The sequence below is a fragment of the Prionailurus bengalensis genome, chromosome A3 (assembly GCF_016509475.1).
Source record: "Prionailurus bengalensis isolate Pbe53 chromosome A3, Fcat_Pben_1.1_paternal_pri, whole genome shotgun sequence".
In the NCBI taxonomy this organism is placed as follows: domain Eukaryota; kingdom Metazoa; phylum Chordata; class Mammalia; order Carnivora; family Felidae; genus Prionailurus; species Prionailurus bengalensis.
The window spans coordinates 29,019,534-29,089,458 of NC_057354.1; the positions used below are offsets into that span (position 1 = coordinate 29,019,534).

Here is a 69,925-nt window from a genome sequence, read left to right on the forward strand (position 1 = left end):
TGAGCGATCAACTCTTGATTTGATCTCGTGGTTCGTGAGTTCCAGCCCTGAGTGGGGTTCCTCCTCCTCACTGACAGTGCAGAGACTGCTTGGGATTCTCCCCCCTGCATCTCTCTCTCTCTCTCTCTCTCTCTCTCTCTCTCTCAAAATAAACAAGTAAACTTAAAACAGTTATTTTTTTTTTTAATTTTTTTTTTCCAACGTTTATTTATTTTTGGAACAGAGAGAGACAGAGCATGAACGGGGGAGGGGCAGAGAGAGAGGGAGACACAGAATCGGAAACAGGCTCCAGGCTCTGAGCCGTCAGCCCAGAGCCTGACGCGGGGCTCGAACTCAGGGACCGCGAGATCGTGACCTGGCTGAAGTCGGACGCTTAACCGACTGCGCCACCCAGGCGCCCCTTAAAACAGTTATTTTAAAAAAGTTCTCATGGGGCGCCTGGGTGGCGCAGTCGGTTAAGCGGCCGACTTCGGCTCAGGTCATGATCTCGCGGTCTGTGAGTTCGAGCCCCGCGTCGGGCTCTGTGCTGACAGCTCAGAGCCTGGAGCCTGTTTCAGATTCTGTGTCTCCCTCTTTCTCTGACCCTCCCCTGTTCATGATCTCTCTCTCTCTCTCTGTCTCAAAAATAAATAAATGTTTAAAAAACAATTTTAAGAAGTTCTCATCACAAGAAAAATAATTGTGTAACCATGCGTGGTGATAGATATTAACTAGACTTACTGAGGTGATCATTTCATAATACACGCAAATAGTGAATCCTTATGTTTTACCCCTGAAACTAATATGTTATGTGTCAGTTACACCTCCATTAAAGAAGAAGAAGAAAAAAAAAAGCCTAGACTGGATATTTCTTTACGTCCCTACAGTGAGTTCTTCACAACAGGAACTGAATTTTATTCATCTCAGTCCCCAAATGACAAACAGTAGGTGCTTAATCAGTATTCATTGAGCAAGTGAGAATGAGGTGCAGTCTACGTTACTGCACATTATTTTTCACTGAATTGTATTGTGTTTTTTTCACATCTATAAAAAAGTACTTAAAAATTAATCCCAAAAAGGCATACATTAAAAGTTCAAATCATACAAAAATGTTGACAGTAGTAGGACCACCTGGAGAGAATGCTTCTCGGCATCTAGAGTGTTCTTTATCAAAATGTTTCCTTTATGTATGCATAATCTAACATGTAAGTACCAAGGCTATATCATGTACTGGTTTAAGACCACGAGCTTTGGAATCAGATATGCTGGGGTTTAAAATCAGGCTTTACCTTGGGGCACCTGGGGGGCTCAGTCAGTTAAGCGTCTGACTACAGCTCAGGTCATGATCTCACAGCTTGTGAGTTCCAGCCCCGCGTCGGGCTCTATGCTGACGCCTCGGAGACTGGAGACTGCTTCGGAGTCTGTGTCTCCCTCTCTCTCTCTGCCCCTCCTCTGCACGCTCTCTCTCTCTCTCTCTCTCTCTCTCAAAAAAAAAAATAAAATAAACATTTAAAAAATTTTTTTTTTTAAATCAAGCTCCACCTTTTTAGTGGCATGGTCTTGAGAAAGTCACATAACCTCCCCGTGCCTCATGTTCTATGGAAAATGAAGATAATGAAACCTACCCTATAGGCTTAATAGGCTATAAGTCTAAATAGAGCACTTAGGATAGCAACAAATACAGAGAAACAACTCAGTGAAGGTTAGCGATTATGTACGTACATATATTTAAACAAAATTTGAAGTCACACTATAGATCCTAGTTTACATTTGCTTTTTTTAATGTAACAATATGTTGCAAACACTTGTTCTGTGGTAGTACATACGGGAGCCAATTCCTTCTTTCTGATGCCTACATTATATTCAAATGTGTATATAAGTAATCTCCTGTCTCTGCCACCTGAGTATTTCTAATATTTTACCATTACAAACAACCACAATAAAAATCCCCATTGCCTATATATTGCTTTATCCTTGGGTATTTCTATAGGATAAGTTCTAGAAATGGGATCGCTGGATCCAAGTGTATGAATTTTTAACTATATTAATAAACAATGAGTTATCAAATTGCCTCCCCCAAAGGCTGTATCCTTTACACCTTGATCAACGAGTGTACTTTGTTGCCTTGTGCCTGTGGATGTTTTAACCAGGTTCCCCCAACCATTTATTTGGACCGTCCCAGTAGTTAACCAGAATCAGGGACTTCGCCCTGTTACTTCTGTGTTATATTCCCTCATCTTTCCAAAAATCATAAACAACTCCTAAGAACCTAGCAACCAGTGTTCTGCGGACACACAGCCTGACAAAGAATGTTTACGCTATTCTCAGATGGGAGAAGAGAAAAGTCTGGAATTTCTCAGCCTCTTCTGCAGCCAATAGGAAGACCATTCGAAATTACAACAATCCATTAAGTTTGGGAAACAGGTGCCTCTAACTGCTTCCATCTTTATTTTCCGTGACTCGGACCCTCTTTGGCGAGTCGTACTGGAGATGCGATGTCTCCAGTGCAGCGTCCCCAGGGTGTGATTTGAGTACCTAACTTACTTGTAGCTCTTCTGATGCTTTTAGGTAATACCAGGACGACAGGTGGATGTCAGAGCCAGAAGCTGAACAGCGCCACCAAGCTGACAGGCTGCTTCAGTGGTAGCTAAATCCCATGCCCATGTTTATTTTTAATTTCATTTTAATCCAAGCAGTAAATATATATAATGTCGAAGAGTTAGTTGCTACTGCAAACTGGACCCTACTACAAGGCTTATAAGAAGAACCTCCTGTGCTACCCCCAGTCACAGCCATGAAGCAATAACTCATTCTGTAGTTATCTCTTCAAACCTGATTATGGGGTCACTTCCAAGATCTTTTCATTTTAGGCTTTTTGTATTGATCTGCAGCTATGGAGAAAAAGAATTGCGTTTTCCTCTCTCTCGCTCTCTCTCACTCTCTCTTTCTCTACACACACACACACACACACACACTCACACACACACACCCTCTCCAATTTTCCCCAAATAATTACATCATAATTTTTGGTTAAATCAATGTGCTGTTTTCACATTATAATGACAATGTAATATTATCTCCAGCTAAGTGTTGATGCTTATGATAATTACAACGTTTTTCTTATGAATCGCTTTTGTTTTCTTGGCTTTAATAATCACTGTGTGTCTTATTTGCTTAGTTTTCTCTATAATAGCTCCAATCCATCTCCAACTTCTTTGCCAGAACTCCAATCCTTTATAATTGTCTCAGCTTTGTGCTCAGATTGGGGGCAGCGTAATGTAATGCGGTTCTTCATGTGTGGTCCCTGGACCAGCAACAGGAACAGCATCACCTGGGACCTAGCTAGAGATGCAAATTACCAAGCCCTACCCAAGACTTACTGATGAGCCACCACTCTGGGGCTGGGGCCCAGCAATCTGGTTTTTTGACCAGCCCTCTGCCTCCAAGGGATGCCGACGAGCATTCACGCTCGAGAGCACCAGGACAATGGTTACGAGTTCGGATACCCAAACCCAAGGCCACTGGGGTTCAGATCCCAACTATTGCACCCGTTTGTGATGGAACAGCTTCCAGGGCCCAATCTTCCCATCCATAAAATGGGGACAAAGCGTCCCTCCCACATAGCTGGGCAGCATAACCGGCTTCAGCATTGCTTTTTTCCTTTTGAGATGGAGCGCAAGCAGGGAGGGCAGAGAGAGAGAGAGAGAGAGAGAGAGAGAGAGAGAGAGAGAGAATCCCAAACAGGCTCCGTGCTTTTGTCAGCACAGAACCCCATGTGGGGCTTGAACTCACGAACTGTGAGATCACGACCTGAGCCTAAATCAAGGGTCGGAGGCTTAACCCACTGAGGCAGGTAGGTGCCACAGGCTCTAGCTTTTCTTGCAGACACCCCTCCTGGAGCCCAGTAGAACCAGTTCCATTATGGGAGGGGAATGCAAGCCAGCGGCAAAGCCTCCCCCAGTCTTCCAGGGTCTCCTGCTCAGAATCAGCCCTCCTCTGAGCACCCACCTCAAGCCTCTGTCTGTCAGCACCTCCAAAGTGAAGCCCCCTCTGGCACCCCTGTAGGAGCCTGTCCTCTTTTTAATGCCTCCCATCCTCCCCTCCCCCTATAACAGCCACCATTTCACACTGTTCTCTGCCTCTGCTGCCTGGCCCTACCCTCCCTCCGCTTCCCCCTTCCCTCCTAGCCCAACAGAGCCAGCTCTCCCCCTTCCCCACCATTCCTTCCACACCCCTCCACTCCACCCAACTCTCCCCTCCAGGGCCAGAGCTCTCCACTGTCCCAGGGAATCACCCCTAGGGTGGCCCCTGGGGCATTCTCCTCCCCTTGAAATACTGCAGGATGGGCAGGAGCATCAGCACTCTGCCTCCTCCCCCTGGACATCTGTGACCATCTGTGAGAGTAACCATCTGTGAGAGCCTCAGCTCTCCCCTCCCGCTCCCTCACTTTCCTTGAGGTTCTGGATATCACAAAGGCTCAATAAATCCCAAGTCCTCATAGGGCCCATGCATCCCTGCCTCACGACCCACCTACCACATCTCTCTCTTTCCATTTAAGGCTTCTCCAGTTCCCTGCACTCCAGCCACGCCGTTCCCTGCACTCCAGCCATGCCGGCCTCCTTTGCACCTGCTGTTTCCCTCGGACACAAATGCTCTTCCAATAGATACGCATTTGGTGGATTCTATCAGGTCTCTGCTCAACGGGCACCTCCTTAGAGAGGGTTTCCCAAGCCACCATTCGAAAATAGCACCTGCTTGGGGCACCTGGGTAGCTCAGCCGGTTGAGCCTCTGACTTCGGCTCAGGTCATGATCTCCCGGTTCACGGGTTCGAGCCCCGCATCGGGCTCTGTGCTGACAGCTCAGAGCCTGGAGCCTGCCTTGGGTTGTCTCCCTCTTTCTCTGTCCCTCCCCTGCTTGTACTCTCTCTCTTTCGCTCTCAAAAGTAAATAAAACATTCAAATAAACAAACAAACAAAAATAAAAAGGCTCAGTTGGGAAACTAGCTGGAAGAAAGACTCCATTGGCCTTGTTCAGCTTCTGGGGCCAGGAACAGCACGAACAGGGCCAGCCCTGCCTCAGCACTACACAGCCTTTGGTCCTGAGAAGTGCTAAGTAAGGACACTGGTGTTCATGGCCTGGTGGGATTTGGGTTTGTGTATTCACCTTTTAAACCAACTTCATTGCCATATAATTTACATCCCATAAAAGTCCATCACCCAGAAAATTCCCTTGCGCCCCTCAGCAGTCCAACTCCCACCCCGAGGATAACCACCGATAGGTTTTCTGCTGCAGTGGATCAGCGTTGCTTGCCCGTATATTAATGGAATCATCTAGTGTACTCTTTTTAATTCATTTTTTTTTTACGGCTTTAATGAGGTTAAGCTGTAAAACTGATGTACAAAAAACCGCACTTATTCAAAGTGTACAATTTGAAGTGATGTTAACATATCCCTCCCCTGAAACTACCACCAGATAACTTCTTTTTTTTAATTTTTTAATGTTTATTTTTTAAAACGTTTATTCATTTTTTAAAATTTTCTTAACTTTTTTTTTAACGTTTATTTATTATTGAGAGACAGAGACAGAGCATGAGCAGGGGAGGGGCTGAGAGACAGGGAGACACAGAATCTGAAGCAGGCTCCAGGCTCTGAGCTGTCAGCACAGAGCCCGACGCGGGGCTCAAACTCACAAACCGCGAGATCATGACCTGAGCTGAGGTCGGATGCTTAACCGACTGAGCCACCCAGGCGCCCCCATTTATTCATTTTTTGATAGAGACAGAGCGTGAGTGGGAGAGGGGCAGAGAGAGAGAGGGACACACAGAATCCGAAGCAGGCTCCAGGCTCTGAACTGACAATACAGAGCCCGACGCGGGGCTCGAACTCACAAACCGTGAGATCATGACCTGAGCCGAAGTCGGACGCCCAACCGACTGAGCCACCCAGGTGCCCCTAATGCTTATTTATTTTTGAGAGTGAGACAGAGCGTTGAGCCAGGGAGAGAGAGAGAGGGAGACACAGAATCTGAAGCAGGCTCCAGACTCTGAGCTGTCAGCCCAGAGCCTGACGCGGGGCTCAAACTCACAGACAGCGAGATCATGACCCGAGCTGAAGTGGAAAAGTTAACCAACTGAGCCACCCAGCTGCCTCTACCACAAGATAATTTCAAGATAATAAACATATCCATCACCCCCAAAAGTTTCCTCGTGTACCTCCCTCCCCACCCCAACTACGAATCTGCTGTCACTGTATATTAGTTTGCCTTTTCAAGAACCATATACAGAATCACATCTTTTGTGCCTGGCATCTTTCACTCAGCATAATTATTCTAATTCATGCATGTTGTTATATCAATACTTCAGGCCTCCCCACCGCCCCGCCCCCACCCCCAGCAGCATCTCATGGTATAGGAAGACCACAGTCTAGTCATCCATTGACTTACTGATGAACATTAGAGTGTTTTCTAGTTTGGGACTCTTATGGCAAAAGCCACTATAAACATTTTTATGAAAGTGCATTTGTGAACATAAACTCTTGTGTATCTTGGGTAAATGCCTAGGCATGAAGTTGCTGGGCCATCGGGTAGATCTGTATTCAACTTTTGAGAAATTGCCGAACTTTTTTTTCCCCCAAAGTGGTTGTACCACTTTACACACTCACCAACTGGCTAAAGTTGAACATCAGGCTTGTTCCTTCCTGTCTTTGGGCTTCTATACTTTTTCCTTCTTCCTTAAATGCCTTACCACTAGTTTTTAGCATGGCTGACTTCAGGTCTGCCCCCTAAATTCATACGTTGAACTTTGATATTAGTTGATACTAATATCACTAATATTGCGACAAACCAATGTCCTGTGCCTTCTGATGTGACACACTCAGGACACAACTTTCTTTCAGTGGCATTCCTGCCAAAAATGCATAATCTGAATCTAATCATGAGAACATATCAGACAAATACAAATTAAGGACATCTACAAAACAACTCCCCAGTACTCTTCAAAAATGTCGAAGTCATGAAAGACAAAGAAAGGCTGAGTAATTGACTGCTTCTCCAGATTAAAGGAAACTAAAAAGAGGGGACAACTAAAGGAAACCTGTGATCCTGAACTGGATCCGGGGGAATGGCTACATTATTGGGCCAATTGGCAAAATTTAAATATTAAAGGGGTGTTAAAAGAATCATACCATTGTTGAAATTCCTGATTTTGATAATTATACAGAGATTATGCAAGAGAATGTCCATGTTTCTAGGAAATATACACAGAAGTATGTGGGAGAAAGAGGCATAATGTCTGAAACCCACTCTAAAATGATTTGTGGGGAAAAAAAGTGTACGTGCATATTATACACACATACACAGGAGAGAATATGGTAATGCAAATGTAGCAAAATATAACAATTTGTTATTCTGGTTAAAAGTATATGAGAATTCTTTACTATTCTTGCAATTTACATGTAAATTTGAAATCCCCCGCCCACACACACACACACAATTAGTCTTTTGGATGGATGCCCACATTATCAGAAGTGGCCTATTCCCAAACCCAAGGCACTCTTTCACATTCTCCATCATACTTACCAATGTCAAAAATTATTCTATTGTTTAGTTAATAATATCTAACATTTACTGCGTGTAAGGCCCTGTCCTGTTGTTTTAACTGTATCACTACAGTGATTCCTCCAACTACGGTTCCTCCCATCTTACAGATGAGAACTAAAGACACAAGAAAGTTAATTAACTTGCACAAGGTCACCCACATCGTTTGTCTCCTCCAGGGGCCTAGAACCTCAACTAAGGTAGAGATTGACTTGTTCACTGCTCTTTCCGCAGCGACTTACAACAGTGCCTAGCACATTACAGTTCAATTAGTACAGGTTCAGCTTAAAACTAACGAGCACCTACTAGGCACTGGAGTACAAAGCAGTGAACAAACTAGCACTTTCAGCCTTGCATCCTATTAGCCACCTTATATATATTTTGCTACTCTTAATATATGCATTTAAATTATATATATATTTCATTTGGCGCTATCAACACTGGCAAGGTAAGGTCCAATCACCCATTTTGCAGAACAGAAAACTGAGGCACGGAACGGGCCGATGATTTACCCAGACTCAAGGGGCTATGGGGGGCAGGGTGTGGATTCCAACCCAGGCCGGGCGGTTCCCAGGCACTACCTATGAATCAATCAAACCGACCAATCCAATCAACCAATCAGTATTTATTAGGCGCCTACTGCGCGCAGCCCCACGCGAGGGCGAGGAGGGAGGGGGCTGCGGCGCGCAGTCGGCCGCGGAGGCCAGGAGGACGCAGCGGATCGCGGAATTTGGCGCCTATTTTTTGTCGGCTGGGTGTTCTCGCTTGTGATTGGGCCCCGGCGCGGCGTGCCCGGTGCGCCTGGCTGCGGCTGCTCTGTCGACCTTGGCAAGACCCAGGCGGCGCGGTACTCGACCGGCCTCCCGGGGGATGGGCCACCAAGAGCCCCCACTGGCCCGAGTACGGGCGGGAGGTGCGGCTTATATAAACAGGTTATGTAAAGGGCTCAGCTGGCGCGAACACGTGGAGAGCCGCGGGAGCCCGGACACCCGGTTCTCCCCCGCCAGCGCCGCTGCCACCCCCCGCGCGGCAGCAGGCTTCGGAGCACACTCGGCCCGGGCCGCCGCCTCTGGCGCCGCTCGGTACAGGAGGCAGCCCTGGCCGGGAGCGGACCATCCCCAGCCCGGGACGCCAGGGGGGAAACGGGCCGCCCGGAAGTGGAGGGGCGCCGGCCAGGTAAGGGTGCAGTCTGCGGTGTCACAACAGGCGCCGAGGCTGGAGCCACCCCCATCACCTCGGGCGCTTGGGGAGGGCAATCGGGCCCCAGTTTGGCGGGCTCAGGGACGCGGAATTTTTAACCCAACCCGCCGCCCTCGGGGACTTGGGTCGGTCCGCCGGGCTCAGCTCTGGCTTAATTCAATGGACTGTTTACACCCGGGAGAACCTAAAGCGGGATGCGGGGAGGGGTATCCCAGAGGAGACCAGGCAGGGAAGAAGATTTCCACAGTCAGAATTGCTTCTTAAGGCAATTTTCTTAAATTGTAAAGACTGCTGGTCCTTGTTTTTTCTGTTTTTAGGCGACAGTTTAGCTGAGAAGACGGGGATGTTTTGCTTTTCTTTCCGGTTCCCCCTCTGAGCCACAGTCTAGTGGTTTCGTCTTTCCCGCTTTCCCCTCCCCTCCCCTGTTCAGTCATCAGCGGCAGCTTCCGTCTTAAAGGGGCCGCGGCGGCCGGAGGAGGAGAAGGAGGAGGTGGGACGCCCTGCGGCCTGCGCTCCTAGCCTCCCTGCTTCGGCCTAGTTGGTTAACCAATCCTTTCGTCCGCAGGTCACAATCCAAGGTCCCGCTCCTCCACGTCCCGGGGCCGGACGGAGGGATGAGGCAGGGGGGACCCGGGCAGCGCCGTTGCTGCTCCCCCCGCCGCCCGCAGCCATGGAAACGGGGGAGGAGGACGGCGCCCGCAGAGGTACACAAAGCCCCGAGCGGAAAAGGCGAAGCCCTGTGCCGCGGGCGCCCAGCGCGAAGCTGAGGCCGGCAGCGGCCCAGGCCATGGATCCGGTGGCAGCCGAGGCCCCGGGCGAGGCCTACCTGGCGCGGCGGCGGCCAGAGGGCGGCGGCGGGTCGGCGCGGCCGCGGTACAGCCTGTTGGCAGAGATCGGGCGCGGCAGCTACGGCGTGGTTTACGAGGCAGTGGCCGGGCGCAGCGGGGCCCGGGTGGCGGTCAAGAAGATCCGCTGCGACGCCCCCGAGAACGTAGAGCTGGCGCTGGCCGAATTCTGGGCCCTGACCAGCCTCAAACGGCGCCACCAGAACGTCGTGCAGTTTGAGGAGTGCGTCCTGCAGCGCAACGGGCTAGCCCAGCGCATGAGCCACGGCAACAAGAGCTCGCAGCTTTACCTGCGCCTGGTGGAGACCTCGCTCAAAGGTAGGAGCGCCGCCGGCTGTCCCGCTCCCATGGGTGGCTGCTCCCCTGGACCCGCTCCCCTGGATGGCTCGGCCCCCGGCTGACCCCTAGACCCGTAGGCCCTGGTCCTGGTCCTGTCACCCTGGGCCCAGACACACCCTCCTTCCCAGGGCCCAGGCATTTGGGCCGTCTTCTCCTCTCAGGACCCGGGATCAGCCCCTGGTGCACACGTTAGCTGGTATTTTCGTAAAAAGGGCCCCTTAAGTGCTAACTATTATCTTAGTGCTCAATAAAGGCGAACTGTTATTAAACTTCTAGCACTTGGAAGTTCCACAGGGCCAGAAGGGGATTGGGTTCAGAGTTGGTGCAAGAACTTCACAGCCCCCTCTCTAGGGCCTCTTCTCTTTCCCTCCCAAAGCAAACAAAAAGAACTTTACTGGACCCACCCACACCTCCTCCCTGTCTGGTTCCAAATGTCCTGACACCCTCCAGCTCCACCCCCAAACTCTTAACTTTCTAGTGTTCCATTTTCCTTGGGGACCCCTCAGCCCATCCCAGGACAGTCAAATACACTGGTGGGTTTCCCTGGCTAAGTCCTCTGGGTCCTGCAGAATAATAACCCCCCAGGAGGGCCTAGAGCTGTCACCTAACTTGTTACACCTTTTTCCTCCTTTCCTCTGTTTTACATACTTAATCTTTTTCTTAACTCCCTAAGACTGGCTGTCTGGGGTATTTTTCTTCGTAGTGAAGATGGGGCCCCAGGGAGGCAAGGGAACTTTGCAGTCATGGGAGGGCTAATCCTAATTTTTGGGTTTTAGCTGCTGTTAGGGAGTGAGTTCATGCTGAGTGTTCAGGTTTGTTCAGACTCCAAGTAGCCAAGGATCTCTTCAGAGAGGAGAGGGCAGCTGGGCTAGAAAGGTCTAAGGAGACCTTCTCAAGGGAGAGGTCACCAATCTGAGCCCTAGCTAGGTCCTAGACTTTGGATTTTAAAGGTAAACCCTTTCCTCTTTCTATAAATGAAGAAACTAAGGATTAGAGGTGAACAAATAGAAGTTGATGAGGTTAATCAGCTTGTACAGGAAAGTTGGGTTTCTTTACAGTTTTTCAGAGCTTAAGTGACAGTGAACCCAGATGTGTCTTGATTCAAGGCCTAGATTCTTTGAAATGGGTAATGATGCCCTCACTTCCCCAGAGAAAAAGGTGGAAGTGACCTTTAAGAATGGGTAGGATTTGGGGTGGGGCTGGATAGGGCATTTTATTTGAAGCTTTTGCCTGATTTTAATCTCCTACAGCCCATCCCAAGAGAACTCTGTCCCATTTCAGTTGTTTGACAGTGGGTTGAGGGACATGATCTGTATCACCTGGGGTCCTATTTTTCAAAACAGGTTTTCACTTTTTATGCCCAGCCCTGCCTCCCACCTTAAAAAGCCCACCCTGTCTCCCCAGGGTAAAGACATTTGTTTTGAAAAGACTTTCCAGGAGATTTGAGTTTACCTGTGTTCTGCTCCCTCTTCGCTTCCGTTCTGAGGCTGTCTTCTCCCCTGGATAGTCTGGATTTCCATGATACAGGACTGCCTTGGAATGTGGGATTTCACACTTTGCCAGTGGTCCCCTTCTACCCTCAGTTCAACGACACCAATCTCGAAGTTTCCACCTGGGTGTGGAGTCTTGACTTCCTCTCCTTGCCTATAGCTACTGTTCGAATTCTCTCGCATGTCGGATTTGTCAAAACTCCATGGTAAACGGCCGCAGCCTAGTCTGGTGGTTAATACCATAGGCTTTGGCGTTAGGCTCGCTTTCAGTCCTGGCTTGTCTGAACTCACTACATGAGACCTACAACAAGTTGTTTAAAACCTGTGGGGAGCATTCCTCTATCCGTAAGATAAGTGTGCCTATGTCCTGAAGCTTGCGGTGCACTCTGGGAATGTCCCTAAGTGCTCAGGTCAGGAGGAACTAGCAGCCTCAGCAAGTTCAGTCCACACTTTGAATTCTCTGTCATCATCCCTCTTGAGATTCACTGTGTTCATGTTCAAGTTTCTGAAAAACTTGTCTGACCATGGAACCCATCCTGTTGTCTGCGTTGTCCATAACACCAGGTGGAGGGAAAAACTGGTATTTTCTACCTCTTTGTGTGAATTAAAACCGGTCTAGAGAAAGGAAATTAATTTTGCTTTAGGGCGCACACTTTAATTGTCCCTTTCAGTGGTAGGGAGTCTTCCATAAAGTGTGGGAGCCTCTACTGTGGGTCGGGTAACCCTCTGGGCTCAGAGCAATAAAGGAAATGTAGACAACCTAGCTGTTGAAACTAACATTGACATTTACATGTCAAATGTAAATTTAGCAAGCTGTAAATAGGCATTGTTTTCCGCTATTAGTATTAAAGTAAAGAACAAAAAGGCCCACTTTAGGTTAAGCTTTCCTTGCCTTCAGCTTCCAAAATTTGCAGTCTTAAACTGCCCTGGGGCGCTGCAGTATGCTGTTATCACTCAGAAATGTCCGAGCTGGAAGGAATCTTACAGATAATCTGGTTCAACCCTGTCATTAAACAGACTCTTCTGCGGTCACCTTTTGCCCAGTCTCCTGCAATTTAGACTAATTTTGAAATAGGCCAAAAAAGTGTTAATCTGATTTTAAAGCCTCAATTGAACCAAATCTACATAATTTTACTTAGTCCCCATAGTAGCATTTCTGGGGATTGCGGGGGGGGGGGGTGGGGGTGGGGGTGGAGGAAGGACAATCTTTGCCCCCAAAGCAACCTAAATTGGGAAAGTTTGAGGACCTGTAGAAGACTTTAAGTGCTAATCAGGGTCACCTGAGGAAAAGGTAAGTTGGTTAACGAGGGCTTTCTACAGAGTGTTGCACAGGATTAACAGGAATGATAATCTAGAGTTAGCCAGGAGTTGGCGGAGAAGGTAGGCTTGAAAGAAGGATGCGTAGGACCGTGTAGATAGGTAAAGGGGATTTATTTCACAGTTGGGCCAAATAGAGAATAGTTTGGGTTTCTTCCCCCTTCAGTATCTGCTGTCTAGTGAATACACGGTAGGCATCTCTACAGTCTTAATCATTTGACCTATAAATCCAATGTCGAAAGAGAAACTTAATGTAGTTCTTGGTTCTGTCCAACTTTTTTTGGTAGCTTCTATGTCTTATGTCGTTCCCTTCTCTCTGAACATGGACCAAACAAGTCTCTGTGGTAAGTAGAGAACAGAAGTTCCAGAGTCGGTGGACGGAAACAAGCCTAGAAATGAGGATTTGCCCCCCTACAGAGTTAGTGGTAGCATTCAAACCAGCCTTCTAGGCTTTTTTAAACCAGATTAACAATCCTGTAAATTATTTGGCTGATGAGTTGATGTCTTTGTTTAGCTTTTTTAGTACTTTTCACAAAAAACAGGAGTTAAAACATCAACAGCTTGCTTTTATCCCCTGTTTCCATTGCCAAAGGACCCTGTCCCAAATGCACCTAAAACTAAGTTCAAGGTGGCTGCCGCTTAGGAGACGGCAGACAAGTCTAAGACTTAAGACTCACTGTCAACCTAAACTCAAATTCTGGCACACTCTAATGCACATGCTGATCCTTCTGACAAACAGCAACAAGTGATGTATATATAAATATATATATTTACATATATAAATTTATATATATAATGTATATATGTAAATAAATTTATATATATAAATTTATATATAATTTATATATGTAAATAAATAAATTTATATTTATAAATAAATAAATTTATATGTATAAATATATATATGTATATGTATAATATATACATATATATATTTTTATATATAATATATAATCTCCAGGACGAACCCAAGGCTTGTTAAACCAAATAAGTTTGGAAAAGCTGGGGGTCTGGCTTATGCCGTCTTGGTAAGACACAAGTTCTGCTTCACCAACTTTCATGTTTACTGTATGAAGAGATCTTTAGGTGGCTTCACAGGGGTGGGAATCTAGGTCCTTGGGAAGTCTTGTCTGTGTGTCTATGCCCAGTGGTGACGGTGAGTCAGGCACTGCATTGGGAGAGGCTTTGCAAAGTTCCCTCCATGGGGCGTGCAGAAGACACAGGCCCAAGTGACCGCAGTTCAAGGTCGTGAGTGATGGGTAGCCTAGGAAACGGCAGAGGTTCCCTCTGGAGTGGGGAGACACGGGGGAAACAGAGAAGGTAGACTAGAGTAGAGGCCAGAGTTTCTGTGGGATGGGAAGCCAGGGTCTTAGCTGCCCCCGCCCCAGCCTGTTGAGTGCCTAGGAAAACCTTAGGCCAGACCCCTAGAAAGCAACTCTGAATTCTCTACTGTAGGAGTCCTGTAATTACCCGTTTTACCAGTGGGGAGACTGAAGTTTGTGAACTTGCGCGGTGTAAAATAGCCAAGCAAATAACCAAGCACGGGCGTTAGGGCTTGACTCCATTCTCCTTGACCAGCTGTGCCGCGCTCTTGGGACAGGTGGCTTAAGTTCTGGGTGCGCTTCTGTTTTTCTTGGTGGTTAAATGGGCATAATCACATTTTACTCCGAAACTAATGGCTACTGTTTGTTTTTAATTATGTACTAATCAGTACTTGGCACTGCTGATTTCTACTGGGGCCTCCCCCGTGTCTCAGCTGCTGGGGACCCTGTTACCTCCCTTCTGGTCTGCTCTTGAACGTCCGGAGACAACCGCGCAGACTTCCCTCACTACTGACTGCCTTCTGTGTGCACTGGGAATTGTAGATGTCGGTCTCGGGAGACGGGAACAGCCCTTGCTTAATCGAGAGTTTTGGCTAATTGAGTTGCACTGGGTAGGCTTTTTATAGTGGAAATTCCTAAGAATTGCTCAACCCCCTATAAAACATCCGTTCGCTTTCAACTCCGATTTGGCCTTTGGTAGAGTCCTTAGTGACTCCAGAATTCTGGACCCTTACCTAGTTGTCTTTAATGTACATATTCTGCATGCTTCCTACTGGAACTTTCCTTGCTGTTGTTGTAAGCCTCTCACAGTTCTCATCTGGCTTCATTGCGCCCAATTACTGAGCACCTACTGTGTGTGAGGCACACACAGTCTCCTACGTGGAAAAATCCGGATCTGTGAAGGTCAAGTAACTCGTCCAGTACTATCAGCGAAGGGTCAGCTGTAGATTTACATCCAGATGCTCTTTCCAATTTCCGCATCCTTGACACGCTGCCTTATGACTGTCAGAGGGCCACCAGTGGTGTCCAGACACAAGAATATAATTAACGCCCAGTAGTTGTCTGTTCTGGCATCCGGGTACCATGCAGAATGCTTCCTGTGTCACAGTTAAGCCTTCCAATAGCCTCAGGAGGTAGATGTCTCCCAGTTGATGGAAATGAAACCAACTCATAGGGTCTTACAACACTCGCCCAGAGGTCACATAGCCATGTAAATGGAAGAGTGGGGGCGTCGACCCTGGGCCTGGCTGGCTCCACAGCCCTTGTCCTTTTCTGTTAGGCCTGTGGCTTCTTGGGTTCTTGGCCTCTGTAGGAGGCTGTGTCTTGTCTTGGCAGTCACCATCAGGGGTTGATTGTCCAGAGCACAATGACATTTGACTAATCTTGTGAAGTACTTTGAACACACCCTGTGTGTTGATACTGGACCCAGCCTCCTTATAGTAACCTGACACAGCCCAAGGTCATTGAGACTGGGAGTTCATCTTTCTCGATTTTTTTTTTTTCCTAACCCTTTTTCTTAGAAAAAATTATAACTTTCTATTTTTAAAATTTTGTATTAAACTTGGCATCCGACGTGGTATGTGACCTCCTCTTTTGACTTATTTAAGTAAATTAGAAGTATAACACGACCCTTGAAAGCATTCAGCCAAGCGGCAATACCATAATTATCCACTAACCCTTCTTGGGCTCTTGTTTCCAGTCGTTCACTTTTTTTTTTTTTTTTTTAACGTTTATTCATTTTTTGAGAGGTGGGGGGGGACACAGAATCCGAAGCAGGCTCCAGGCTCTGAGCTGTCAGCACAGAGCCCAAAGTGGGGCTCGAACCCATGGATCGCGAGATACGACCTGAACCGAAGTGGGACGCGTGCAACCGGCTGGGCCACCCCTGGCGCCCCATCCAGTCCTTCACTTTTACTTTGTTGTATCAAATACCAGTTCTGGTGCTTTGGGCACTTGCTGTGCCCTTCTTGCTGCTGTCGGCCATAGGATTTTTTTTTTTTTTTTTTTTTTTTTTTTTGTCTTTTTGGTATTCTTAGAATAAATTCCTAGAGTGAGATTTTTTTATGTCGCATGGATGGAGCATCTTGAAGACTTGTCAAAATCCTAATTAGTGCTCCGCTGAAAATTGCGTGGTTGGTCTATCAACACTAGGGACATGGTGAACGTTAAACTCCTTGGGGGCATACGTTCCTGAACTTAACCGGGACCTTGCGCCACAGGGGGTGTAGAACGGCTAGGGGTTCCATTCAGCTCGGACCCCGGAGCCTGCTTCGGATTCTGTGTCCGTCTGTCTCTCCCTCTCTCTTTCTCTCTCTCTCTCTCTTTCTCTCTCTCTCTCTTTCTCTCTCTCTCTCTTTCTCTCTCTCTCTCTTTCTCTCTCTCTCTCTTTCTCTCTCTCTCTCTTTCTCTCTCTCTCTCTTTCTCTCTCTCTCTCTTTCTCTCTCTCTCTCTTTCTCTCTCTCTCTCTTTCTCTCTCTCTCTTTCTCTCTCTCTCTCTTTCTCTCTCTCTTTCTCTCTCTCTCTCTCTCTCTCTCTCTCTCTTTCTCTCTCTCTTTCTCTCTCTCTTTCTCTCTCTCTTTCTCTCTCTCTTTCTCTCTCTCTTTCTCTCTCTCTTTCTCTCTCTCTTTCTCTCTCTCTTTCTCTCTCTCTTTCTCTTTCTCTGCCCCTCCCCCACGCGTACTCTTTCTCTCTCCCTCAAAACTAAACTTAAAAAGGAATCCAGGCTATAGAGACTGGGCCCTGCCTCTTACTAGCTGTGAGACCACAGGCAAGTAATGTAATCGTGAGCCTTAGCGTCCTCACCCGGAAATGGGGATACAGTTATGGTCTAAGTAGATAGGGGTTCGGAGTAAGAAGAAGGTTGGCCAGAGCTCTCTCTCAGTTCTTCCTTTCCATCACGGAGGACGGGTGATGTTCCTAAGTTCTGTTGATTCTAAACCTCCCGAGACCTCCCCCTCTCCCCCTCCGTGCCCTTCTCTCCCCTCCCCTGCCATCTTGGCGGTCAGAACCCAGCTTCAACAGTTGCGTGTGGTAGGGTTGTCCGCAGCCCGTACGTCTTAACGTAAACGGTATGTCTCCAAATCAGTGACTTAAGATTCAGGAAGTAGTATATCCTTCTAAAATCTGCCAACAACTTTTATGGCCCATTTCTTTTTTTTTTTTTTTTTAATGTTTTTATTTATTTTTGAGACAGAGCATGAGCAGGGGAGGGGCAGAGAGAGAGGGAGACACAGAATCCGAAGCAGGCTCCAGGCTCCGAGCTGTCAGCACAGAGCCCGACGCGGGGCTCGAACTCACGGACTGTGAGAGCATGACCTGAGCCGAAGTCGGTCGCCCAACCGACTGAGCCACCCAGGCGCCCCTTTATTGCCTGTTTCTTAGAGCCGAAGTTCAAATCCTTCAGTTGGCCAGACACCGGTTCTTTGGACCCAACTCAGGCATCCTTCCCAGCCTCATTGCTGCCCACCTCCTCCTCCGTTTTCTGCGTTGACCCCCAGATTCCTTGGGTCCCTTGCTGCAAGCTCACACCCGCCCTGTGCGGTGTGTTCGTTCTGCATCCTTGGAGACCCAGCTCAGGGGTTGCTCTTGAGTGATTGCAGCCTGCCTTTCTTCTCTCCTAACCACCCTTCCCGCTTCGCTTCCTTGGCCTATTCCTTGCTCTCTTAGCTGCGGTTGGTCATTCTACATCAAAACACGAGAATCCCTTGCGAGGGCAGAGACCACTGGTTATCTCGGGGCCGGTGTCTGACCAGCAGTGTGTGCCCAGGAAATGTTTAAATGGAATGGACTAGAGCAAGGAGATCCAACTTCTGGAGGTAGCTTTGGGTAGAGGCTTCTAAATCCCTGGGGATTTTGTATCCCTTTCTAGGAGGTTGCTGCTGTCCCAAAGCTCACGCTGACTTACCCTTATGCTGAGCCTACTGGCCTCAAGTCTCTGAACAAAGCAGGCCCCATTTTTGTTGGGAGATGCCAACAGTGCCTATTCCCCTGAGTAATGAGATAGGAGACACCTGCTTGACTTTTTTTTCCCCCTCCCATTTTCTCTGTCTTCCTGTGAGCTGTGGCTTAGCATACGTTTTGACGTAGAGTTTATGTGGTGGTCTCCTGGCTGTTGGCCTTGAGGGGAAGGTAACCAAACTATCCTGAAAGTGGGCCTGTCTCGCTTTAATCAAGCTGCATTTCTTGGGACCCAGGCGACAGCCTTGGGTGGTGGAAGGAGTTGGCAATGGAGGTTCACATCTTACCCAACCAGTCATTTCGGGGATCTTGGGCAAGTTACTTAACCTTCCTCTTAGTTTCCCCACCTTATAAGACAGTGTCCGGAGAGATGAGACTGCTCCCACGTTGACGTTTAAATGGTGCCTGGGACCCAGAGGCCAGCGGCCTCTCCCAAATCCTGAACAGTTCCAGGTACCAGTCTTTTCTCCCGCCTTGGGGAAGCTAAATTTTTAACTCCTCACCTTACAGAACTGTCAGGCTGCACCAAAGGAATTACAAGATTTACTTTCGTTTCTATCCATTCAAAGAGCTGTAAGCTTCATGTGGGGTTTCTACTAGACGGCGCATGTGTATTCCACTTACACATCTTGAAATTGGGGGTAAGCATGGGGTGGCTTGGTGACCGCTGGGCCCTCCGGGAGATGGACGGGCGCCGAAGCTCCCTTGGATCACCTGACCTTCATGAGCCCCCTGCTGACTGGTGGACCCCAGCAATGTGTCTCCGGGAATCCGTGCTTGGTAATCCCTGGAGGTTTGAGCCTTTTTCCTTCCCGGTGTGCAGTCACCTTGGTAAATTACAAGGCTAGGGCTGGTAAATTACAAGGCTAGGGCGGTGGCCGGTGGGAAGAAGGAAGTTACTGGGGGATCAGGCAGGCATCCAGTCGGTTGGCATTCAGGCAGGACCCAAAGAAAGGTACGCATTCAGATGCACCTGCAGAGATCTGGGAAGAGGGGAGGTCTTATAGGGAGAGAGCACCTCAAAACCATCTGGTCTGGCTAGAACATGGGTTTGGCTCGTAAGAACCTGAGCAACACAATAGAATCTTCTACTTTTCATTTTCTGATTCCAGGGTCCTAACATGTGGGAGCTTCACTCTGGCCTACAGCACCGGGGTTATTGGAATCGGTGGCTTCCTCGGACTTGGCTGAGGCCCAGGAGGGATGTTACTGACGGTTAGGATGTCCTTTCCCCAAAGTATCTTAGGCTCTGCGAAGTGTATTTTTTGCCTGAGACTTAACTCCCAGGAATATGTGGTGTAGGTGTCCCTCTCGTTTGGCAGACGAGGCAGAGGCTCAGAGGGGTTCGGCCATCTCTCCCAACCTTTGCCCACGGTTCTAGCCATCTTTCCATGGTATCTCCGGCCCTCCTTGTTTTCCATTGAACTAATGAACCACCTAGTTAACCAGTGGGCAGAGCTGGTGTCTAAACCAGACTCCTCATCTTCTAAGTCTCCCCTCCTAACCCTTCCCATTTCTTTGCCCGGCCTTGCATCTCCACAAAAATGCATCAAGTGCCCTGTCCCCTCCCTCCTCCCTCTTGCTGTAAGGTAGGTAGGGGCTCAGGTAGGCAGTCTTCCCGGAGGAAAGGACTGGAATTCTCACATGCCTCTCTTATGTTTATGAGTAGGCAGCTGGGGATTCCTGCGTGAAAATACATGCTGTGGTTTTCTTACGAAAGGAGCCCACGGCCCCGTGCCTGTGCAGGGAAATGGCTTCTTGCGTCTGGGACAAGTAGCCGCCTTCCCCAGTTTTCCATTCTGTCATGCTCGCTGATGCTGTCTGTGTCTGATTCTGAGACTGCTTCGTCCTGCCCTCTCATCCAGCAGCCCCCCCTGTAGCACCTTCTGGGCTTCGATCATTCCCCCAGTGCTAGCTCTTCAGTCCTGGGGCCCGTCTACCCCCCTCCCCTCCCCCCCATCCCCTGCTTAGGGCACTTACGTACCCTTCCCCCCCCCCCCCCACCGCCGTTCTTCCAACCTGGACCTACAGTGTAGACTGTTTTGCCGACTTGTTTTCTTTTGCCTTTAGTTGCCGTGGTTACCAACTTTGTATATAAAGTAATCACCATTCCCCACCCTCTATTTCCCCACTTTCAGTGAAAAAGTTTCACTGTTTTCTGATGGTCGCCCTTGCCGAGGGAATTTGATGGCTTTTTAATCGCTTCCTTTCTGGCTGTACCACCAGTAAACCTCTCTTGCCCTCCTTTTTATGAGTCTTTACTCTGGAGTCTGGATTGATTTGGGCTTCAGATCACTGCATCATCTTGCAGTGTTTTCAGATAAAGAACCTCAGCCCATCAGAGCCAGTGACCTAGAAAGAGGATGAGGAGGTGGGAACAAGCTAATTAAAAAAAATAATAATAACAACAACACCCATCTGCCCTAAACTGGTTCTACCTGTATTGCTTTGATTGTGAGTAATCTAAACAAATTATATAATTACAGGGGAAGTGTGGTCTGACCGATCTTGGTCAAAAACCTAGAGCTTTTGCCTTGTTCATCTATCGGTCTTGCCTCCCCCTAGAGCGCCCAGAGTGGCGGCTTCTGGGGAACTCTGCCTTGGTGGAGGCTGCGTGAAGAGGTGTGACTCTTGCTTTCCGGGGGAGTGGGGACACTGGTAGGGATCTGAGGACTGTCTTCGGGCATTGGCTCAATCATGAATGACCCATATGCCCACCCCCCGTGGGCCCAGCCTTTTCATCAGCAACATAAGCCATCTGCCTCTTTAGACTCTGGGGGCAGTTCCAGTCCTCAAGTAACTTCCACCAAAGGACTCCATGGGCCATTAATTGCTTTATAAAGAACATTGGGATTTGTCGGTAGATGCCAACCACCAGCTTTCCTGGAGTTTCTTTGGGTCCAAAGGAAAGACTTCTGGAAAGGCAGAGCCGGAGTTTCCGGCCGACACAGTTTGATTCTAACTCCTTCGTCTACTTTGGACCCCACTGTTCCTCCAGACTTCCTGTTTACGGTTTGTTCCTGTGTTCCATTATCCATCCCGTCTCGCAGCCTAGAATTCTCTTATCCCCACTGATCTGCCTGTCCTTTAGGTGTAACTCCAGTCTTCCGCCTCCCTCCTGACTCCCAGGTCTGGCAACTCCCACCCACCCTTCCCTGTTCGTAAAAGTTGACTTCAATGCAGATGCTTAAGATACTTGCCGTTCTAGATACCTGTTATGTCCCTGAAGCTAAACTTTATGGAGACAGGGGCCTGTTATATAACTAGCTTGTGCTGGCCAGATGTGGGTGAGCAGGAAACTCTGGTTGGAGTATGCCTCTGAAATAAAATTGTGGTGCCATTCTAAGTGCATTGACAAGAGCCTCGCCGGTTATAGGAGAGCGGGGTGGGGGGAAAGGTCCTTCGCTTGGAGGGGATGAACAGACCGTTGATGGCCTCCGTGCACACTTGCCCTCGTCTGGCCCGCAGCCCCGCAAGCTGTGGGGGCGTGCTGCTGTCTGGAGGCACGGTAATGAGATACCATGGCTTCCTAGTCACGCATTTGAGTCCCTGGACTCTTAAGTGTCTGTGAGCCTCAGATTCTTCATCTCGTAAGATGGGGCTGTTTCCTCCCACCTCCTGGGTGGTGGTAAATACCGAATTGAATGGCAGGTGCCGGTATAGGTATTCTGTGAGTGATTACATGTGGCCGTTTACAAGTGAAGCAGCGGAAGCAAACTTGGACAAGTGGACCGAGGGCAGTTGCCTCCTGGTTATTCATCCAACCAGCCAGCAGTAAGCCCCTTGGTACCCAGGCGCCGGGTGATTCCAGAGCCGGGTGTCTAACACCCGCCCCTGCAGCCCGTGCCGCTCCTACCTTGTTGACCCTGATTTCCTCCTGCGTGCTTAGAGATGGGCCTGCTTGTGCGGTGTTGGCTCAGTGCCAGTTTGGCGGGTCCTCTTGGACCGGAGCGTTGTCACCCGTGTCACTCTTCCCTTCCCGAGCCGCGTGCCTGTCGCCTTACCGGTGACGCGAATGTGTCCATGGCACTCAAATTCTTTCCGGTCTTCTTTGATTTAGGAGAAAGGATCCTGGGTTATGCTGAGGAGCCCTGCTATCTCTGGTTTGTCATGGAGTTCTGTGAAGGTGGAGACCTGAATCAGTACGTCCTGTCCCGGAGGCCGGACCCAGCTACCAACAAAAGCTTCATGCTACAGCTCACGAGCGCCATTGCCTTCCTGCACAAAAACCACATCGTGCACAGGGACCTAAAGCCAGACAACATCCTCATCACGGAGCGGTCTGGCACCCCCATCCTCAAGGTGGCAGACTTTGGACTAAGCAAGGTCTGTGCTGGGTTAGCCCCCCGAGGAAAAGAGGGCCATCAAGACCACAAAAATGTGAATGTGAATAAATACTGGCTGTCCTCAGCCTGCGGCTCCGACTTCTACATGGCCCCCGAAGTCTGGGAGGGACACTACACAGCCAAGGCCGACATCTTTGCCCTGGGCATTATCATCTGGGCAATGATAGAAAGAATCACTTTTATTGACTCTGAGACCAAGAAGGAGCTCCTGGGGACCTATATCAAACAGGGGACCGAAATCGTCCCTGTTGGCGAGGCGCTGCTAGAAAACCCAAAGATGGAGTTGCACATCCCCCAGAAACGCAGGACTTCCATGTCTGAGGGGATCAAGCAGCTCTTGAAAGATATGTTAGCTGCTAACCCACAGGACCGGCCTGATGCCTTTGAACTTGAAACCAGAATGGACCAGGTCACATGTGCTGCTTAAAATTCAGGGCAAAGCATCTTGAGTGTTTTGAAACTAGGTGAGTGTACTCTTTTTGCTCTGCATGCACACTTCCTGGACTGGATCCTTCATCCTGGGCCCTTGAGGGAGCCCCGTGGAGTTGGGGGGGTGGGGAGGGGCAGATAGTAGGGTGAAAGACCACAAAGTGCTTGTGATCAGAGACCCCCCTGCCCCCACCCCCCACAGGTCACGAGGAGGAGATCTGTGGGGTGGAGGAAGAAAGAGCCCGAAAGTCTAGCGAGGTTTTCCGAGTGGACGTTGCATTTGAGCGGCGTCTCGAGGTTTTTAGAAATCCCTTTTCCTCATCCATTGATCAATAAACGTGCAAAAGAGGTACGGACGGTTTTTTTCAGAGAATACACGCTACCCCTGATGGTATCCCTCCTGGTCACACGTGCAATTCTGCACGGTTTAGAGCGTGCTATATTTAGGCACCGCTTTGTTTCCTGCCCTTTCGGCGCTAGTCTGAGCATTTCCCCATGTGATCCTTTGAAAGTACAGTTTTCCAACATTGGCATTCCGTTACATGTGCCATAACGTAACCTTTCTCCTGCTTTAGACATCTGATGGTTTTCTCCATTTTAGATGACTGTAAATGACGTGCGAGTGAATAGTCTTATGCGGAAGTCTTCGCTTATTTAAGGAGATTGATTCGGGCTTTCGTTTGAGTGCTGTGCTGGGCCCTGGGGTAGCAGTGGTCAGCAAATTCAGAAAATGGCCCCATCCCCATGAATTCTGCAGCTTAGTTGGGGAGAGAAACATTGATCGGTACTTACCATAGTTGCTTTCCCACAAAGGAGAACTGATAGGAAGGGAAATGAGCCTTTTAGGGGAGTTGGGGAATTGGGGGTCAGGGGAGCATTGCAGGGAAAAGGACTAGCCTCTGCAGAGGACCTGAAGACAGGCAGCCTAGCGCCTTTGAGTACCTCCCCTGGTTTGGGGTCGCGGAGACAGCAGCCCGGTGATAACCAGAGAGACCGTGACCTGCCAGGAGAGCAGACGGAGCTGAGGTGGCAAATCAAAGAGTACCAGCAGTGGCAGTGGGAGTTCACCTGGACCAGAGTCTGAGGTGTGAGTGAGGGAAATGAAATCAGAAATCAGGTGGCACCAGGGACCCTGGAATTTGGCCTTGACTTAGTAGGCATCTGGGAGCCACCCGCGGAGCAGAGCAGCGCAGCAATTAAGAACTTCCGGCACGTGCGAGTTGAGTTGAACTGGGGCCTGGGAGACCAGACGGACCAATTAGTTTATTCCCACCATGAGGGATGTCGTTGAACCTGAAATTGAGTAGCCGTGAGGATGGAAGGGTGCCTGGGTCTTCAGGGCAGGCGGTTGGCAGGACAGCTGGCCAGATGTGGAAGCACAAGGAGCTCCTAAATTTGGGGAGATTCGTGGCAGCAGACACAAGTGCTGGCTGGTGGATTGGTCAGATGTGAATTAAGCTCACATCGTCCAGCCTAGTTTTGTGGGAAGGGAAAAGAACATCGACCCCCAGATACGCCAGGGGGACACAGTAGCCTTTTGGTTCACCTTTGCGACTCCGCAGGGGGTTAAGTCATTTCTCCACTGTCCTAATTTAAGTTGCAGGTGTATTTCTCCCTCCCTCCTACCTTCTTTTTCTTACGAGGGCAGGTTGGAAACAAGCTCCTCTTAAATTTGCTGAATCCTTGAGATGAGGCGATAACGGGTGGTGCTAATCCCAGGGGTCACGTTGGGCACAGAGCCATCGGTCACCCGGGTTGGTTCTTAGTCCCTTCCTTCCCCTTCATCACTCTCAGAGTGCTAGTTGGTGGTGCTGAGTGCCAAGTTGAGCCTGGTCACATCTGCAGTGTTCTCCATGAACTTCTGGATTGAGTCACCAGGTTAATCCTTTCCAAAACCCCTGAGCACTTTCCAGATGCCAGGCCAGTTCGTCCCCACTGCCCACCGAGAAAGAGTGCTCCCTAAAGCTCAGTAGGAGACAGTCCCGGGTCAGAGCCCAGAAAGGGTTGGCTAGACCAGGTTTCGTCGTATTTCACGCCATCACATCTCTTCCCTTCCGCTTATAAAAAAGCTCTTAGAATTCAAGTTTGCCCTGGAGTAAGATGACGGTTGTCATTGGAAGAGAGACCTGAATGTGGGTTAATTTTTTTTTTTTTTCAACGTTTTTTATTTATTTTTGGGACAGAGAGAGACAGAGCATGAACGGGGGAGGGGCAGAGAGAGAGAGAGGGAGACACAGAATCGGAAACAGGCTCCAGGCTCCGAGCCATCAGCCCAGAGCCTGACGCGGGGCTCGAACTCACGGACCGCGAGATTGTGACCTGGCTGAAGTCGGACGCTTAACCGACTGCGCCACCCAGGCGCCCCCTGAATGTGGGTTAGAATCGTGGGGTTGTCGCAACTGATTGAGATCGGGGCTCCATTTGCACAGCCACGGTTGGGATTTGTGCTATTTTGCAGGGCACAGTTTTAGCTCCTATAGGGGTGATTCCTTCAGATAGGAGAAATAGATGACCTTGACATAGATAAGATGGGGCATGTAGCCCTGCAAAGTGCCCCAGGCTCTGACTGCTAATGAGGACAATAGTTGTGAGCTGTATCTGGCCAGTTCAGGGATCGGAGGCTTGAGTTGGGATGAACTATTGTGCAGCCTCCCCCTGCTCCCCACTTAAGTTTTATAGACAGAGAAGCTAATTCCACATATTCAACATACTATTGGGAAACTATTTGCCCGGGACTCTTTGGCACCAAAGATACGTCAGTAGATAAACTAGACAAATATTCTTGGCAGTCGTGGAGCTTATATTCTGTTGGGGAGATGGACTTATAAGTGATATGTTCGAAAATACTCAGTACTCTGGGGGCCTTAGAGCAGGACAAGGGACATCAGACTACTGAGAGGTGGAGGGCGGAGGTGTACTTTTCAGTGGAAGAGATCGGGGTGGGTCTCTCAAGACAGTGACATTTGAGTAAAGGTTAGGAGTGGAGGGAGTGAGTCATGAGGATTTCTGGGGGGGAAGCATCCCAGACAGGGAGCAGTCAGTATAAAGGCTCAGAAGCTGGGCAGAGCAGGGAGGGGAATGTACGAACAGAAGCAAGAAAGGTGACTGGGAGTCCACTAGGGTAGGCCTTGGAGGCCATTGTAAGGATTTGGGGTTTTGTGCCTGGGGAAGATGGGAAGTCCTGGGTATGTCCTTCAGCTGTGTGAGAACTGATCTTTTGAAAGGATCATTGTGGCTGCTGCCCTAAAAGGATAGGGGATAAGATAGGAGGCTACTGTAGCAACCCAGGTGTGAGAGGGAGTGGTGGCTTGGAACCATGGAGCCAGGGAGGGGAGATTGGATCGGGGATGAGTTTTGGAGTCAGCCAACAATTTTCCTGCTGGAGCGAATGGTATGAGAGAAAGGGATCCAGGATGACTTAGAGGTTTCTGGCCTTGGAAGCCTTTGGAAGGATGGAGTTGCCACCAAATGAGATGGGAGGGGCATCGAGAGGAACAGGTTTGGCTGGGGAAAGTTAGGCTTTGCTGTCATGTGAAAGTTTGGAATGCCTAAGTGGAATCCAGGCACAGAGGCGGGACAGGTAGCTAGAGGAGTCTGGGGTTCAGGGGTGAGATCTGGTCTAGAGATAACAAATTTAGAGACTGCCAAGTCACCGCAGCGGGCATAGTGATTTCCAAGAGGGACCGAGCTCTGGGCCATCCCACAGTGAGGTTGGGGAGAAGGAAAGGAGCCAGAGAGAGAGGAGACCTGGGTCTGGTGTCCTGGAAGCCGGATGAAGATGAGACATCAGGAGGGGGAAGTAATCAGCTGTGGTCCTTGTGGCGGTGGGTTGAGGGAGAGGAGGACCGAGGATTGACCTTGGGCTTCAGCGATCAGGAAGACATTAGCGCTCACCAGCAATTTTGGTGGCGCATAATGGGGAGAACCCCTGATGAGGGTGGGTTTGAGAGGAAATGAAAGGAGAGGAGTTGGAGACAGTGAAAATAGACCATTGATTCTCCCAAGTTTTTGGTTTAAAGGCTCGGTTATACTCATGAAATTGAGGACTTCAAAGAGGTCCTGGTTTGGGTTCTGTCTATGGATACTGGCAGAATTAACAATTAAAACTGAGAAGCGTTTTAAGTGTTCTTTTCAAATGAATAAAAATCAGCTATGCTTTAATGTAAGCCTCATAGTTGATGAAAAATATTTTCAAAAAAAAAAATTTGGTAGAGTGGCCGTGCTTTCTATCTATTCTTGCAAGTCTTTTTACCATCTGCCTTAACAGTCAGCTGGGTTCTCCTGTCTGCTTCTGATGTTTAACCTGGTGCCACGTCCCTCATCACATAACCTCCAGAAAACTCCACGGTACATGCAAGAGAGGAGGAAAGTAAAAAGGCAAACGTGTCTCGGTGTTACTAAGAAAAGGTTTGGCTTCATGGAGTCCCGCGCTTCAGACCACACTTTGGAGAACCGGGAGTGTAGATGTCTCTCCCTGAGGAATTTTGTGTGGAGGGCAGCTGGAGACCTAGAAAGAAGGAATTATTCAAGGTCCCAAATGAAGACAGGGAACTTGTGTGTCCTTAGTCCTTGCCAGCTTTCCCATTAGGCCTGTTGTCGTGGCTCAAACTCCCACCACGTGTAGGCAACACTCTTGTCCCTGGTACCGGCATGATGGAGAACCGCCTCCATAATCTGGGGTTGTAGATGTCAGAGTAATGTCCAAGTCAGGGTCCCCCTGGCTCTAGCTCTCTGCAGCACTGAACACATGCACTTGGGGTTGACAACACAGGGCTCCTCTGAAAAGAGCCTGGTGAACCGTCTGGGACCAAGTGGTTCCGTTTTCGTGGTTGGCTGGCTGTGGGACCTCGGGCAAGTTATTTTACCTCTCTGGATTTTATCCTCCATTAAATGGGGTAGATCATAATTATCTTATTGAGGTTTTACTGTCCATAAAATGCGATAGATCTTTCTTGTTGAGGTGGCTGGAATCACAAGAGGTTGTGCAAGCGCCCTGTGTAAACTGTGTAAGTGCAATGCTAAATTTTAGATACACACTTTGGCTCGAGGCGAAAGTATTGTCTTCTGTTCCTCTCCGAAGACCATGGTTTTTAGTAGCCTTGCCTCAGAGGATTACCAGATTGCTTTTCTTTCTTTCTTTCTTTCTTTCTTTCTTTTTTTTTTTAAACAAAGCTGGGCTCAGAGGCAACTCTGTCCAATTGCTTGTTCCAGAAAACTTCTCTATTTTTAAAGATTACTCGATGGTGGGTCTTATCGCTCCCTTATTTGTCATTTTTTAAAGATGTTTAATAATTCCTAACGTTTCCTCCCAGCTGGCCTTTACAAACCTTACCCAAAGTGGGTAAGCCAGACTGGTGTTCTGCGTGCCACCGCCCATGTTACCAAGGGAGGGTGCTGTGAGATGAGGGAATCCACATTCGTGTCCAAGTTTGCTGTCTCCTATACAAGCCTCGGTTACTAGGGCCGGACGAAGCCAGGGCCCTTGAGTGACATTTACTTGGAGCGGGTGGCTCAGGCCTGCTGAAGGAAATCAGATGTTGCTGTGACCTGAAGGGTCATAGAAAATACTCTTTGTTCCATATGTGATCTTGGTAGCTGCCTAACATCGGAGAGAAAAGAATCCGGCTTAAGTTATTGTTGAAGTAATAAAGGATATATTTATCCTTGGCCTGTGGTCCAAAGACGTGGCTCTGGGCTCGCATGCTGGATGGCCTGAGTTGACCCCTTGACCCGGGCTTCAGATTTTTCTTGTTTTGTGAGATTTGAGAGGACGGTCCCCCAGCCTCTGGCGGGGCCCCTCACGGTCTTCTGCAGATTCCCAACCTTTTCCAGATCATCTAACAGGCAACGGCATGTTCGTTCGCATCGGAGCTATAGAAATCTCTTCAGATCATTTGTTTGCTTTTGGCAGAATCCTACCCAAATTGTGTCCCATTCTGAGTGTCCAGTTAATCAAAAGTGATGCTGGAGACTAAAAGATGGGAAAGAAATGCTTAACGTGGTTCGTTTTAAACAGCTGAATTTCCAGAAACAGGATCCCCGGAGGGTAAATTAAAACACGGGTTGTCAGGGGGAAATTGGGAACCTGGGACAGATAGGCATTTGGGTCCCCTCTCAGTTGAGGGTGACTTCCTGCCCCAGCTGTGAATCCAGGAGCACATAAGCCCTGCCCTTCCCTCATAGGACTGCAGGCCCTGTGGGAAGCAGACACATGAAACTGAGCTTTCTGGCCATGGGACCCCCACCTGGAGACCCTGTGCATGTGAGGTTAAGGTTAAAGGGGTAGGTTTTGAAGGACAGTTCCGAAGGTGGCCAGGATGGGGGTGGTCACTGGCCATCTGTGGGCCAAGTGTTTTTGACCATTATTTCATTTATTTCTTTTCATGTGACTTCCCAAAGGTCACTGCTGGTCTGGAGCTGAGTCTAGATTTAAACCCAGGTCTAAGTCCCTGGTGTCAGCCGATATGGGGTATTGCCTCATTGAATCATCTATGGAAATCATGGGTCTTTGCATTTTTCTTTTTTTTTAATGTTTATTTTTGAGAGAGAGAGAGAGACAATGCAAGTGGGGGAGGGGCAGAGAGAGAGGGAGACACAGAATCGGAAGCAGGCTCCAGGCTCTGAGCTGTCAGCACAGAGCCAGACACGGGGCTCGAACTCACAAACGGCGAGATCGTGACCTGAGCCGAAGCCGGCTGCTTAACCAGCTGAGCCACCCAGGCACCCTGAAATCATGGGTCTTTGTAATTGTGTTTGGCAAACGAACACCAAGTGAAGGCTGAGACGAGTAATATGGGTACTCCAGGAACACCTAGTAGGTTCTAGTTGGGATCTAGTTTCTTCTCCAGGAAAGCACTGCATGCTGGTGAACAGCTAGGTAGCCCAAAGAGGGATAAGAAGGACACTTTGTCCTTGAAGCCTTAACTGCTGAGGGGACTGGAGTCCGTTTGATTCCTCCCACCCCAGAGGCTCATCCCACTTAGTCTCTGGTGGAGCCTTGACCCTTCCAAAGAGAGGATGGGAGGAGGGAAACGCCATCCTTGCCCTTAGTAGATGACCTAGATCCTTAAAGAGTGAGGGGTCTTGTTTAAAATTGAGAGCTCCGGGGCGCCTGGGTGGCTCAGGCGGTTAAGCGTCCGACTTCAGCTCAGGTCATGATCTCACGGTCTGGGAGTTCGAGCCCCGCGTCAGGCTCTGTGCTGACAGCTCAGGACCTGGAGCCTGCTTCAGAGTCTGTGTCTCCCTCTCTCTCTTTGCCCCTCCCCTGCTCATACTCTGTCTCTCTCTGTCTCAAAAAAAATAAATAAATAAATAAATAAAAACATTAAAATTGAGAGCTCACTGGAAGGGGAATAGATTGAGTGGGCGTTTATCAATCCTTTGATCCAAGCAGATCTGTAGTCTTGAGCCCCTCTTGAGTCCCCGTCTGTAAAATGGAAATCTCCCCGCTCGCACTCCACGGGACTGCGGGGCTGCGTAAGAGTGCAGGGGTCGGGAGCAAAGATCCAGAAGGTTCGCTTCTCCTTTCCCCTGGAAATTAAAGCTCAGCCTTCACTGTGAGGACCTGGCAGGCCTGGGTACCCGCTTACAGGGAGGCCGCAGGGCCTGGTCCGTCCACTCATGTTTTCTGGAGGCTCCCCCGGGTCACAAAGGCTGGTGTTTGTGAGACCAGACAGTTCCCTGGGAGGGGCTGGCTTCTGCCCCTGCTGTCGCCATCTCTGCCCGGGCTCCAGCTGTATCAACGGGAGGAAGCTAAGCTGAGCCGTGGGGTTATGTAATGGGGCCGGTGGCCCCCAGGGATAATCTGTCCCTTGAAGCTCCTCAGGACATCAAAGCCTCAGTGAGGGGACAGGCCTGCCCCAGGGCTGTTGTTCCTCACATTCTGCTTCTCCCTGGCATCCTTGGCTCCTCTGAGCCCAGACGGCATCCCTTTGGGCAGCGCACAGCAAAATCGCTTTTGTAATCATCCAGCTGTAAGCGGGCCTGCCTGATGGTTGGGGTCCTTCCAAGTCCCATTTCCTGCCCCCCCCACCCCCCACTCCAGGACGCAGGCACTCCTACCCACGATCGTAGCCCCTGGTTATCAAAACCTGCTCTGAGGGGCCCCTGACTGGTGTTGAGCAGAGGTTTTGTCCTTTCTCCTCACCTCTGAATTAAATACTTTCCACATCTTTTTTATAGTGGACACTCTGTATATAATCAGCCCATAGCACCTGCGTACCTGTCCCGGGCGGCCGTCCTTCTGCAGTTGAGGAAGCAGAGAACCACTCTTACTAAGTGCTGAGAGCCAGGATTTGAAGCAGGGTGTCCGACCGGAGGTTTCCCTGCTCCGTTCTGCTTCCTGCAGCCTCTTCAAAAGCGGCTTTCGATGGGTTGACGTTTTCAGGCAGATGACAGGGTCCCTCTCCAAGCAGCACCGCACCGGTGACCCCTAAGGCATTCGTGCACGGTGCCGCCCGTGGGCAGCGTTCAGTCTGACGGCCGATCTTGGCCGCCACCCGCCCCTTCGGGTGACCTCACCTGTGTGCGGATTCCTCCTGTGTCACACCGCCGCGGCCTCCAACGTGGGCAGGGGGAAGCGAGGCTGGGAGACGGGAGGCACCCACCTAACCAGGGGTCGGGGAGCAGTAGGCAGAGGCCACATGAGCAGGCAGAAGTGAGAATTAGCCAAAGGTTGGACCGTGGGAGACCCGAAGCCCACTGCCGCTGATGGCCGCCAGGAGGGCGCTTGCGCTGAGGGAGTGCTGGAACCGTCTGTGGCACCAGTGTGCGGAAGGGACTCCGACGTGACCCGAAGCAACCTGTTGCCTGTTCTATCTGCCAGGTATCCTGGTGGAAACCCGTCTCAAGTAAAAGTGGAAGTAGCCTGGGCGGTTGAGGCTCTGGACCCAAAGCAAAATGGCAGTAGTTGTTGGGTTTCTCCCCGACGAAACTTCCAGTGCATTTAGTAAATCTTGACTAAAGCAGAGGATGTCATCATTTGGTGCCTCTCAATGGGGCCACGTCACTTTTGGTGTTGATCCTTTGGCCTCCAGTGTTGCCCCCTGGCGGTTGACCCGTGTGGCAGCGCGGATGAGACACGGGTGCTTAGTTGTGGTCGCTGTGGCTCCGGAGAGCTACAGGAAGCCTGGAGAGAGTGGAGGGAGGGCTTCCCGGAGGAGGTGGTACCTTGAGCTAGTTCCCGAAGGCAAGTTCAGAGGCATCTTGTAAACCAGGTGATACGCGAGTAGGTCACAGCTCAGGGCTCGCCAGAAACTCGCCTTAGCTTTACCGAGGCTTTGTTGGGTACAGGACCCACCCAGCTGGCGAGGAGAGAGGATACGGTTCTGGTAGCGAAAACCCAACCAGAGATGCGCTGTGGACCCAGGACCTGGGGAGAACGCCCAGGGTGCTGTCTTGATAAACTAGGGCAGCAACATACAGTATCGCAGCCCTTCCTTTCATTTCCACTAGTGAGTCCTCTGTGGTATTACCGAATCAAAGGAAATGGAGACCTCCTCCAGCATTTCTGGGATTCAGAGGCATGGCAGGCCTTAAAACTGCCAGCCAAGTTTAAAATAAATCAATACCATAAAATACTGCAATGAATTTCCCAACTTTAAAGGAATTTCACTTTCAGTTAGAGGTGCCCGGGGAAAGCTATAACTCAGCCTGCATCATACACAGGTCAGATTTCTGTGTTTTGTTTCTTTGTAAAAGAAAATGATGTCTAGGGACTCGGGAGGAATGGATTAGAGCCACCCAGGCACACCATAGGGCAGAGTGAGGAAGATGAAAGTGCCTCTATTTTTCTAGGCTGCAAAAAAAGGAGCCTGGAAGGCACCTGAGCAGGTGACCTCCCGCGTGGTAAACCTTGGCTCTTCGTCATTCCAAGGCCTGGCCGGTACCGTAGCAGTGATGGAGAGCAGGTCAGCTTTGGCATATGATGTGGGATTTTGGCATCGGCCAGCTGCTCCAACGGGAAAGTCACAGCGATGGACTCGTTCCAGTGGACTCGTTCTGCGTTCACGTCCATCCTTCTGGAAAAAGGAAACCCCGAAATCTCACGGACAGCACCCTTTTGGCTTTGTTGTCGCTGCTGCTGTTGTCTTTTCCTTTCTGCTCTTTTCAGACATGTCTCAGACATGTCCTTCCAGAAGGCTCTGGTCTAGGGCGCATCTGAGGCCTGGGCTGGAAGTATGATGCAGTCAGATCTTGGCAGAGTACGTGGGCCTTCGCGGCCCAGCCCAGCCTCGCGCAGACATAAGGAGAACTGGAAGTCGCAAGTAAAGACTCATTTGTTGTTAGTAACCAGATTGCATACTCGGGTTTGACGAATGTTTGGAAGGAACCCTTGGTTCGCATGGGGCAACAGAAATGAGGGTGAGTATACCACACCCCAGACAAACAACAGAGTGGCTTTTACCTTCTAGAAAAAAAAAAAAATTGTTTGGGAGGTTAGGCCAGTTGCCCAAGCTGAAATCCAGATGTCCCCGCTGATGGGATCCAGACATCCACCCCTCTCCCCTGCCCCTCAGATGCTCAGGGCAGGGGCACCAGCCAGGTGTAGCACGAGGAACCTCGGCAGAGCACCTCGCCCCAGCCCAGTGTTTTTGGAAGCCCCGTGGCGGTAGGACAGCTGTTCTGGAACTCTGGCGCCCTGCCCACTCTTAGAGTGTCCTGGAGTTGGGCGTAAGCTGGCGGTGCCGTAGGCAGACCCAGATGTGAGTCTTCAGGGTCTGCAGCCTCGTTACGTGGCCTTGGGTAGGCTTTAACGAGGGTCCGAAAGATTGCGTCCATTGCAGCAGTGGCAGGAACTGTGAATGACCTAAGTGAGAAGTCTCCTACTTGATAGATCGAGATTCTATCCCGTGGACTTGAAGATATTGACAAGCTGTTGCCACACTCCTCCCCGCCTCCCCTCACGAGCTCCCACGCCCCAGCACACACGGCATTAGTGACCAGTCTTCTCAAAGTGGGGCCCCGAGGCTGGCGGGATCCCCCGGGAACTTGTTAGAATGCGGATCTCTGGCCCCACCTCGGTCCTATGGAGCTGGAAGCCAGGGAGCGGTATTGGGCAAGCCCTCTGGGTGAAGTTGATGCCCACTCAGGATTGCGAGCGGGCCGCACAAAAGAGGGCTACGGCACGGCCTGCCTACCTTGCCGTCTGTTGCACCTTGCCTCTTAACCTTTTGCCCTCAAAAAGCTTAGATTTAGGCTTCAGCACTAGGAGGAGGGACCCCACCGGGTCCTGATCCTGTCTCTGCCTTCCATAATTAAACCTAGCATTGGGCCTTCAGGCAAGTCACTTCTCTGTGGGCCGTGGTTTCCTCATCCAGAAAACCAGGGCAGCTGAAGGACCGCTGGCGGCCCCCCTCTCCCGCTCCCTCAGCCCTGGCGCACTCGTGGGCTCCAAGGTGGAGGAGTTTCCAGGGCTCAAGACTCCCGATTCTTTGTCGGTTTCTCCCTCTGTGCAAGTGTCCTTAGGATGAGGTTGAGTTCCTGCAGCCACCTTCTCCTTCCTGGGAGGAGAAAGGAAATAATTGAACTTCTCCATGGGCTTCCGTGGCCCTGGGAGACTAGACTGCTGAGCCATAATAATACAGTGGGCCTCTTGGGAGGATCCCCAGCAAGTACCGCCAGGGGAATACGGCGCCCTGTGAGGTCTCTGTGGTAGGACGGGCGATCGCCCTTCCAGAAAGGGGGGGAATTTGAGAGGCAGCTGGACCGAGGGAATGGGGGAGCAACAATATGCAGGTAGGGCTTAGATGTCTAAGTGGAGTCTTAGACGTGGCTTTGAATCCTGACTCGAAACCTTCACTTGTTCGTCCCCCAGGCGCGCGTGGAGCCCCTGCTCTGTGCCCAGCTTGGGCCATGGAGATGAAGCTAATCCCTGACCTCAGTCCGGCTAAACCTCCGGCACCTCTCTGAGCCTTGGAGCCCTCGTTTATAAGATGGCCTGCTAGCACGTCCCCTATAGGGTTTGCATGTGGATTAAAAGGAAAATTAATATACAGCTGGCCTAGGAATGCTAGGCATGCGTTAGCCACTCCATAGCTGTTGGGTTCTGTTGGCTTTCCATACTAATTCTTGGCCACGCCGGTAACAGCTAGAAGCAGTCTCAGAATGTTGTGTGCGTTCATGTGCTTCCCACCTGCGCCCACCAATAAAAAGAAAACACACACCCTAGAGGGGCTCTTTAATTTCTTTTAAGTTTGCTTATTTTGAGAGGGAGAGAGAGGTGGGGGGCGGGGCAGAGAGAGCGAGAATCCCCAGCAGGCCCCGTGCTGTCAGCGCATGGGCTCAATGTGGGGGCTCGATCTCACGAACCGTGAGATCATGACCTGAGTCAAAGTCAAGAGTCAGACGCTCAACCAACTGAGCCACCCGGGCACACCCCCCCCCCCCCCCCCCCCCCCCCGTTAAATTTCTTGATAGCCTGTAGGTGTTGCAGTATATTGGGGACAGCTCAGATCTGGTCCCCACCCTCCAGGTACTTGGACCATGGTTTGAGAGACAGGTCAGGTCCTAAGGGAAAACTAGAGCTACGATTTCAAGCATGTACGGGTAGAGGAAATAGCAGAAGATAGTGGACCTGCCTGAGGCGGTCTGAGAAAGTCTTGTAGAGGAGGTGACATTGAAACTGAGACCTGAGGAATGAGGTGTCTGCCAGGCAGGGGGGCAATGAATCGGTAGGGGCAGGTGGAGGAGACAGGAGCCTGATCTGTGAGGCTCTGGAGGTGGTAAGTCCCTGCACCGGTAACCATCGGTTTCCGTGTTTACAGGAGCACTGTGGTTCTGTGGCCAGGGTTGGAGAGGGCAAGTCCAGACCCGGGTGGGACAGGGTGGGCAACTGGGAAGTCGAGTTTCCCAGGTTAGGGTGGATGGTGCATGGGACGGGGAAGAGTGAATTCGGGGTGCATTTGGAAATCGCCGGAGGCTTGCAGGTGGACCGAATGAGGGAGACGAAGGTAGGGGTGGCTCCGTGAATCTCTGGGCTGGGGGTCAGAGCCATGTACGAGACCATGAACCCTGCAGGAGGAGAGGGGCTCTGGGGGTTGGAAAATACACAGATATATCTTGGAGCTGTGGCCATAAACCCATCCTCTCTCCTCTAGACAGGCAACTGGTAAGTTGTATGTGATTTTCTGGGTCTTTTTTGAGGTGCCATTGGATCCCAAATTTGGGGCTAAACACGGGATACCTTCTTGAGCCCCGAGAGCCCCCTGAGACCCGAGGCTGCCTTCGCAGCCCTCGTTTGATTACCGTTGCCTTCCTGTGATCTGTTCTTTTGTAATCAGCTTCTCATTAGGTGACTGATGTGTCTGGCTCTTCTGTCTTGATTTGCATATGCACTCTGCTATAATTATGTCCCAAGAACATAGCGTTTTGTTGTTTTTTGTATTTACTTTTGCTTTTTCAGAGCTGAAAACCTGTGCAGCGTCCTGTCACGTGGGCAGGCTGCTGGTTCTGCCAGAGAGCAGCTTTCTAGTGCTGGCATCTCGCTCTTTGTGTGTGTGTGTGTGTGTGTGTGTGTGTGTGTGTGTGTGTGTGTGTGGTTATATAACATCAGGACCATGATTGCTGGCTATAAAATTGATTTTGAGAGCTACTTTAATTTGTAAACTGGGAACTACTTTCTATTTTGGGTTAAGGACAGGAATACAGGGGGAGAAGGTGCGGGGGAGTCCTCTGCTCTCGGTTGCCTTTGGGCATGTCTGTGCAAGAACCAAGAGCTGCGGGCGGCCCCGTGGCCTGAACTTGACACGGGGAAAGGGGCTTCAAAGTCAGTCCTTCAGCTGTCCCCAGACGCCTTGGTTTTCAAGGCATGTGGGGCACAGGGTAGAAGCTGGCCCTGCCTGTTCGCATCTCTTTCCCTGGAACCGTCCGTTTCTTTACTCCTTTACAGATGCTTCCTGAGAGCTTTTGCAGCTAGCTGGTGGCCTTGCCTTTGCTGTATTTGTTTCTGCCTAGGAACAGGCCTGGTACAGCCTGGAGTCTTTATTATTATCGTAAGGCGTGAGGGCAGGGGATGGGGGGCTCTGTCTCTCTCTCTTTCTGTCTCTCTCTCTCTCTTTCTGTCTCACTCACTCACTCGCTTACTGAGCACATGCCGTTGGCCAAACTTCGTACTCTCCCACTATGTTTATTATCTTGTTAAAACCTCACGTGGGTCCTGGGTATGGCGTCCTTTCCACTCCAGAGACAGGAAGTGACTTGCCCCACTGGCCGCGTGGCTAGCAAATGCCACCTCCAGGGCTAGAGGTGTCCCTGCTCTTTTCCACCCGCTTCTGAAGACAGGTCACGTTAGCAAGTCTAGCGGCCCGGTGCTCAGTGCTCCTGGGAGCTCAGCAGAGGTAGCACTGGCTTTTGGTTGAGAAAGTGGGTAATGGCGGCAACACGTGGGACCTGTGACTTAAGGTAGCCATTGAAGAAAGGAGGGCCGACGGGTGTTCTCAGCAAGGGACACCGCATGAGAACATTGAGAATCTGTGTCAAGAGCGGGTCTTTGGGTTGGTTCACACAGCGGTGCAGTGGGAGAGCGAAATAGCGTGAAGTTGCCGAGAGCCTTGAATGTCAACCTAAGGAGGGTGACCTTCGCCCTGGAGAAAAGGTGGGGGTGGGTGGCAGTGGTTGTATACGAGGCGGTATTATTCTCGGCAGATGAGCCAGTCCGCACAGGGGGAGGGAGGAGATGCCACACCCGACCGTGCCAGCCTCCAGAAGGTGCGAGACGGCACAGCCCTTTCCTGAGCCCGTGAAGGGCGATGGGGCCACACCCGGGGAAGCCATCGGGAGCCCGGCGCTTCCACACTGGTGCCAGGAAGGCACCTGCTTGGGGATCTGGTGTGCTGATAAATCTAGGTTTGAATTGTAGCCCTCCCGCTTCCTAGCTGGGTGACTTTGGTCAAGCCCCCTGACTTCTCTGGGTCCCCACTTCCCGTCTGCTCAGTGGTACCCGTTGGACACGGCCGTTCACCGTCCGCTGTTGCGAAGACTCCATGCACGAGAAGCAGGAAGGGCCCGACGCAAGTCGTAGCACACGGGGAGAGCTCGGTTAACCGGCAGCTCGGTGCGTTGGCCTTCGATCTGCCTGTTTGTTTTCGCCAAAGCCGTACGGGCTGATCATTCGTTTTCACGTGGCTTTCCGCTAGCGATCCGCAGGGCTCTTCTTTTCGCTGAGAGAGCGCCAGGCCCCTTAGCAAGTGGCCCCAGCGCGTTCCCCTGGGCACGCCGGGCCTCGTTGCGCCTGGTGGCTGTAGCCAGAAATCCATATGGTCTCCTTTTGCCCAGACCACTGTGGGAATGACCTCGTCGGAGTCTTGCCTTTTATAACCACCAACCGTCCCATCACCATATGGAAGAACCACCTCTTCCCTTTAGCTGTGCCCGCACCTTAGATCTCCTCCTGGCAGGGGGCCAGCGAGGAGAATTCTCCCCGGAGCCCTTTGTCTGTTCATCACAGCAGCCACAGCTGCGCCTCAGTCTCTTCGGGGACCGATTGAGGCCCTTGGCAGCGATCGTTTCGTCCCCACGCTTAATCAGTTGAGGAGGGGAATTAGTTAGGGTGTCCCTGTAGCCGACTGCCAATTACCAGGGCTGTTTCTGCAGACAGAAAGTTCCCCCTTAGTTTATCTGGAGTGCCAGCCGGTACCTGTCTACCAGGTCACGTGCTCCCTGGCTCCTGAGGGTCTCCCGAGGTGACTTCCCAAGGCCAGGAAGACCAGCTTTAAGTGGCTCTGCATCCTCAGATTGGACCCAGGTGGGGGTGATGCGGGGTACAGTCCTGTGGTTGCTGGTCACCAGAGAACCTTCCAGATGTCCGACTCTTGGGTCTTGCCAGTACTTCCTTTTGAGGGGGACGCCTGGGTGGCTCTGTCGGTTGAGCGTCCGACTTCGGCTCAGGTCATGATCTCGTGGTTTGTGAGTTCAAGCCCCGCGTCGGGCTCTGTGCCGACAGCTCAGAGCCTGGAGCCTGCTTTGGATTCTGTGTCTCCCTCTCTCTCTCTACCTCTCCCCTGCTCACGCTCTGTCTCTCTCTGTCTCAAAAATAAATAAAACGTTTTTAAAAAATTTAAAAAAAAACTTCCTTTTGGGCATCTGGCAAGCTTTGGGGCCGCGCACTTGGAGGAATGGGAAGGTTTGAAACACTATTAGGCAAGTCCACAGCAGTGACGACAGGAACACTGCTGTAATCCGTCCCGGGCTCGGAGTCTGCAAGCTTCCGTGGTACCTGCTGGCTGCATCGTATGCGGAAACGCTCCCTGCCCTGGACGACCTGGCTGACATCCTGGGGATGAGGCTGCCATCTGTTTGCAGCCGCTCGCCATCTTGGCTCCAAGCTCTGCCCGCTCCCCTTTCGCTCAGCAAACCAGGCCCTGCCAGCTGTTGCCGCGACAGTGTGTGTCCTCACTGTGGTAAGTGGGCCACCGATCGAGCTTAGCTGACTCGGCACAGAGCCTGTCTCCTCCCCACGGCCTTTGTCCACTCTAAGAGTGTCAGGTTTGGGGCTCCTGGGTGGCTCAGTCGGGTAAGCGACTGACTTTTCGGCTCAGGTCATGATCTCGCGGTTGGTGGGTTCGAGCCCCGCGTCGGGCTCTGTGCTGACAGCTCGGAGCCTGGAGCCGGCTTCGGATTCTGTGTCTCCTCTCTCTCTGCCCCTCCCATGCTCGTGCTCTGTCTCTGTCTGTCTCTCAATTATAAATAAACATTAAGAAAATTAAAAAAAGAGGAGTCTGTGGTTTGCCTTGAACATCTGCAGGGAGGGGATCTTCCCCAGCCCACCTGGAGGAAGGGCTCTGGCACAGTAAAGCCGGAGCCTGCCCCCCAGCAGTGCGCCCCGCAGCCCTGAGCCCCGGCCTGGCTTGTCGTGCTCACCTGTGCGGTGGGGAACCCCAGTAAGCCCTCCAGCATTGCTTTCTGCTCAGAGTTTTTGCTCTGATAGATAGGGAGCCCGCAGAGGTGCCCATGGTTCTCAAGATTCCTTGTGTCGTGGGCCCTTCTCCGAATCTGAGTGTTGGAGCTGTCCCTCCAGAAAAAGGCCCAGGACCGACACGCACTGTGATACTTCATGTGGCTTCAGGGCATTTGCAGTCCCCGCGCATCCTTGGAGTTCCGAGGGCCCCAGATTTAGAACCGCTGCCCTGCTCCCAAGCGCCCTGGTGGCCCAGGAAGAAATGAGGTCCTCGGCAAACAGCAGGGAAAGCTAGATGACCGGAAACGGGTTCCCAAGGCCAGGCGAGGTCCTGTATCATTTTTCCACATTTTACCTTAGTGTCTCTTAGCAGATTGCAGCGCAGGAGTAAATTCCTGTAGTTGGACTTGTGCCCTTTACAGCCTGGGTGACGGTTTGCCTTTCAGAATTCCTGGGGCTGCTTCCTCCGGACACGCATGAGTGGGTAAAGAGGATGCTGAAGGCAGGGCAGGTGGCCTCTGAGACAGAGGTGGGCCGCTGGCTGCAGGAGAGCTGGTGTTTGGTTCCTCGGGAGGGGGGGAGGCTGCCCTGCCCCTCTCCGCCCTGCCACCACCTGTTGCAACAACCCGCGTGCTTCGAGTGTAGAGTGTGGGTGTCCGCCCTGCCCGACAGGACCCCGGCCGGCTCACCGCCACCCCCTCCCTGGCCGGCTAAGGCGCGTCGTTGAGCATTGTTGCATTTTCCAGGTGGCCACCCCTGGATTTCAGGCTTCCCTCTCTAGACTGAACAGAAGGGCAGTAAGGGAGGGGATGGGGGAGAGGGCCAAAATCGGCCGGGGAGCCCCCCAGTCCTGTAACAGGTAGGCGATGTCATGTCGGGGAAACCCTTCATCCCCGTGCGCCTGGTCTCTCTACCCAGCTCGGAAGGTACGTGGGGGCGGCATGGTGTGGCCCGCTTGCACAAGCAGCATCCCAGCTCCTGCCTTGCCACCTGCTGGAGCCTGGACAAGTGGCCCGGTTTTCCAAGGTGAGGGCGAGCATCTCTCTTGACCCAGCTTGGTGGGGGACGTTCAGTGGGACCCCCGCTACAGGCAGGGATTTCATAACCATATTTTCGCGTTAAGATCTTGTCACGCTGAATGATTCTGTGGAGTTTGTAAATTCATTCTCTTACTGCCTCGTGTGAACTCCCAGTTCCTGTCCGTCAGCCAGGATTGGACTCCTTCTGGGCTTGGCAGCCCGAGAGGCTCAGGAGAAGCACAGGACGGTCCTGTCCTTTAAGGCAGCTCGGGGTTAGCGGTGGAAAGAGGGGAGCACAACGGCTTGGCTCGTGGGGGTCTGTGGTCCCTCTGTGTCTGCTCGCCGGAGCGCAGGGACCGGGGCCTCCGGGAGGAAGCACGTGGAAAAGGCCTGGAAGGGTGAGTGTGGTCTCGGGACAGCGAGGGGGCAGGTCGAGGGCCAGGGGAAGACGCAGCCAGACCAGCACTTGCTGAGGCCCCAAGCAGAAAGGAGGCTGTCCCCTCGAGAGAGGGCTGACTTGAAGCCAAGTCGCCTTGCCAGGCATTTTTGCCTCAGCTGGTGGTGCCGTGAGGTTGTGGTTTGGGGTGTGGTCTCACGCGGCCATCCCCGCACGTCCGTGACCTCCCGCACCCCCCACGGTGCCCGTGTACCCATGCGGGCACGTCCACGTTGTAAGTTGAGGAAACCGAGGCTCCGGGGCCCCGACTAGTAATGGGAAAAGGTGGGGTGTCCATTTTAGATCTTCTCCCTCGAAGCCCAGACCCTCGACACAGCACCAGCCCTCTGCCACTCTGTAACAGTATGCTCCACGAATGATCTGTCTTCTCCCCACGTTCGGCACCTGCTTCTAAACTTGGCGCCTCCGTTGGGCCTCCGGGTCGAGGCTCAGAGACCGTAACGCATGCCAGGACCCCGCCCGTGTGCTGTGCCCTGGGCCGCTCGTGGCAAGGTTTTCCCTAGTGGAACAGCCCCGCTCCGAGCCCCACAGTTGCTAACAAAGCCTTAGATAAATGGTATATCAGAAAGCTTCGCTCCTGGCCTCGGTCCCTCTGCCAGTGAGGGGACAGACGGTGTTGCCGTGGCCGCTGAAGTGGGGCGGGCATGTCGATTGCTGAATAGGAGAAAAGCCAGCGGCTCTGGTGTATTAAACAAGTGAGGAATGACTTGGTTTGAAGCTGATCCTACTTGGGAGGGGACTGCCCCTCTGTGACCCTGCCGTCCTCTTGCCTCTGGTGCCTCCGCGGCATATGATAGGCTGAAAACGAATCCCTGAGCCTTGGTTTGCCCATCTGTAAAGTGGAGACGGTTCCTACACGGCCCCTCGCTGGGGGCAAAGGAAACATTACTGATGAGGCCTTGCATGGTGTGTAGCTGTCAGAGGCATCATTAACTCCATGGTGACACCACCACCCCGGACTGCGGGGAGAGCTTGGGTAAGAGTTGAGTTCTTAACACTGCAGCTTGAGTTTGTGCTGTGTTTAGTGTATGGGCCTGCCAACCCGATGGTTTCCTTTTCTGTTGAACAGATGAGAGGAGGGGCGCCTGGGTGGCTCGGTCGGTTAAGTGTCCAATCTCACGGTCCGTGGGTTCAAGCCCCGCTTTGGGCTCAGTGCTGACAACTCAGAGCCCGGAGCCTGCTTCGGGTTCTGTGTCTCCCTCTCTCTCTCTGCCCCTCGCCCACTCGCGCTCTGTGTGTCTGTCTCTCTCTCTCTCTCTCTCAAAAAATAAAATAAACATTAAAACTCCATCTTGAGGCCTGAGCAGGTTGAAGGGTGCCGAGGGTACCTTTGCCTGCTGACACTCCTTGAGGCAGGGGCTCGCTTTCAGAGAAGGTGCTTGGAGAGCGCCCCTCTCCTCCACTACTCCATCTGCTGCCTTCATGTTACATCTCCATATGGAATTTATGGGGCAGAAAGTTCCTGAATTAAGCCCCATCTCTGGATAAGCTGTACAGTTGGGTCTGAGAACCGCAGTGACTGTTAACACAGCTAACCACACGGTAGCCCGTCCCGGTGTCCCACCCGGTGGCGAGTGCTGGGGCGGGCAGTTCCCTTGAATCCTCGCGGCAGACCCTGAAAGGATAAACCCCATCGGCCAGTAAGGAAAAAGGAGGCTCAGATGGCTGGTAAGTGGCAGAGGCAGGATTTGAACCCAGGACCGCCCACCTCAGCCTGTGCTGTTTCTCGGATAGAGCATTTGAGTGAAGATAACGGAGTTAAAACGTAGGCGTGGCTCCTGGAGGCTTTTAAATCCTGCGGCTCCCAGACCTGTGCATTTTGAAGGACCCCGTGCAGTTTGAAAGGAGGAGGCGGAGTATAGGAGTGGGGGGATCACCAACCAGTCCCAACTGGTTCCATCAAAACATGACCTTTTGACATCAACAGAGTAGGAAGGCCGCACCTTTGGAGTACGGGACAGGCCCCTCTTCACCTGGGCGTTCCGCGTCTGCGTCCTGGGGGGGGCGGGAGGAGGGGACGTGGGAGCCCATCCATCCTGCACCGTCATCCTCGCTGCCACCACGCTCCCCCACCCCCCCACTCCCGTTGTCCAAACTGCTGGTGGCATTAATGGGAGCACTTTGCTCCCCGGTCTCCTTGATCAGACCAGACAACCGCTTTGCTGGCAGAGGAACACCGCATCCCGTGATGTGCTCTAGACCCCAGGCCTGTGCGGCGGTACCTGAGCCAGGCCGTCCGTGAACCCTTTCCTGGGTGACCGTGTCCGTAAATGAAGGGATTACGTGGGTTTTAAGCTCCGCGTAAGCGCTCCAGGAAGGGATTTCCCGTGACCGTGACATGCTATGAGCAGGAGCTGGGGGGGGGGTGGGGAGGGTAGGCCGACCTAGGCCCAAACCCTTTCCCCTCCTGCCCCCCTCGCCGTGCAGTCCTTGTTCTCTGAGCTTCTCTGGAACCGGGTGATGACAGGTCCTGCGTCACCGGGTGGTTGGCTGAGGGCTCCGCGAGGGGACACGCTGGGTGGCAGTGTAAGAGAGCTGAACACCGCCTTGATAGGTTGTTCCCTACAAAACCCGTAGCATGTGCATGTTAGTCCCCCGTGAGTGATTGCCGTTACGATAAGTACAGAGAAATAAGGTTGGATGTGCTGAGAGGCCCTCATCCGAGAGCCGAAATGAGAAAGTGCAGGATTTGCCAACACGCCTTCCCCGGCCCCTCTCCCCCCGACCCAGGACCATCGCAGACTCGGGCTGTCGGAAGCCACCGGCCAGGCAGCTCTGGGAGCACCAAGTGCGGACCGTCAGAGCGGAGAGATTGGGCAGGGACACTGGGGAAGTTTGGATTTGGTGCCGCTTCTGCTGCTCAGCAGCTCTGTGGCGGGGGGTGAACTGTGGCCTCTCTCTGGGCCTGTTCCCTTGTTAAACTGGGGCAGTCATCCTCACCGAATGAGATGGCCAGGGAGGCGAACGGCGCAGTGTGCTGCTGACGTCATCTGTAGGTTAATCACACACGACTCTTCGTTGTGCCCCAGCCTCCTCCCAAGAGGGCTCTGTGGTCAGAGGTAAGCTTTCCACTGGGAGGGATGAGGCAGCCCCTGGGTGAAGCTGAGAATGGAAGGGGCAGTCGGGGAGCTGGGTCTGATGTCTGCTAGGATGAAGCCTGGGGGCCCATTCGTTCCAGCAGGTGCCCGGGAGGGTCCGCTGCTGCTTTAACCCGGAACTGGGTGGTCTGAGCCATTCCCACTCGTGACCGCAGATCCTGTGTTCCGGTGTGGCCACTGCCATTGGCTCCATAAGAGGGTCGGAGGACCTTCTGTCACGGGAGATGGGAGAGAAACCCAAGGCTAAGGTTCTCCTCCTGGAAGACAGCCCTCTTACTTTCATTGTCCCTGCCCCACCCCCACCCCCACCCCACCGCTGCCCCAGGGAAGACCCTGACCTCTAGGCCGTCCTGGGACCTCCTACCGGGAGGACCAGACCCAGTGCCAAAGCAGGGGGAGGGGGGAGGAGCCGGTGGGAAATGTCCGCCTGGCTTCCTGGCAGGGGACCCGGTGATCACAACGGTCATTGCACGCTGGTGTCTCGGGAGCACTTGCGGAGAGCTGTGCTGTTGGTTTGACCTTCCATGGGCACACTCTGGTTCTGCTTGTTCAGTGTATACAAGGGAGTCCCGGGTTCTGAATCTCTCTGCCTCCTCGACCACTGCTTTGCTGCTGCCGTGGGCCACCTCTCTGCTGATGGGCATCCCTTCGAGCAGGTTGTCCTCACCTTGCGTCCTGCCAGGGGAGGGAGGAAGGCAGGGTTGAAACTGGTCGTCACTGGTCCCAAAGATTATCTTAGGAGATCACACACGAGCCTACAATTTCCCGGGCTTTTCTTGTCCTATTTTACAAGGACTTAGGATGTCCTGGATGGTGAGATTCCCCCCAAGCCCTCCCACCCCCTGGCTGCTGGTTGCTCTGCTTCATCTTGAAAGCATGGGGCCGGGAGGCAGCGGGCACGGCTGAATAAAGCCAGAGTTTGAGGTGGCTTCTACATCATCCCAGGGTGTGCTAATGATGATTTTATTTTTCCAAGTCAGAAACTGGGATACCAGACCCGCCAGTGGATTTGTTGTTGTCGATTGAGGGGACCTAACTGCAGGGAAGCAGAGGCAGCGGAGGAAAAGGTTGGGGCTGAGAAGTCCAGTGTTTTCTTCCAGATCAAATACTTTTCCGAAAAGTGCCTTTATAATGCACTCCCCACTTGACTCATCTACCGACCCCGGGAGCCCCCTCCCTCGCCTTGAACTAGAGGAGGAATTGCACGGTCTAACCGCACCTGACAGATGTGGCAATTTCTCGCCATGCACTGTGTGTGGAAGAGCCCAGAAAAGAGCCTGGGTCTGGCGTCTTGGGCTGCTCCTCCCCAACCTTCCTTGGGGGCTGCCCGCTTTTCTTATCCGTTAGAGTGCGCGATTTTTCCCATCACAAAGTAAAGCATGAAAACGCGACGTGTCCTCTCTCCTAAGTGGGGGTAGAAGAAAACACACCCGTGACAAGTACCACGTTTCGACGTATTTCGTGCCAATTTCCATCCACTTGGAGATTTTTGGTTGTTGCACAGTGATGGCCGTACCGTCTGCCACGGAACTTCGTAACCTGCTTCTTTCTTAACCCTGGGAAGTATGTTCAAAACACCACACAGCCTCATTTTCTCTGTAATTATATCACTGAGTAGATGGATCATTGGCTTCAATCTTTCATTTTTGGATTTGTGGGTTGTTGCGTCAAAATTTAAATAACACTCCAGTGAACATCTTTATTCGTAAAGCCCTTTTCATGTTTTAAGATGATCCGTTAAACTAGGTCTAGAAGTGGAATTTTGGGGTCTAGAGGTCTTACACCCATCTGAAGCTCTGAGAACACGTGGCCAGATGGCTTTCCCGAAGGCGCCGGTGCACTTCTCCAGCAGGGACTCCCCTGCTCCCCTCACCCACAGCTAGGAGCAGTTCTGGTGGTCACAGGACTACAACCTGCTCGGATTTCACACATTCGCGATTTCTGGCCAGCGCCGAGGGGAGGACAGGTTCGTGGAGTAAGTCAGTTCCCACCGTGGGCGAGGTAGTTTACAGTCATTTACTCAAGTCAGACGTTAAAGAAGCACCCCCCCACCCCCATTTCGCCCAGGAGGAAACAGGCTGACAGGAAGCAAATTGTCTAAAACTGCCGGACCCCATGGCCTCTCGTGAGGACTAGCCAGGCATCTCCCCGGGACCTGAGGATGACAGGCCTGTGTGGTCGGGCTACACGGGCAGCGAGAGACGGTGGGCAGGGCGCTGGGCGGGGAGGGCAGACCTTTCAGGCCGGACGGAGCGTATCCAACAGTGAGGCCTGTAGGGGGGGATTTGGAGGGATTTCAAGCGTGCCGTGGAAGACTTGTGTGATTCAGTTGTTCAGGGTGAGAGCAGGCACTCCAAAACCCCGAGATGAGGCCGTGTGCCACACAGATGGAGCGTTGCTGCCCTGGGTGCCCGGCCTGCCTAGGACGGGGTTCTGCTTAGCTCAGACGGGGACAGCCAGGCTGGAGCCAGGGGCTGGCCCAAGGCTAATCTCCGTAGGCTCTTGTGTTCTCAGCCTCCAAGAAAACAGGTCCCTGAAAGGCTGGTGGCTGGTTTTGCTCCCGAGACCTGGCACCAAGGCCGTTCCCAAACAACAGCTAGTCATAATAGGGCCAGGCGCAGTTTCTTTCTTTCTTTTCTTTTTTAATGTTTATTTTTGAAGGAGAGAGAGGGGACGCAGAGAGAGGGGGAGAGACAGAACCCGAAGCAGGCTCCGGGCTCCGAGCTGTCAGCACAGAACCCGACGCGGGGCCCAAACCCACAAACCGCGAGATCATGACCTGAGCCGAAGTCGGACGCTCAACCGACTGAGCCACCCAGGCGCCCCAGGCGCCCCAGGCACTGTTTCTAATGTCATGTGTATTCGTTCATTTGGTCCTCATCATAGCCTGCGATTTGCTACAGGCGATGGGACCACAGGGCGGAAGACGTAAATCTACCCCATGGTCAAGTGGCAGGACCTGTTCACCACTGCAGGTTCTGGCTCCAGAACCTCATTCTTAAACCACGGCCCCGAGTCACCCCTGTTCGTCCGTGGCTGTGGGATGCTGTATCCTCTGGAGACCTGAGAGCTTCGGCTACAGGTTCTCAGACCTCATACAGGTTCTCAGGGACCCGAACCTCACTTGTCTGTGAGATAGGGTAAGTCAACTCGAGAGCATGGCCACGAGGCACAATCAGGGCGAGGAGGACAGTGGGCCAGGGCCTGCAGGGACAGACAGCTGGGGTCCCGTGGCAACTCTTCGTAATAGCATAGGGAAGGAGTTCGTGATCGGATTTGTAGCTGCAGCCCACAAGCCTGGGTTCCCGGCCAGGGCCTGCCCCTCGGTCAGTGCGTGATGTCAGTCATGTAATTTAACCTGTGCCTCAGTTTCCCTCTGTGAGAAAGAATAATGTGTCTCGGGGCGCCGAGGTGGCTCAGCGGGTTGAGCGTCTGACTTGGGCTCAGGTCATGATCTCACGGTTGACAAGTTCGAGCCCTGCGTGGGGGCTCTGTGCTGACAGCTCAGAGCCTGGATCCTGCTTCGGATTCTGTGTCTCCCCGTCTCTGCCCCTCCCCCACTCGTTCTCGGTCTCAAAAATAAATAAACATTTAAAAAAAATTAAAAAGAAAGAAAGAATAACGTGTCGCTACAGCAGGGTGCTTATAGCATAACTAGATTTACTCCCTAGCAGGGGGAGAATACAGGAACCTCCCCGGCCCCCAGCACATGACAGGTCCTGCCGTCCTGTGGTCGGATGCTGGAGCCTAAATCCCCAGCCTTGGGTCCACTCATCCCCTGCCTTCTGTCCTCCAGGTTGATCCTCGGGACCCACAGTCTCATCACGTCTCACACAGAGGACGGCAGAACATGCAGGCGGCGGCTTGGTCGGTTGGCGATCTCCCAACAGCTGGATCTCCGACAATGTGAAGCTTTTGTTTGGGATTTCCCCCCTCCTTTTAGTTTCGCTTCATTTTTTTTTTTTTTTTTAATCTTATTTCATTTTTTGTCCTTTTTTTTTTCTTTTTTCTTTTTCTTTTTCTTTTTTTTTTTAATTTAAACGATTAAGACTTCAGAAGAGCAAGAAACTAACGCTGTGGAGAAACGACACGGACAAAGCATATGTGTAAATTTCATTTTTAATTTTTATAAGGGGTTAGGGAGCTATTTTGTTTTGTTCCTTTATTTTCCCTCTGTCTTCTTGGTTTTACCCATTCCCCGGTTCTGCTTCCAACACCTCACTTCCTCAGAGCGGGGCGGGGGGTCGGTCCCACCACGGGGGCGTGAAGACAGGAGGCGGCCTGCGGGCTGTCCTTCCGTGTCCCCCACCAGACGCGGGCACTGCTGTGCTGCTCCTTGCTCGCCCTCGGGCCTTAGAAATGATCAGAGGCGAAGAACCACCTGGAAGAGGAAGACAGGGTTTGGCCAGGAGAACTCAAGAAAGTCCAAACTGCGGGTTTGTTCTCTTTCGGCTTCTGGAAACTCTGGGCCACGCCAGGACACGCAGTGGTGGGAGTCCGCGGGCGGCGGGGGCAGGTGGGGGGATCTACTCCCCCCCCCTCCTCCCTCCCCCAGCTTCCTAGTGGTTGAGTGTCAGCCCCGCCCAGCTCGACAAGCCTACCTTTCTGTTATCGGGTCTCCCTCCCTGAGGAAGACCCCCCCCCCCCACCCCGCCCCAGGAAAAAACTATTGTGCCAAACCTCTACCTGGGACACGGCCGGGTCTTCCGCAGGCAGCTGTCACTCCTGTGAGGTCAGCGCCCGTCACCTCCTGCCTCCTGGATCGTCCCCTTCCCACATGTGCCCACCAAACGTCCCCGTTGTCACAGAGACTGCCTGAGTCCCTGAGATCCCGTTGTGACCATTGCCATAAGAACAGGGTGTCCTGAACTGCCTGCCACTGTCCTCTCCCCGCGAAGGGTGTGCCCCGCGTGTGGGCCTGTGGTATCACGGCCGGAGACAGGGTCAGGTGCCGTCTTCCTCACCCCTAGGGACTTACTGTTAGGTGTCCCCACTCAGCGTAAGCGTGTCTGGTGAGGAAAGAAGGGACCTGCCGAGAGCAGAGAAGGGGACGGGGTAGACCCCCTGCAGCTGTCAGGTGCCCGTTTGTGACCTGCCACCTTAAAGCTTCCCCAGCGCCACCCCGTGGACCTCACCACCAGCGTCTGCTCGGGCTGTGGTCTGTCTGGCCGCCCATGCTCTCTGGCAGTGCTCTCACAGCTCCCTCCTCTCGGGCTTCTGAACCCTGGCAGGGGCACGGGGACTGGCCTTGTGTGGTCCCTGTCACCCAGAAGCTGCTGGGGCCACTTCAGAGGCTTTTCACCCCCTAACGGCCAAGCAGGAAAGGGTGTTGGGGGAAGGGGAAAGGAATTGTCTCACGTTTGTTTTCTGTTCTCTCTAAACCAGCATAGGATCGATAGGGGGAGGTAGTTGGAGGGCATTCGGGTTGCTGTGTGACCAAGGTGGGGGTCCCCCCCCCGACCCCAAAGCAGCCGTCCTTTGGCCCCGGGAGTTTGGGAGAGACCCCACACGACGCCACCCCCCAGACTGCAACCCCGCAACACATTTCGTACTGCTCCCCACGCGCCCCCCCCCCCCCCCCGGAGCAGGTGGTTGGCAGCTGGGAGCAGGGCTGCAGGTGCGAGCCGGGCCCTTCCCTTCCTGGTGAGACCCATTGTGCCCACCTGCCTCCTGTCTCCTCTCGGGCGCCTCGGGGTTGGGCAGCGCAGTGTCCCTAATTACAGCACACTCCCCTTCTCTGCCTGTCGCCCGGCCCCCACTTCCCCTCAGGGGGCTGCTGTCTCTGTATGTGAACGGATGGGAAAAACAGTCCCCGAACTCGACCCCAGCCCTCCCTGCCTGCGGCCCCTGCCCTCAAGTCCCTGGTGAAGGCTCAGGCCTAACAAGGTATTTACCTTTTGCTCCACTTTTCCCCCTCTCTCCCCAGGTCCCTTCCCTCCATCTGGGCGAGGTCTTGGAGCTGCCGCGGTCCCCCTTTGTTACTTCTCTTGGCATCAGAGTAGCCCCTGTAGGTCCCAGGGTGTCTGTGCCCTTGGACAAGGCGGGTGGCCTGGTAGGGATAGCCGGCTTCTGCGTGCCCTTCCCTCGCAGAACTCAGCTGATCCTTGCTTGGTGGCGGGGCCTCCTTCCCTGGCTCAGGATGGCCCGCTCGTTAGCCCCCAAGTGCCTGCCTCTCCACCCCGAAGAGAGCGCCGGCTCTGCCTGCGGCCAGTGGACCAGCTTAGGGTTGGACCCGAGGAGCCCCATCCTCTTCCTCGGCCACCTTCCCCCTCTCCCCCCCTCCCCCACCGGTCAGCTTCCTGCCTTTTCATCCTCTCCACCTGCGCAGCAGCTCAGGGGCACCTCATTCTCCATGCCACCGCCTTCGGAAGGCCCGTCCAAGTTCTAGGAGTTTCCAGACCTTAAAATAGCAGTCATTCTCTTCTTGGATCTGTGAAAAGGTTAGCCCGGAGGACGGAGCTTCTGGGCCTGAGCCCTGTGGGTGTGGGGCTCGGTTCCCCCCTCGGCTCGAGGACTCAGCAAGACAGATCATAGTGCCTTATTCCACTGCCCTCCCTTGACCAGACCTGCTGGCTCCGCCTGAAGCCCGCGGCATCCCTCTCCCTGTCCGTGTCCATGTCGTGCCCCTCTGTCACACTCTCATTCCTGCCCACAGAGAGCCACGAAGGAAGGGTCCCCCTGCCCCCTCGCCCCATCCCACCCCGAGGGGTGCGGCCAGGCATAGGGTGTCCTTTAGCTGAGGACAAAAGAACCACCGACTGGACTCTGGCTCTCACCCCCCCCCCCCAGCAGGTCCCCTCCCTCTTACCTCTAGCCAGGAGGATGCCGCCATCTGTTCGCTCAAGACCGGCTCCGTCTGACCCCTTTCTGGGCACCGGGGACTGAGGACCAGGCCTTAGCCTCCTCTCTCTCTTCCCAGAGGCATCAGGACAGGAGGGTGGGAGTTCTTTCCTCCCGCCTGGACGTGGCTTGCCCCCGACGGCTTGCCCTTCCGAGGAAGTGTGTTCAATGTTTACTTGAGAAATACCCTGTTTACAGCTGGAGGAGAAACGTGCCCAACGCTGGCGGAGATCTGCCTCCCGACGGGGCCTGGCCTCCTTTACGGCACTGCCAGGGGTGGTCCCAGAGCAGATGAGGGCAGAGACGGCCGGGCGCGCACCCTGACCCCGCGGTGCTAAGACTACCCACTCACCACCTTCCTCGCAGCCTTCTTGCCCCCTGGACATTCCCCGCCTCCACCATTCCCTTCCTCCAAGGTTCTCTGCTCCTTGACATATCAGCTGGCTCCTAGAAAACCAGTGTTAGGTTATTTTTTGCTTGAGTCTTTCTAAGAAAAGGTAGAGCTGGCATGGTGGGAACGTTCTTTCTATGTTGTCACAGTTCACCTTTTTAGAAGACGGATCTTAATAGGCTGGATGTCTGGGTTTCAGCCTCAGAGTCTCTTGTGGAAAGTTGGAACCGCAGGAGTTGGGCCTCTACCCCGTAAGGAGGGGACCCCCCCCAACTCTCTGCCCTCAGCTTGCCCCTTGCTGCCTGGGCTTCCGGCCCTGCCCCTGAAGTGCGCCTCTCACCTTCGATCCTGCTCGCGCCCCCCCTTTCCCCCGAAACACATCCGGGGGCTCCTGGGCGATTGCTTCCCCCAGCTCCTCTCCCCTTCTTTGGCCTGTCCGGTGGCCCCCAGACAGACACAGCACTACTGGAGTCACCTAGGAACTGGTCGGCCTGACCACAGCCAAGCTTGGGGCTGAGGCCAGGCGTTTGGGACGCTGGGCCGGTCTCTGCTCCTGCCCGCCGGGCTTGGTGGGCAGGGACTCGACTCCTGTCTAGAGCGATGCCCTCAGAAGGGAAAGCAGGAGGTGGGATATGAGGGTTTCCTCCACGGCCACCCATGGAAAAGTGAATCCAGCCGCCGTCGGTTGCCCCGGGGGGGAGGGGGTCCCCACTTTCCGCGAGAGGCCACAAGAGGAAAGGAATGTTCAGGAGCATTGTAAAGAAATCCTTCGTGCCCCAGGGACGTCTTTCAGCAGAGCAAGGGAGCACTTGCGGGTGATTTCACATTCATGTGGGGCTGACTTGGGGGTGAGGGAGGCACGAAGTAGCCCAGGCACAAAGTTAGCTTCGAATACTAGTTGATAAATCTATTTTTCTTTATTTTCTTGTTTTGCACAGAAGCTGGTAATCTAGGACCTACGTGTGAACAACTTTATATGACTATTTTTTGTACTTGGTTTACTCGGGTTGGTATGATACATTATATTTAAGTTCCTTGAACACTGTGGATCCCCCTAATGTGTATGAATGACTGAGGCTTTGTAAATTAAGGGACGTTTGTGTGAATAAAGTTATTTGATGGGGTCAAAGAAGCCATACGTGATTCGGAAGCGAGTGCTTTGTGGTTTTGTTGCCACCTGTTTGGGGGAGGGAGAGGTCAGCCCGTGCGTGGCTCCCCGGGCCCGGGATCAGGGTGGGTGTGGGGGGCGGGGCACAGCACCAGACAAGAAAGAAGACCTTGGCCACTGGGTGAGAAATCTCCCTGGTGGCCTGTGAGCGGGCTTCCCACCCCACCCCATCCAGCCTGGCCAGCCCGCCACAGGGGTTCCAGGGGATTCCAGGGCCGCGGCCAGTGTTACCAGGCACTCAAACGCCCTTCCAGCCCCCAACACTGTTTCCACAAAGTTCTGTCCTCGGGATTTCCTTTTTTTTAAATGTTTCTTTTTGAGAGAGCGGGAGAGAGACTGAGCGTGAGCAGGGGAGGGGCAGAGAGAGGGGGAGACAGAATCTGAAGCAGGCTTCAGGCTCTGAGCTGTCAGCACAGAGCCTGGTGTGGGGCTCAAACTCCTGAGCCGTGAGGGCATGACCTGAGCCGAAGTCGGACGCTGAACCGACTGAGCCACCCAGGTACTCCGGCCCTCAGGATTTTTAATGTAGAGATAAGGAGGGTCTTGCAGGGGGAAGGGGACAGGGGACTGTCCTTGAAAGGCTCTGGGGGGTGGGGGAGAGGTGTGCTGACAGAGGAGCACAGAACACCTCTGCAAGCTGAGGGGGTATCACACGCGTCCGGAGAGCAGAGGGCTCTCCGAGCTAGGCCGCACTGGTTGGCCATAGAGCCGCTCTCCCTTTGCCTGGCCAACAGCAGCCAGTTAATTCCACGGGACTGGCGTTAATTAAAAGCCAGGTGCTTCGGGGCGCCTGGGTGGCTCAGTCGGTTGAGCGTCCGACTTCCGCCCAGGTCATGATCTCGAGGTTCGCGAGTTCGAGCCCCGCGTCGGGCTCTGGGCTGACAGCTCAGCGCCTGGAGCCCGCTTCCGATTCTGTGTCTCCCTCTCTCTGCCCCTCCCCGTACTCACACTCTCTCAAAAGTAAATAAACATTTTAAAAAAAAAAAAAAAAAAAAAAGAAAGAAAAAAGGCAGGTGCTTCGGTCGCCACCACCGACCTGCATGGTGGATTCGGGGTGTGTGCCCCTCTGCTGACGAGGACACTGAGGCCCAGAATAATCCAGACTGCTGGCTGAGTGCCTGGCGCACCGGGGAAGAAGGGAACTAATGCCACTTGGCGGGCAGGGACGGGTGATTTCGTCTCGCCGCACAAGTGAGGTCCACAAGCAATATGGAGGTGATGATCGCTACCTCCAGGGCACCCGAGACTAAATAGGAACCTCGTACTGGGCCCGGCACTTAGGCTCCCAGCAAATGCTTCTATAGTTCCCTCTTCCCAGGGAGACAGGTTTGGGACTTTCCCGGAGTCTGCCGACTGATAAGGTACTATGCGGCCTCCGGAAAGTTTATCAATCCGTCCGGGCCGGTGGTGGTGTTCGTGGGGCCCACGACTCGGCCTCCGACTCGGGACGGAGGGACCTTGTTGACCCAGGAATACTACAAGTGCTGGAGGCTGAGTCAGGCTTCTGGAATGTGCGCTAGAGGAACAGATAAGTCAGGCTTCCTGCCTGATCTGAGAGTGGGCACGCCGCATTCCAGGCCCAGGCTTTGGTGTCTGAGAGGCTGCGGGGGGGACAGAGCTTCCTGCAAAGGATCCTTCCGTGCTTAGCCTGAAAGCTTCGGAGAAGGATGACCCGCAAGTTCTCTCTAATAACTTGGTCGAGATAATTCACCCTTCTGAAGCGCACGAGCCCGTGGCTTCTCATATATCCAGATCTGCGCAACTTTCACACCGGCCGATTCCGGAACGTTGTTATCACCTCAGGAAAGACATCACACCCGTTAGCAATCACTTCTCATGCCCCGTCCCAACTGTGCGCCCCCAGCCCTGGGCAACCGCTGATCTACCTTCCGTCGGTGAATTTGCCTATTCTGGACATTCCGTGTGAGTGGAATCAGACACCCGGTGGCCTTTTGTGCCTGGCTCCTGTCACTTCCCAGTGTTTGCAGGGCCCGTCCGTGTCCTAGCGGGCGTCCGGGCTTCGTCCCCGCTTACTGTGGAATCGTGTTCTGTGGTCGGGGAAACGTCGCGTTCTAGAATGTACCCCTTCGTCCTCGATGGCCATCGGATTGCTTCCGTCTGGGGGCTCTTAAGAATACTGCTGCCATGAACGTTCGTGGACAAGGCTTTGTGCAGACCCAAGGTTTTAATTCCCCTGGGCACACGCGTATCTCGCAGAACTGGTGGGGCCTGTGGGGCCTGTGCAATTGTTGAGGAACTACCAAACTGTTTTCCAAAGAGGCTGCGCTATCTTACGTTCCCGCCAAGGACGCACAAGGGTTCTGCTCTCCCCATACCCTGGCCCCCACTCGTAACCCTCCTTTTTTTATTGTGCTTCTCCTAGCGTGGTAAAGACGTCTACACCCTTGTGCGATTTGTTGACGGCAGACAAGGGGAGAAGAGCAAATAGGTAGTTCGGTCCTGACCCAGCGAATACGAGGTGCCTAGCAGAGTTCAAAGAACGCAGGCTGACTCTATTTACTGGCTCCCTTGACCTTGAGGCAGATGACCTTTCTGCAGAGGAGTAACTATCCCCTGCATAGGGTAGTTGGCAAGACTAAAGTTTTGTCCGGCAAGCTACATGGTGGGCACTCCTCAGGGCGCCTCCTTGGCCCTGTGTCCCCGGCACCGGGGCTAACTAGGGCAGGGCTCACAAACGAAGAGGCTCCCGGGGCTCCCAGTGTGTCTGCGTCACTGGCCACACGAGCAGAGAGAGGCGTGTCCCCCCCCCCCCCCGGTTCCCCCGCGGGGCCTCACTGACCTTCCCCTCCAGACCTGAACCTGACGGGCCCTGCCGGCAAGGCGCTCCGGGGCCAGAGGAAGCAGGATGCAGAGAAGCCGGACCGGGAAAGAGGGGAGCTCCGGGGGCCGTGGAGCCAGGCCACCGAGACCCACTGAAGGCGGGAGGCCACGCTCGTCAGACCTGCCCGGCCTGGGCCCTGAGCCTGCGAGGCCCGGACAAACCCACCTCAGCGGCACGGCACCCTCGCCCTTCGCTGGTCTTTCCGCTTGAAGGGTTGCAGCACCTCCCTGGCTTGGGAGGTCCCTGCACCACGTCCCACCCAGAGGAGCCCAAGGAGGGTCTATGGCATTTGAGACCGAGCCCTCAACCCAGCCCCCAACACCACAGATTTCCTTTTAAAGCATCAAAACGGGCCAACGCGCAAAACTCTCTGTAGCCCTCCATTGCCTGTAGAGTATTGCCCAGACCCTCTCCTTGGCCTATATAAGGTGCTTCTCCACCTTCTCCCCTTACTCCTCAGACCTGCTTGCTGCCCAGCACCTCCCACCCCCAGGCTCTACCCTCTGGCGGGCTGGGCTTGATTGCTGTCCTTTAAGCGCACACTCACACACACACACACATATGGGACATTTCCACCTCAGGGCCTTTGCACCTGCTGTCCCCTCTGCCTGCAGCACATTATTACCTCCTCGCTTCATATCGGTCTCTGCTCACACACCTGAGAGACCTTCCCTGGCCTCCTTATTTAAAGAAACACCTCACCACTGTCACCATCTCTTTAACATGCTCTGTTTCTGGGTAGCCCTGTCACTAGGAGGAAGCTTTCGTATAGCATGCATATATACATCACCCATGCAAGTGTGTGTGTATCTGTAAATAATCTCTCCTTAAACAGTGCCTGACACGGCCCATGGTAGGCCTTCAATACATATTTAGTAGGTAGATGGATGAGATCAGATTGCATCGGTAGGAACACAGCCCCAGGGGAAGGAACCTGCTCGGGCGCCTACAGGGTGGGGGCGAGCGTCTGTGAGCGGGGCCGACGGTGGACAGCATGGCCTATAACCGATGGAATCAGTTCAGGGATGTGTCCCTGGATCCAGACCCAGCAAGGTCTCCTGCCGGCTGTGTGGGGTGTGGCAAATTCTCCTCTCCGGGGCCGAATTGTACGGTAGATGCTAGGAATCGGACAGAAGGGTCTGGATCACTGCTTTAACACGAACAGGCTCGTGACCTTGGCGTGTTACTCTCTGAGCCTGTTCTTACCTAGAAGATGGCAGCAATACCTGTACCCACTTCATAGGTGTTTCTGAGAATTAATGAGATAATGCGTATGTCATCCATAGCGTGGTGCCTGACGTGAAATAAATTATCCGTAAATGGTATCTATCGATACTATTTTTTACTGTTCTTTGCTTTTGAGAGAATGTGCACGAGCCTTGAAGGAGGGGCAGGGAGAGAGCGAGAGAGAGGGAGACAGAGGATCTGAAGCGGGCTCTGCGATGACAGCAGAGAGTCCCCCTGTGGGCTCGAACTCAAGAACTGCGAGATCGTGACCTGAGCAGAAGTCAGACGCCTAACCGGCTGAGCCACCCAGGCGCCCCTTGATAATATTTTTTGGAGGGGCAAAAAAAAACATCCTTTTTAAGGTGCTTCTCCAAAGAAAGAAAGCACTCAGAGTACAGATATTGTTAAGGAATGTTGTGTGTCTCATACCCCCTCCGTGTCCCAGTGCCCACTAAAGGCCCTGAGAAGGTCCGTATGAGCCCAGCTTCTCAAGCTTCGCTGATGCCCCCACATTGAACACCTACTAATGTCTCCTGACGTCAGGGTTCTGGAGAGCTAAACAAGACCATTTCTGCAGCTCTCAGATCCTAATTCCCCATCAGGGGACTTAGCCACCCCATCCGGTTTCCCATGGAGCGGGAGTGACTTCCCTCTGCAAAAGCCTCCAATAATTGCCTCTGCTTGGTCTGCTGGTTCCTTGAGGGCAGATGGGAGTATGAGGAATTTAATAACCACGGTCCGGGCCCCCTGCCAAAATGCTGTAGGGCCCTGGCCCGGACGGCTCGAATGTGGTGAGAACACAGAGAGCAGTGGCCCCAGCCAGCAGACCGGGCCACTGCCAAAGCCCTCTCGCTCCTGGTGCCCGTCTGGCCGGAGCCCAGGCACTCTGCGGCCAGTGTTGATCCAGCACAGATCTAGCACTCTGCTGGGAGGCACCTGCGGTTTGGGGGATATGCCCGCAGGCCCTCCGGTGAGACCGCCTGGGGTCAAGTTGCTTTACCTCTTCAGGACTCAGTTTCCTCCTATGAAAAGCGGGCGTCGTAACCACACCGTGGCTGTGAGGACTCGGTGTGGCTGCCTGAACAGGTGACCCCAAGCAGCAGCCGCCGAAGCAGGAGAGAAGCTGGGTCTCTCTCTCCCCTGAAGGAAGGGTGAGGTGGCAATCCAAGCGCTGTCACGCTGGTCACGCGGTGAAGTCACGGGGGATCCCCTCTCCTCCTGCCTTCCCGTCCTGACCTCTTCAGCAAGTGGCTCACCCTCAAGGTCACTTCCCAGCCCAAGATGGCTGCGGGAGCGTCCTGTTCTCATCCCGGGCAACGTCAAGGAGGGAGGGAGGAAGAGAGCTTGCCCCCTCCTTCCGTGGAAACTTCCCTGAAGTCCCACACCCCCCCCCCTTCTGCTTAGACCGCACTGGCTGGAGCTTAGCATGCCCACCTCCGGTGCCAAGGAGAATGGGAAACAGAGGCGGCCGCCGTCTTGTTACTGAGGTTGAGGGAGGCTGATGCTAAGGAAGGTCAAGTATTACCATTCTGCAGACCTGGGTTCAAAAGAAAAGAGATAACCAAATTAGCGAGCGGACGTCTAGGGAGGCTCAGGCAGAGCTGGGGTGACGGCCATGTGGTGCCACCAGCACAACTGCCCGATGCGGAAAGCTGTAGACTTGCGTTCTTGTCTGCCAGCCTGTCATTTCTTCAGCACGTGTGTATGGAGCGCCACCCCCTAGGGCTGGGGACCCAGGGGAGACGGGCGGAGAGCCAGTGTTTCTTTTAATGGCGATGGAGAGCGGGCTCTGAAATCCAGGGCCTGGGTTAGAGTCCCACGTCTGCCACTTCCTGTGTGTTGCTGGACGATGTCCTTAACCTCTCTGGGCTTTGTCGTCTTCACCTTTAAGATGGAGAAGACGAGAAACACCATCACAGGGTGATTCGGAGAGCTAAAAGAATGAATACAAATAAAGGGCTTGGAACCCTGCCCAAAAAATCCCTCCGATCTCTTCAATGGACCCAGCAAGCCTGTCCATACCTTGTCCACTTCCTTCCTGCCCTCACTGACCATTCACCGAGCACGTTCTCGGCTGCTCCCTGGAGATTCAGAGATGCGATGCACCCAGACCTGTCCGTATTCCTTCGCCACAGGGATGTTTCCTGAGCCCCTACGGTGTGCCAAGCTCCGTGTCACAAGCAGACCGTCCCAAAGGGAACGGGACAGAGGTGTGGCGTCGGGGCAGGACCCGCAGAGGGCATACGGTGGGCAAGCCTGGCTCAGACACGGACCTAGGAGACCCGGGGTCTGGCCCCGGCTCCGTTGGTGGGGCGCCACCTGTGGACGTCTGTGTCCCGTGACTCTGGACGGGCAGCCCAGCTGGGCCTTGTGGACAGGGCCTGGGAGAGGAGGCTACCGATTCCAGCACAGAAAAGTCGTCCTTTATTTTCCTGGGTCATCGAATGAGCAGTAATCAGGGAACAAAAGGTGATTAGCCCTGGATGCCTGCAAAGTCCAGCCAGTTCTCTGCTCTCAGGGCCCCAAGCTCGCCTCCCGGGACAGTTCCTGTGACCCCTCGCCTACCCCTGCCTATTCTTGAGACCCTCCCACCCCAGCCAGCTTGGGAGAGTGGTGAAGATCATGAGTTCTGCCCACTCATATCAGGTTTGGTTTTTGTTGTTGTTGTTTTTAAGTTTCTTGTCATTTATTTTGAAAGAGAGCAAGGGGAGGAGGGGCAGAGAGACAGACGGAGGGGGACAGAATCCCAGGCAGGCCCCGCACTGTCAGGACAAGAGCCCCCCAACCCTGGAGCTCGAACTCACGAACCATGAGATCGTGGCCTGGGCCGAAACCTAGAGTCAGACGCTTCACTGAGCCACCCAGGCGCACCCCCGCCCGGCAACCCGTATCAGTTAATTCACAGCCCCTCGGTTCCGATGGCTCCTTCCATAAATACTCTACAGTGAGCAACAAAATTCCTTTAAGTATTTCTCCTGCAAAGTGAGCATGATTTTAAGATCTCAGCAGAGGACTCCGGGGGGCCGTTATAGAAGGAAAAGAAAGGCCTCTTGCAATTTCAGCTTGGGAGGTGGGGCTGGGGGTCCTGCAGTGGCTTCTTACCTGGCATAGACCCAGAAGGTGATCCGCCTGTGCCCTTGCGGCCTCAGCCCGGTGATAACCTTTCTACAGCCCTCCTGTAACCAAAGCCCCTCCGTGACCCACACACAGTCGCCTGTGGCCTGGAGAGTCTCCCAGACACAACAGTGCTCTCTCTCCAAGCCCATGTGCGGCCCAGGGAGTCTGGAGGTCACCCGCCCGGCCGGCGCCCAGTCTCCCGCTGCCCTCGGCAGTTGGCTGAGGGCCTGCTCCCCCCTACACACACCCTCTGGAGCGTGGCCTGTGGCTTCCCCCCAGAAATCCCAGACCGGCTCCAGCCTGGTGAGGCATCGCACGCTCCCGCTACCTGGTGATGGCCCTACGCCTTTTCCAACAAGGTCTAAACCCCGCCATCCTCCCTCGGGCATTTGTGACAAAAACCTACAGCCAACATCACCCCTCAAGTTGAAAGACGGGATCTTTTCCCTCTTATATCAGGAACAAGAAGGGACGTCCCCTCTTGGCATTCCACCTTTTCTGGAGTTTCCGGCCAGTGCCAGCAGACAAGAGCTACAACTCAAGATGAGGCACGAGATGAGAAAGAGGTAAAACCATGTCACGATCAGCACACGACATCACCGTCTCTGCAGCACATCCGGGGGAATCCATGAAAAAACCCCGCTAGAGCTGACCGAGTTTGGCGGGGTTCCGGGACACGAGATCAATACACAACAGTCAACTGTATTTTGTACATGCCAGCGATGAATAATCGAGGATTGAAACAGGAACAACAACAACAAAAATAGCATTTACGGTATCATCAGAAAGTCCGAACTACTTAGGGATCGATCTGACAAAGGATACGAAAGACTTGGGCAGTGAAAACGACAAAGCACTGTCAAGGGAAATGAAGGAAAGCCTAAATAAGCGGAGGGACATAAGTCAGTGCTCATTATTCGCAGATTCCACGTTTGCGAATTCACGCACTCGCGAAGACGTACTCGTGCCCGCCAAATCAATAATGGCGGTGCTGTCGCAGTGAACTCCCAGACACGCGCAGGGCAGCAAAACATTTGAGGAGCCCGATGCACATTCCTAGCTGAGGTCAGACAAGGCAATGCTCTCTGCCTTCTCGTCCCTGCTCCCAGCCCATAAGCAAGTGAGCCAGGGTCCTTTCCGTAATCTCTTTAGGGGTATGCTCTTCACGTTTGTACTTTTTGTTCGTGAGTTAAAAACGGCCACCGAGTGCTCTCGGAAGGTCCTTTGTGCGAGAAGGCTGTGACGTGCCTTGCTGAGAAAATGTGCGTGTTAAACTTCACTCGGGCGTGAGCAATAGCGCTGTTGGCTGCGAGTTCGATGGTCATAAATCAACCACAGATGTTACCTAAGTTCCCTTGAGACAGAAACACACATAAAACAAGGCTGTTTATCGATCAGTTGGCAAAAATGGGACCGGAGGCTCCAGGGAGCTAACGTCCTATTTCCCCGGGAAGCCACGGTTCGGTATCCACTAATTCAGCATTCACGGAGACTTTTTAGACCGTGACTACTGTGAATAATGAGAGTCCACCGGACTTTGTTCGGGGATGGGAAAACTCAATGTTAAGATGGCAGTTCTCCCCAGATCGATCTATGGATTGATTCAGTGTAATCCCAACCAACATGCCAGCAAGCTTCTCTGTAAACATTGACAAGCTGATTTTAAAATTCATGTGGAAATGAAAAGGACCTAAAATGGTCAAAAACAGATCTGAAAGGGGGCACCTGGCTGGCTCAGTCAGAAGAACATGTGACTCTTGATCTCAGGGTTGTGAGTTTAAGCCCCATGCGGGGTGCAGAGATTACTGAAATAAGTAAACTGAAAAAAAAAACAGATATGAAAAAAAAAAAAAACTTAGAAGACTAACACCGACGGCTTTTAAGAATTATTATGAAGTAAGGGGCGCCTGGGTGGCTCAGTCGGTTAGGCGGCCGACTTCGGCTCAGGTCACGATCTCACGGTCCGTGAGTTCGAGCCCCGCGTCGGGCTCTGGGCTGACGGCTCGGAGCCTGGAGCCTGTTTCCGATTCTCTGTCTCCCTCTCTCTCTGCCCCTCCCCCGTTCATGCTCTGTCTCTCTCTGTCCCAAAAATAAATAAAAAACGTTAAAAAAAAATTAAAAAAAAAAAAGAATTATTATGAAGTTATAGTGATCACAACAGTATGACATAAATGCAGACATATAGATCACAAGACAGAACAGGGTCCAAAAATAGACCCACACAGGAGCGCCTGGGTGGCTCTGTGGGTTAAGCGACTGACTCTTGATTTCAGTTCAGGTCATGATCTCATGGTTTGTGGGTTCGAGCCCAGAGTCAGGCTCTGCACTGACAGTGTGGAGCCTGCTTGGGATTCTCTCTCCGCCCCCTTCTCTCCCCCTCCCTGCTCTCTCTCTCTCTCTCTCTCTCTCTCTCAAAATAAATAAATAAACTTAAAAAAAATAGACTCACACATTCGGACAACTGATTTTCAACAGTTACAAAGGCAATGCAGTGGAGAAAGTACTGCCTTTTTTTTTTCCTTTTTAAAATTTGTTTTGAGAGAGAGAGATAGAGAACAAGCGGGCGAGGGGCAGAGAGAGAGAAGGAGACGGAATCCCAAGCAGGCTCTGTGCTGTCAGTGCAAAGCCCCATGCAGGGCTCGAACTCACCAACAGCAAGATCATGCCCTGAGCCGGACGCTTAACCGACGCAGGAGAAAATCTTTGTGGTCCGTGGTTGGGCAGGAATCTCTTAGATCTGCCACCAAAACCACAATCCATAGAAGAAGAAACACTACATCCAAACGTGACACTCCCGCAGCTCCAGGGACGCTTCGTAGAACGTGAACACAGCACACAAACTGGGAGAAAGCCTTTACCCAGATGTCATCAAGGACTCGCATCCGGGATATTTAAAGAACTCTCACAACCGAAGAACAAGAAAGCAACCCAGCACAAAACTGGCCAAAGATTTGAGTAGGCGTGTAACAAGCGAGAGTAAACATAGGGCGAATAGCCCGTGAAAAGGCGCTCAACATCCCTGGCCGCTGAGGGAAATTGGAGTATGTTAAGTTTTCAACATGCGAGCGTGACACTTAACACCGCAGTGAGATGTCACTGCACACCGAATAGAATGGCTGCAATTCCGTTCCTTTAGGCTGACCACGACAGTCTGGGGGTGCGTATATGCAGGAACCAGAACTCAGACACTGCTTGGCAGGAATACGAAATGGTAGGACCACCTTGGGAACACGTTGATGGTTTCTTCAAGATTAAATGCACACCTCCCAGATGATCAAGCCATCCCACTCCTAGGTGTTTATGCAAGAGGAAGAGAAGTATATGCTTTTGCAAAGATTTACACGAATGTTCATAGCAGCTTTATTTGTAAGAGTCCCCAGCTGGAAACCGCTAGAACGTCGATCACCATAGCGACACGTGGGCACATTGCGATATATCCATCTGACGGAATGGATGCCACACAAGGGATGAAGTCTGGGGACCCACGGGAACAGGGAAGGAGCCCGGCGATGACGCTGAGTGGAAGGAACTAACGTGAAGGAGCACAGAAGGGTGCTTCCATTTCTAGAATGCTCTAGAAACTGCAAGCTCATTGACATGACTGAAAGCAGATCAGTGGTGGCTTGGGGACGGTGAAGGGCTGGAGGGGAAGGTGACCAGATGAAGACGGAAAGGCACGAGGAAGCGTTTGGAGTGTTCGCTCCCTTGAACACGGTCATGATTTCATGGGTGTAGACATATGTCAAAACGTATTAATTGTACACTTTAAATACATGCAATCTATTCTATGTCAGCTATGCCTCAATAAAGTTGTTCATAAAAAAATTGTTGGGGGACATAAAGAGTCAGCTTGAAGGGACTTCCACCGGCCAAACTCAGGACATCAAAAAGAACAAGGATCATCACAGATTTTTAAACCCATTGAATAGTAACGATGATAAAAGAATCTATTGGGGCGCCTGGGTGGCTCAGTCCGTTAAGCGTCCGACTTCAGCTCAGGTCACGATCTCGCGGTCCATGAGTTCGAGCCCCGCGTCGGGCTCTGGGCTGACGGCTCAGAGCCTGGAGCCTGCTTCCGATTCTGTGTCTCCCTCTCTCTCTGCCCCTCACCCGTTCATGCTCTGTCTCTCTCTGTCTCAAAAATAAATAAACGTTAAAAAAAAATTAAAAAAAAAAAAAGAATCTATTAAGTGCATCGTAATACTACAAGAAGGTGGGGGAAGACTTTCCTTTACCGAACAATATAGAAAGGTTAATAGAACTAGAAAATTCTCCACATTGCAGCCCCCCCAAGGCCCTCATGGATTCAGGCAAGGTCTCGGTAGCTGGGACCTTAGCTACTACCGTAGCTAAAAACCACGGTGTGAAAATTTGTGGGGGAATTCGCACAGGACATTCACACAGTCTCAGACATCATAATTCATTACACAGACGGATTCTTATTTACAAAGGGAAAGATTAACTTTACAATGGAGAGATCTGTTGGAACCACTTTAATCGAATGATCACATTTAACAACACTAAAGATAGGACAAGCTGGCATGATGCCTCCTTATGTAACGCCCTGGCCTGGGGGGTGGGGGCGGGGGTGGGGGCGTGCTGTGACCTCACCTCTGTGTTATTGCCCCAAATGTTCCGCCCGAACCTAATCACGAGGAAACAATCAGATACGCCCAAATGGAGGGTCATTCAAGACAACTGGGCTGTCTCTTAAAAAATGTCCGTGTCACGAAAGAAAAAAAAAGAAAAAAAAGAAAAAAAAAGGCGGTGTGGGCAGTACAGTGGGCACTATTCATTCTTGATCTGACACTAAAAGAATGTAACCAGCAAATGAAGGGTCTGCTCCTGGATGGAATCCTAGATTGAAAAACAGCTCTAGAGGACATCGTCGAGCCATTTGGAGAACTCCGGGTACGGGCTGTCTGATGACAGACTGCATACTGAGTGTGACGATCGTATTGGGACAACGGTCAACGTTTTGGTTATTTCGGTGTTTTCGTTGTATAGAAGAATGGCCTTATTTTTTAGGTGGTAAACGGGTACGTGCCGAGGCATCTAGGGATGAAATGCTATGATAGCTGTACCTCTCTCTTTGACCCCTGCAGAGACAGAGAAAGGGAGGGTGAAGAAGGAGAGCCTATGGGGCCACGTGCAAACAACTGGGGTCAAGGGTGTGTGGGTGTTCGTTGTACGAGTCTTTTAACTCTTCTGTCGGTATGAAAACACTACAGTTTAAAATAGGAGGGATAGGGGCGTCTGGGTGGCGCAGTCGGTTAAGCGTCCGACTTCAGCCAGGTCACGATCTCGCGGTCCGGGAGTTCGAGCCCCGCGTCGGGCTCTGGGCTGATGGCTCGGAGCCTGGAGCCTGTTTCCGATTCTGTGTCTCCCTCTCTCTCTGCCCCTCCCCCGTTCATGCTCTGGCTCTCTCTGTCCCAAAAATAAATAAACGTTGAAAAAAAAAAATTAAAATAGGAGGGATAAAAGGGGGGTGCCTGGGGGGGCTCAGTCAGACTTTGGCTCCGGCCATGACCTCCTGGTTCATGGGCTCGAGCCCCGCGTCGGGCTCTGTGCGGACTGCTCGGAGCCTGGAGCCTGCTTCGGATTCTGTGTCTCCTTCTCTCTCTCTGTCCCTCCCCGCTCACTCTCTGTCTCTCTCCGTGTCTCAAAAATGAATAAACATTTAAAAAAAAAAGGGAGGAGAGGGGGTCCTGGGTGCCTCAGTGGGTTAAGCGTCTGACTCTTGATTTCGGCTCAGGTCAGGAGATCGTGGTTCGTGAGATCGAGCCCCAGGTCAGGCTCTCGGCCGACAGCACGGAGCCTGCTTGGGATTCTCTCTCTCCCTCTCTCCCTTCTCCTCCCCTGCTCGTGCATGCGCGACATCTTTCTCTCAAAATAAATAAACTTTTTTTCAAAAAGGGAGGAGAACCGGTGAGGGTAGGTAGCCCAGAGGGTCTTGCCAGCTGGAGAGACAGCTTAGGGCTCAGACCTTTGAGCACCAGGCCATACCTGGGCCTCTCCCGACTTACCACCCTCCTGGAGGCCTCTTTCTCCTCATAGCAGCCACAGCCCTGCTGGGTCCTATCAGGCCACGATAGCGGAACAGGACGGTTATCCCCTCCTGCCGGGTTCTTCCCTGTGAGAGCTCCCTGGAGCTCAGAATAAAGCGTGGGTGAGTTGGGGGGGGGGAGGGGCGGGCAGTACAAGGGCAGGCTGCGATGTCCTCAAGAGGTACCAGGCCACCAGCTGTGTTTGTACATGAGTGACATTACGTCTGCTTCCGGGACTATGTTTACCCCAAGATCCATTCACTAAAACCTATCCAGATGGCTTCCGTCTCATGGAAGGTGACAACCAAAGTCCTCTCTACAGCACACAGGCCCTGACAGGCTTTTGGTCGGCTCCCGTCCCCATCCTGCCCCAAGTGCTCTCCTCACCTCCCTCATGCTGCGCCAGTCCCCCACACTTCTGCATCAGTTTTGAGAACACACATCCCAGCCACACACCCCTGCCCCAGGGCCTTTGCACCTCTTCGTTCTCCTGAAATTCTCCCCCTCCGGTAGCCGATATCCACTCAGCTCCCTCCCTCCCCTCTGGTCCCTCCTGCTGGCTTTCTTTGTATATTTCTCCTGAGCACCTGTCACCACCTCACCCTGCCGGGAGTTTGTCATGCCGTCTCCCCGCTAGAGTGCCCGTTGCCCGAGGGGAGCCATTTTAGTCTGTCATGTTCACTCCTGTACTCCCCGCACCCGGAGAAGGCCTGCTGTCACGACAGGTGCTTAGTACAGATTCTTCGAGCGACCGCGTCCGAGGCCAGGTTTCCCCTCTCCTCCGGACGGTGGTGTGTGCGCGCGTGTGCGTGTGCTGGACGGGCTGGGGGATGGTGAGCCGGGAGCCATCTGGGTCAGTCTCTTGAGACTCATTTCCTGGGGTGTGGGCAGAGTTCTCAGAGGGTTGGGTGGATGCCACTCGCAGCATCAACACATTACATAATCTGGCACTGGGCAGGGGTGACGGGGGCAGGCAGGGCCTTTATTCTGTGTCTGCCCAGAGAAGCTTCCCAGGCCACGTCCCAAGCTGCCAACCCTTCAGCTTTGTGCCCTCTAATCGCCCCGACAGGACCCACCGCCCATTCAGCCTGCCCACTGGCTCTGAAAGGAGCCTGCACGGATGCCTGGGGCGCAGGAGGAGCTCGGGTCCCGGTGTGCCCCACCTGGACACTGATGACCCTGTAAGACCCAGCTCACCTGTCCACCTGCCCACACACGCCCCGGGTTCCATGTGCTCGCTTGGAACCCAGCCCAAGTGCCCGCTGACGTTTCCTGCATTGGGACTCAGGCCTGAGCTGCCTCAAGGGGCGCAACCCAGCGCCCCAGGCCTCTTCTTCCCCACAGAGTGACCCAGGTCAGGTCAGGTGGCCCTGCGGGCCTCGGCGTCCTCTTTTACCAGGAAGTTGTGCGGGTAACGGGCCTCACAGAGTTACAGGAAGCGGTGGGTCCCCCTCAGAGGTCAGCAAGTGAGAGCTACGTCCCAGTCACAGAGGGGCCAGTCGGCCGGGCCCAGACCAGGTGCTGGGGATCCAGAACCATCCATGCCCTCAGCGTCTGCTTTCCCGGCACTTAACAGCCCAGAGCAGGGAAACAGAGACAAATAAAAGCATGCAGCGAGCGGTAAGCGCTTTAAAGGCGAGAAATCAGGGGCGCCTGGGGGGCTCAGTCGGTTAAGCCACCGACTGCAGCTCAGGTCGTGATCTCACGTGAGTTCAAGTCCCACGTCGGCCTCTGTGCTGACAGCTCAGAGCCTGGAGCCTGTTTCGGGTTCTGGGCCTCCCTCTGCCCCTCCCCTGCTCGTGCTCTCTCTCTCTGTCTCTCAAAAATAAAGATTTTCAAAAGTTAAAAAAAAAGAAAGAGGAGAGAAATCAGAGCAACGGGACAGAAAGCATGGGGCTGGCAGGGCAGGCTTCCCCGCAGAGGCGATGGGGGGGGCAAGGCCTCCCTGAAGGAAGGGGTGAGCCAGGCCAGGGCTGGGGAGGGGTGCGGCAAGTGCAAAGGCCCTGAGTGGCGGGTCCGGGTGGGGCGGGAGCTGGGGGGGGCTGCAGCAGAATAATCGGGTGTGGGAATGAGGTGGGACGCGATAGACCACGCGGGGCGTGTTGTCGGTCATTGCAAGGTCTTTGGCTTTTCCTCCCAGTGGTACGGGGAGACTCTGGAGGGCTCTGAGCCAGGTGACAGGACCCGGTTTCCATTTTCAAAGGGTCTCTCAGCTTCCATTTGGGTGAGAGGCCGGCGGGGAGGGGGCGGGGAAGCAGCCGGGAGACCCAGGAGATCCAAGAAGTGGTCAGAGTCGGGGGCGATCCTGAAAACAGGGCCCCCGGGATCAGCGGACGAGACGAGACGATGACAAGGTGCACTAATGACATCTATTGGCACCTCGTGCCCGCTCCCGGGCATGCCCTTACCTACGGAAACGTCTCAGAGGCCCACAGTGCCCTGAAAGCTGCGTGCTGACCTCATTGTAAAGATAGAGAAACAGGGGCTCCGTGAGAGGGGAGGACACGAACCCCGGGGCAGGGTGGCGCAGAGTGGTCTCTGTTCCCCACCCCCCGGAACAGGTTTCCTCTCCTGGGAGGCTGTGGCCCAGGCCAGGGCTTGCACACCCTCCCTCTGGCCACTCACGGCCCTTTGCTCTGAGAGAGCTCCCCCCATCTCATTACAGGGCTAGTGAAACCTCCGTGCGCCTTCTGTGTACCAATGCCACAGCCACCTGCCCAGCACCTCGCCCTGCACCCTGGTGTTCCCATAGCCCCACCCACCCACTCAAGGGCACCTCCAAAGAGCTTACCTGCTCTCCCACGCACACCCACACTCTTCTTCCCATCCCTGGGTGGGTGAGGACCCTGCCCCTCCCTTGCATCTACTCTTGGAAGGAGGTACCTTGTGGATGGCCCCGTTATACAGATGACAAAACCGAGGCACAAATAAGTGAGCCGGCTTGCCTCTCAAGTCAGCCGGCTGGTGAGCGGGCTCTGAAGCGGGCGATCCTACTCCAGAGCCTAACCCTACCCTCCACTGTCCGCCAGCCGGGACTGGGGAGGGGCTAAGCCTCGAGGAACATGAAGAGTGCTTGACGAGCATCCACTCCCTTGCCCTTGCCCTTGTACAAAGTGCCGCCTCCTGGAATGGCTCCTTACGACACCCACCGCTGTGCCCGACTCTGTGCCGCGCTGTGACGGCGCCCATTTTACAGATGAGAAAAACCAAGGTCCGGAGCAGTGGAGGCATCAGCCAATTTCGCATCATTAGAAAGCGGCAGACGAGGCTCAAACGCGGGTCTGTGCGAGGTCAGAGCTTGCGCAGGCGCAGAAGAAGGCAGTTTCTTCCGAGCCTGTTACAGGAGACGGTTGAGTGTTTCTGGGAGGGGGAAGGGGGACAGAAAACCCTGGTCGATAGCAGACCGGGCGGAGGGCGGAGGATCCCAACCCAAGGCCTCTCTTACACTTTGGGGTTTTCTTCTGGATGAAAAAAGCAGTTCATTATGGAGACGGCCACTGCGTTTTGCCACCTGAAACGTCGATAGCCAAGGTAATTGGGGTCCTCTGTCTGGCCGCTCGGTCCCTGAAAAGAATTTTCAGGTAGATTTCAGCCGGGAGCGCTGAATTCTGCTTAGAATGTAAAATGTGTGTGTGAAGTGTTTTCTCTGAAGTGGGAATAGGTAATTGATTTTCTTAAAGAAGGCGACCTTTCTGGGCTCTGGAAAGCGCTTTCAGGTTCCTTTCTTATTTTTCTGTGCATAAAGGCAATTATCCCAGGTCAGCACTCCACACGCGAAATGGGACCCGCTAATTTTACACAACAAATGTTTCACTGTAGCTTTTCCTTACTGCGAGAAGGATTATTAAATCAGCTTGTTTCACATCAGGGAGGTAAACCTGGCCCCTGCCTTCACCAGGGAGGCTGAGGTGAGGGATTCCAGAGGGTCTGGAAAATCCCGCCCTCTGCCGCTACCCCACGGTGTGCCCCCGGGACAGCCACGGGCCCCTCTGCCCTCAGTGCCTCGT

At 53.0% G+C, this 69,925-nt stretch overlaps 1 protein-coding gene across 3 annotated transcripts; it reads left to right on the forward strand.

Moving 5' to 3' along the window:
• Positions 1-8,382: 8,382 nt before the first annotated feature.
• Positions 8,383-51,453, forward strand: STK35 (serine/threonine kinase 35). Of its 3 annotated transcripts, none has more exons than XM_043602726.1 (4): positions 8,383-8,749; positions 9,339-9,936; positions 22,104-22,853; positions 48,083-51,453. In XM_043602726.1, the coding sequence occupies exons 1-3, from the start codon at positions 8,444-8,446 to the stop codon at positions 22,814-22,816; spliced, it is 1,617 nt and encodes a 538-aa protein (XP_043458661.1). In that variant the 5' UTR covers positions 8,383-8,443; the 3' UTR covers positions 22,817-22,853; positions 48,083-51,453. The 3 variants fall into 3 exon arrangements, with proteins under 3 accessions (XP_043458661.1, XP_043458662.1, XP_043458663.1); XM_043602727.1 differs by lacking the exon at positions 48,083-51,453 and adding an exon at positions 23,021-23,167 and having other exon boundaries at positions 8,409-8,749; XM_043602728.1 differs by lacking the exon at positions 8,383-8,749 and adding an exon at positions 8,855-9,263.
• Positions 51,454-69,925: the final 18,472 nt, after the last annotated feature.

Bases quoted from the DNA above. Each gene is read 5' to 3' on its own strand.
- STK35 (XM_043602726.1), top strand. From the start codon at position 8,444: ATGGGCCACCAAGAGCCCCCACTGGCCCGAGTACGGGCGGGAGGTGCG. The intron at 8,750-9,338 runs GTAAGGGTGCAG...TTTCGTCCGCAG, and splicing joins AGTGGAGGGGCGCCGGCCAG to GTCACAATCCAAGGTCCCGC. The intron at 9,937-22,103 runs GTAGGAGCGCCG...TCTTTGATTTAG, and splicing joins GGTGGAGACCTCGCTCAAAG to GAGAAAGGATCCTGGGTTAT.